The sequence below is a fragment of the Ranitomeya variabilis genome, chromosome 3 (genome assembly GCF_051348905.1).
Source record: "Ranitomeya variabilis isolate aRanVar5 chromosome 3, aRanVar5.hap1, whole genome shotgun sequence".
NCBI lineage: Eukaryota > Metazoa > Chordata > Amphibia > Anura > Dendrobatidae > Ranitomeya > Ranitomeya variabilis.
In genome coordinates, this window is record NC_135234.1 from 413,843,496 (window position 1) to 413,915,584 (window position 72,089).

Below are 72,089 nucleotides of genomic sequence, written 5' to 3' on the forward strand. Positions count from 1 at the left end.
GAATTACCGGCTTTTAAGCTACCTAGCTCTGTATTAAATATAAATATATATATGTTGTGTGTCACTGACATTTATATGTATATATATATATATATATATATATATATATATATACCCATTCTATGTGTAGACAATTATTTTACCTATTCTATTCTAACCTGTCAGTCTGATGTTACTGTACACCGCACTGAATTGCCGGCTTTTCTATAGAACACCGGTGCGTATTTCTCTCAATTCACATGCATGGTCCATGTGTAATCCGTATTTTTCTCGCCCCCATAGACTTTCATTGGCGGATTTTTTGTGCAATGCGCTGACAAACACAGCATGCTGCAATTTTCTCAGCCCATAAAATACGGCCGAGAAATATACGGCTGATGGAAGCTGCCCCATAGAGAAACATTGGTCCGTGTGCAATGCGTAGTTTTTGCGCCTCTCATACGTCCATATTTCTCTCTAGTGTGACCCCGGCCTAACTGTGTTTGTTATTTTAAAATAAAAAAGTAAAAGTGTGTTTTGTTTCATTTCAAATAAAAGACTTTATACTTGCTGTGTGTTTATTTACCATGCAACTATAGGATTAGTTATGGATAGGTGTCTTATAAAGGCCTCTCCATTACTAATTTGTGGGCTTTATGTCACCGGACAATACATAGGTGCAGTCAACCCCACATATATGAACTGCACTTGCCACTGCCACAGGGCAAGTGGGAAGAGCCGGGCAAAGCACCAGAATTGGTGCATCTAATATATGCACCTTTTCTTGGCAGCTGTGGTCTGCTATTTTTAGACTGGGGGGGCCAATGTCTATGGCCCTTTACCAGCCTAAGAATACTAGCCCCCAGCTGTGTGCTATAGCTTGTTTGGCTGTCAAACAAAATAAATAATTAAATAATTCAGAGTGGGGACCCCTCTATTCTTAATAACCAGCCTTGCTAAAGCTGACAGCTGAGGGTCATCAAAAAGTCAGGTGAACACACACCTTTTTTTAATTAGTTATTTATTTAGCATGCAGGCAGTGGCTGATAAATACTCCCATCAGCCGAGGCCTGCTCTCGCTGTTGTTAGTGGCAGCAGGCATAGGCTGATGGGAGCAATAGTCCCATCAGCTGATGCCAGTGACTGGAGGTAAACTTTTTACCTCCGATCACAGCTGCGTGCGTGCGTGGGAACCACGGCTGTTTGACTAGCGGTAAAGATTTTATCGCTGATCAGAGCAGTGTTTGCCACGCTGTCATGCATGTGTCAGCACGACAAACACCTGGTGTTCAAGGGACAGAACCCGAACAGTAACATGGACTTCCTGGTGAAGTCCATGTTCGGTGTCTGTGCCAGAACATTAGATGTTCGATACGGATGCCTAACTTTAATGTTCGGGTTTGCCTTTCTTTAAACATGAGTTCTTTTTGTAATCCTGGGGGAAATCTTACTCAGGGCAACCATTAATTATAATTTCTCACTGTACAGGGGAGGTAACGATTTACAGGCACACAGCTATGACACAGTTCTGAGCTGGAGCTGAAGTTGATCACAGGGATTTTATTCAATCTTCACTTCGTCACACAGAATCACTTCTCTTCATGCAATGCTTCATCAACATATATGAAAGTCTCTTCACAGATTACTTCTCTTCACCTACAGTCTCTTAACTTAAGCCGAACTGTACCTTGCTCATGGAGTGAGGTGGGTGGAGGGGCATGAGCCCAGTGCTGTAACTCTCTCACTTCTATCTTGAGGTAATAAAGATGCTCCTGGCTGTCCTGACTGTTTTTATGATTATATCAATTGCTTCCAAGGAATATCTGGTCTATACAGCTTGTCTGATTTCAGTCTGACAGGTGACTCTCTAAGGCTACTTTCACACTAGCGTTAACTGCAATCCGCCACAATGCGTCGTTTTGCCGAAAAAACGCATCCTGCAAAAGTGCTTGCAGGATGCGTTTTTTCCCCATAGACTTACATTAAGCGACGTATTGCGACGGATTGACACACGTCGTGTTGTGGTGGACCGTCGGGACCAAAAAACGCTACATGTAACGTTTTTTGCTCCCGACGGTCCGCTTTTTCCGACCGTGGATGCGCGGCCGGAACTCCGCCCCCACCTCCCCGCACTTCCCCGCACCTCACAATGGGGCAACGGATGCGCTGGAAAAATGCATCCGCTGCCCCCGTTGTGCGGCGGAGACAACGCTAGCGTCGGGGACCTCGGCCCGACGCACCGCGACGGTCCGAGCCCGACGCTAGTGTGAAAGTAGCCTTAAACACAACTTCCTCTTGGATGTTCAGGACCCAATAATAACTTTCCCAGTATCCCCTGGGTTTGAGCTAACCACTCCCTGTCTGCTATAACCATTATAACCCCTATAGTTGCTGGATGATTCAAAATCAACAGTGCAGATTCTTCCTATCATATGTACTACTTCTAAATCAGACTACTCAATAATATTCAACAGTGAACTGTCCACCACATCAAATATTGCATATACCTGTACAGCATCCATCTGGTCAATTTTGAAGATAATCTTAGCAATCCAGGTTACCAATGCGAAAAAGTTGGAGAATAACGCTAGGTGCACACTGATGTTTTTTTTAGTAGTTTTTGAAATAGAGTCAAAGCAGAACTCTCCATATCCCCTTAAAAATTTACAGTTTCCGCTTCAAAAACTCAGAGAAAAGACTCAGTGTGCACATAGCCGAAAATGGTAAAAAAAAGCCACAATGGCTAATATGTACTAGGCCAAGTGCCCTTGCATCTGAATTTATTTCTAAGTTTTCCCAGCAAGCCCAACCTGGCTACACCCATAGCAATATAACACGTAATGATTTTCTCCTAATTTTGAGCCATCTATTCAGTGGAAAATATTTTCAACCTTTATTTATTTTACTCACTTATAAAGCACCATTAATTCCACAGCACTTTACAGACATTATCGGCACTGTCCACATTGGGGCTCACAATCTAAATTCCCTATCAGTATGTCTTTGGAGCGTGGGAAGAAACCCACACAAACACAGAGAAAGAACATACAATCTCCTTGCAGATGTTGTCCTTTGTGGGATTTTAACCCAAGACCTCAACGCTACAATGCTAACCACTAGGGTTGAGCGAAACGGATCGGTCATTTTCAAAAGTCGCCGACTTTTGGCAAAGTCGGGTTTCATGAAACCCGATCCGATCCCAGCGTGGGATCGGCCATGCGGTACACGATCTTCGCGCCAAAGTCGCGTTTCCTATGATGCTTAAAGCGCCATTTCTCAGCCAATGAAGGTGGATGCAGAGTGTGGGCAGCGTGATGACATAGGTCCTGGTCCCCACCATCTTAGAGAAGGGCATGGCAGTGATTGGCTTGCTTTCTGCGGCGTCACAGGGGCTATAAAGGGGAGTTCCCGCCGACCGCCATCTTACTGCTGCTGATCTGAGCATAGGGAGAGGTTGCTGCCGCTTTGTCACAAGCAGGGATAGCGTCAGGGAGGGAAAATTAACCCCCCAAACCGCTTGTGCTGTAGCGATTTCCACTGTCCAACACCACCTTTTCTTTGCAGGGACAGTGGAGGCTAGCTTTCTGTGCAACAGCTCTGTAGCTTATAAGGCTCCCTGATAGCTGCGTTGCTGTGTGTACGCCGCTGTACAAACCAACTGCTTTTTTCAAAGCACAAATCCTGTTGCTCCTTTCTGCACAGCTATCTTGTTTGTTTGTCCACACTTTTGACTTTTGTGTGCAGCAGTCCTTTTTATTGCTGCCTGCCATACTTTTCTGAGATTACTGTAGGGAGATAGTAATTGTAGTACAGTCCCTTTTTTTTTTTTGTTATATCTCTTCAAGCCACTTTCTGCCACAGAAAATATACTCTAATACAGTGGCCCAGATTTATTCACTAGTCTCCCTGAAAAAAAAAAAGGGGGCAGATTAAAATTGGCAAATCTGCATCAGTGCCAGTCCTGTCTGTGGCATGTCTTTCTTTTTCTGCCACAGAAAACCTACTGTATAACAGTGGGCCTGATTTCTTCACAATTCTCCCAGAAAAAATAAAACAAGTGGGAGATTAAGATTGGAAAATCTGCATCAGTGCCAGTCCTGTGTGTGGCATCTGTCTTTCTTTTTCTGCCACAGAAAACCTACTGTATAACACTGGGCCTGATTTCTTCACAATTCTCCCAGAAAAAAAAAACAAGTGGGAGATTAAGATTGGCAAATCTGCATCAGTGCCAGTCCTGTGTGTGGCATCTGTCTTTCTTTTTCTGCCACAGAAAACCTACTGTATAACAGTGGGCCTGATTTCTTCACAATTCTCCCAGAAAAAATAAAACAAGTGGGAGATTAAGATTGGCAAATCTGCATCAGTGCCAGTCCTGTGTGTGGCATCTGTCTTTCTTTTTCTGCCACAGAAAACCTACTGTATAACAGTGGGCCTGATTTCTTCACAATTCTCCCAGAAAAAAATAAAACAAGTGGGAGATTAAGATTGGAAAATCTGCATCAGTGCCAGTCCTGTGTGTGGCATCTGTCTTTCTTTTTCTGCCACAGAAAACCTACTGTATAACAGTGGGCCTGATTTCTTCACAATTCTCCCAGAAAAAATAAAACACGTGGGAGATTAAGATTGGCAAATCTGCATCAGTGCCAGTCCTGTGTGTGGCATCTGTCTTTCATTTTCTGCCACAGAAAACCTACAGTATAACAGTGGGCCTGATTTCTTCACAATTCTCCCAGAAAAAAAAAACAAGTGGGAGATTAAGATTGGCAAATCTGCATCAGTGCCAGTCCTGTGTGTGGCATCTGTCTTTCATTTTCTGCCACAGAAAACCTACAGTATAACAGTGGGCCTGATTTCTTCACAATTCTCCCAGAAAAAAAAAACAAGTGGGAGATTAAGATTGGCAAATCTGCATCAGTGCCAGTCCTGTGTGTGGCATCTGTCTTTCATTTTCTGCCACAGAAAACCTACAGTATAACAGTGGGCCTGATTTCTTCACAATTCTCCCAGAAAAAAAAAACAAGTGGGAGATTAAAGGGAACCTGTCACCACGTTTTTGGAAGATGGGATAAAAATAGCGTTAAATAGGGGCAGAGGTGGGCGTTACATTAGTGTGTGTGTTATGCGTTTATTACCCACCTAAGTTGCCGAAATAACTTTGCAAAGTCTCCGTTTTCGCCTGTCAATCAGGCTGGTCAGGTCACATGGGCGTGGTGTCTTCACCCAGATTTGGCGTAGTTTTCCGTTGGTGGCGTAGTGGTGTGCGCATGCCCAAAGTCCGGAATCCTCTTCCAGGGGATTTAAAATAGCGCGGTGTTCGTTATTGCATTGGTGATCGGTGGGCGCGGCCATCTTCCTTTGGCCGCGCGTGCGCAGAAGCGGCGCTCTGCTGGCCGCGGCTTCAGGAAAATGGCCGCGGGATGCCGCGCGTGCGCAGATGGATATCGCGGCGGCCATTTTCCTGAAGCCGCGGCCAGCAGAGTGCCGCTTCTGCGCACGCGCGGCCAAAGGAAGATGGCCGCGCCCACCGATCACCAATGCAATAACGAACACCGCGCTATTTTAAATCCCCTGGAAGAGGATTCCGGACTTTGGGCATGCGCACACCACTACGCCACCAACGGAAAACTACGCCAAATCTGGGGGAAGACAACGCCCATGCGACCTGACCAGCCTGATTGACAGGCGAAAACGGAGACTTTGCAAAGTTATTTCGGCAACTTAGGTGGGTAATAAACGCATAACACACACACTAATGTAACGCCCACCTCTGCCCCTATTTAACGCTATTTTTATCCCATCTTCCAAAAACGTGGTGACAGGTTCCCTTTAAGATTGGCAAATCTGCATTAGTGCCAGTCCTGTGTGTGGCATCTGTCTTTCTTTTTCTGCCACAGAAAACCTACTGTATAACAGTGGGCCTGATTAAATCACTTGTCTCCCATATCCCCCAAAAAAATTAAAATAAAGGGAGAATAATCTTGCCAAATCTGTGCATCTGTGCCAGTGCTGTCTGTGGTATCTGTCAGTTATTTTGTGCCACAGGAACTATACTGTGATATAGTGGGCCTGATTAAATCCCTTGTCTCCCATATAAAAAAAGAGGGACATTTCTGTTGCCAGTGTGTGCATCTGCGTCAGTCCTGTTAGTGTCATATCTGCCAGCCTCTTTCTGCCAAACAGTGTAGTGTAATACAGTGGGCCTGATTTTTCCCTGCATTCTCCCACACATAAAGAGGGACATTTCTATTGCCAGTGTGTGCATCTGCGTGCGTCAGTCCTGTTAGTGTCATATCTGCCAGCCTCTTTCTGCCAATCAAACAGTGTAGTGTAATACAGTGGGCCTGATTTTTCCCTGCATTCTCCCGCACATAAAGAGGGACATTTCTATTGCCAGTGTGTGCATCTGCGTCAGTCCTGTTAGTGGCATATCTGCCAGCCTCTTTCTGCCAATCAAACTGTGTAGTGTAATACAGTGGGCCTGATTTTTTCCTGCATTCTCCCACACATAAAAAAGGGAGATTTAAATTCACAACAAGTTCACGTACACCTTCTACCTGGTTTTACAGGACCACATAACGGTTGTTAGTTTGGTTACATTTTTCCAAGAATGAGGAAGTCTGGTGGAAGAGGTCGTGGCCGTGGGTGGTCATTGCCAGCTGGTAATGATGGTAGTGGTGGTGGTCGTGGAGCATCAGGTGGTCGTGGGAAAAGCAATATAGCCCCTAAGTCTCGAGTTGTTGAGCCAGCGTCATCCTCTGGCTACACAAGGCCTCGAAGGCTCCCTTTTCTGGGAGTAGGAAAAACCGCTTTTGAAGCCGGAGCAGCAGGAACAAGTATTGGCTTTCATTGCTGCCTCTGCCTCTAGCTCTTTCGCCTCCTCCTCGGAAAGTGCCAAATGTCAGAGCAGTGCGTCGTCAGTGGATGCTCCCGGTCAGGAACAAGTCGCTTCCTTGTGTCCTTCACCCAGATCAACAGTGAAGGATGCGTCAGGCGACACAACAGGTTACTCCATGGAGCTCTTTACACATACCGTGCCTGGGTTAGAAAGGGAAATTGTTAACAGGCCATGCCCATTACAAGATGAATCGGACATGGAGTGCACAGATGCACAGCCACAGCCAGATTATTATGCTGTTCCTTTGACTCAGATCAGAACATTGCCCTTGCAGTGTACTGATCCAGAATCTGACCCCGATGAGACTATGGAGCCCCGTCACGAACGCTATAGCACCGGCTTACACGGTGACCCAGAGGAAGGTGCACAGGACATAGAAGAGGAGGTCATAGATGACCCAGTTGTTGACCCCGATTGGCAGCCATTGGGGGAACAGGGTGCAGGCGGCCGTAGCTGTGAAGCAGAGGAGGAGGAGCCGCAGCAGACATCAACATCGCAACAGGTTCCATCTGGCAGGCCCGTATCTGGCCAAAAACGTGTGGCAAAACCAAAACCAGTTGTAGGACAGCGTGGCCATCCGGTTAAAGTAGCTCAGTGTGCAATGCCTGAAAAGGTATCCGATAGTAGGAAGAGTGCAGTCTGGCATTTTTTTAACCAAGATCCCAATGATCAGTGCAAAGTCATCTGTAAGAAATGCTCAAGGACCTTCAGCAGAGGTCAGAATGTTAAAAATCTAAATACAAGTTGCAAGCGTAGACATTTAACCACCATGCACTTGCAAGCCTGGACAAACTACCAAACGTCCCTTAACGTTGTAGCACCTTCTCACAATGAAGCTAGTCAGCAACGCGACATCTCTTCCCTCACTGTAAGCCCACCGTTTACCACACCACCTGCAGGTAATGTGGCGGTTTCGTCGCAAGTCAGGGAATCACCAGGTTCGTGGTAGGAAAAACTGTATGTAGGGCAACAGCAAGAATACCATCACCAACGCTCTCTCAGTCACCCATGTCCACTGGCACCCCCGCTAGTTCCACCCTATGCAGCTCTCCAGTCCAGCTCACCCTACATGAGACTCTCGTTAGGAAAAGGAAGTACTCATCCTCGCATCCACGTACACAGGGTTTGAGCGCCCACATTGCTAGACTAATCTCGTTAGAGATGATGCCCTACCGGTTAGTTGAAAGCGAAGCTTTCAAAGCCCTGATGGACTACGCTGTACCACGCTACGAGCTACCCAGTCGACACTTCTTTTCGAGAAAAGTCATCCCAGCCCTCCACCAGCATGTAAAAGACCGCATTGCCCATGCGCTCAGGCAATCTGTGAGTAGAAAGGTGCACCTGACAACAGATGCATGGACCAGTAGGCATGGCCAGGGGCGTTACGTCTCCATCACGGCACACTGGGTTAATGTGGTGGATGCAGGGTCCACAGGGGACAGCAATATTTGGACAGTTCTGCCTAGCCCACGGTGTCATGATCTCAATGGCAAGAGAACATAGCATAAGCATATATAGGAACTAGCTCTTGGAAGATGGGAACTGAGCTGACCATGAACTAAACCTAACGCACAACTAGCAGTGGCCGGGTAGCATGCCTACGTTGATTCTAGATGCCCAGCACCAGCCGGAGGACTAAATAAAACTAGCAGAGGAAAATATTAGTCCTAGCTCACCTCTAGAGAAATACCCCGAAAGGAGACAGAGGCCCCCCACATGTATTGGCGGTGAGTTGAGATGAAATAACAAACGTAGTATGAAAATAGGTTTAGCAAATTTGAGGTCCACTTACTACATAGCAGAAGACAGAAAGGACACTTTCATGGTCAGCTGAAAACCCTATCAAAAACACCATCCAGAAATTACTTTAAAACTCTGGCATTAACTCATAACACCAGAGTGGCAATTCCTGTTCACAAGAGCTTTCCAGACACAGTAACGAAACTACAGCTGTGAACTGGAACAAAAATGCAAAAACAAACATGGACAAGAGTCCAACTTATCTAGTAGTTGTCTAGGAGCAGGAACAAGCACAGAGAGGCTTCTGATAACATTGTTGACCGGCAAGCAACTAACAGAGCAGCAAGGTTATATAGCGACTCCCACATCTTGATGGGAACAGGTGAACAGAGAAGATGAAGACACCAGTTCAATTCCACCAGTAGCCACCGGGGGAGCCCAGAATCCAAATTCACAACAGTACCCCCCCCTCAAGGAGGGGGCACCGAACCCTCACCAGAACCACCAGGGCGATCAGGATGGGCCCTATGAAAGGCACGAACCAGATCGGAGGCATGAACATCAGATGCATTCACCCAAGAATTATCCTCCTGGCCGTATCCCTTCCACTTGACCAGATACTGGAGTCTCCGTCTGGAAACACGAGAGTCTAAGATTTTCTCCACAACGTACTCCAACTCACCCTCAACCAACACCGGAGCAGGAGGCTCAACGGAAGGCACAACCGGTACCTCATACCTGCGCAATAATGACCGATGAAAAACGTTATGAATAGAAAAGGATGCAGGGAGGTCCAAACGGAAGGAAACAGGGTTAAGAATCTCCAATATCTTATACGGGCCGATAAACCGAGGCTTAAACTTAGGAGAAGAGACCCTCATAGGGACAAAACGAGAAGACAACCACACCAAATCCCCAACAGAAAGCCGAGGACCAACACGACGGTGGCGGTTGGCAAAAAGCTGAGTCTTCTCCTGGGACAACCTCAAATTGTCCACCACCTGCCCCCAGATCTGATGCAATCTCTCCACCACAGCATCCACTCCAGGACAATCCGAAGATTCCACCTGACCAGAGGAAAATCGAGGATGAAACCCCGAATTACAGAAAAACGGGGACACCAAAGTGGCAGAGCTGGCCCGATTATTGAGAGCGAACTCCGCCAATGGCAAAAAAGCAACCCAATCATCCTGGTCAGCAGACACAAAACACCTCAGATATGTCTCCAGGGTCTGATTAATCCGCTCGGTCTGGCCATTCGTCTGAGGATGGAAAGCGGACGAAAAAGATAAATCTATGCCCATCCTAGCACAGAATGCCCGCCAAAATCTAGACACGAATTGGGTCCCTCTGTCAGAAACGATATTCTCAGGAATACCATGCAAACGAACAACATTTTGAAAAAACAGAGGAACCAACTCGGAAGAAGAAGGTAACTTGGGCAGAGGAACCAAATGGACCATCTTAGAAAAACGGTCACACACCACCCAGATGACAGACATCTTCTGAGAAACAGGCAGATCTGAAATAAAATCCATCGAGATGTGCGTCCAAGGCCTCTTAGGAATAGGCAAGGGCAACAATAATCCACTAGCCCGAGAACAACAAGGCTTGGCCCGAGCACAAACGTCACAAGACTGCACAAAGCCTCGCACATCTCGTGACAGAGAAGGCCACCAGAAGGACCTTGCCACCAAATCCCTGGTACCAAAAATGCCAGGATGACCTGCCAACGCAGAAGAATGAACCTCAGAGATGACTCTACTGGTCCAATCATCAGGAACAAACAGTTTATCAGGTGGGCAACGATCAGGTCTATCCGCCTGAAACTCCTGCAAGGCCCGCCGCAGGTCTGGAGAAACGGCTGACAATACCACTCCATCCTTAAGGATACCTGTGGGCTCAGAGTTACCAGGCGAGTCAGGCTCAAAACTCCTAGAAAGGGCATCCGCCTTAACATTCTTAGAACCCGGTAGGTATGACACCACAAAATTAAACCGAGAGAAAAATAATGACCAGCGCGCCTGTCTAGGATTCAGGCGCCTGGCGGTCTCAAGATAAATCAAATTTTTGTGGTCAGTCGATACCACCACCTGATGTCTGGCCCCCTCAAGCCAATGGCGCCACTCCTCAAAAGCCCACTTCATGGCCAAAAGCTCCCGATTCCCAACATCATAATTCCGCTCAGCGGGCGAAAATTTACGGGAAAAGAAGGCACAAGGCCTCATCACGGAGCAATCAGAACTTTTCTGCGACAACACTGCCCCAGCTCCGATCTCAGAAGCGTCGACCTCAACCTGAAAAGGTAGAGCAACATCAGGCTGACGCAACACAGGGGCAGAGGAAAAACGGCGCTTAAGCTCCCGAAAGGCCTCCACAGCATCAGGGGACCAATCAGCAACATCAGCACCCTTCTTAGTCAAATCGGTCAATGGTTTAGCAATATCCGAAAAACCAGCAATAAATCGACGATAAAAGTTAGCAAAGCCCAAAAATTTCTGAAGACTCTTAAGAGAAGAGGGCTGCGTCCAATCACAAATAGCTTGAACCTTGACAGGATCCATTTCAATGGAAGAGGGGGAAAAAATATATCCCAAAAAGGAAATCCTCTGTACCCCAAAAACACACTTAGAACCCTTCACACACAAAGAATTAGACCGCAAAACCTGAAAAACCCTCCTGACTTGCTGGACATGAGAGTCCCAGTCATCCGAAAAAATCAGAATATCATCCAGATACACAATCATAAATTTATCCAAATAATCGCGAAAAATATCATGCATAAAGGACTGGAAAACTGACGGAGCATTAGAAAGACCAAAAGGCATCACTAAATACTCAAAGTGGCCCTCGGGCGTATTAAATGCGGTTTTCCACTCATCCCCCTGCCTGATTCGCACCAAATTATACGCCCCACGAAGGTCAATCTTAGAGAACCACTTGGCCCCCTTTATGCGAGCAAACAAATCAGTCAGCAACGGCAATGGGTATTGATATTTAACAGTGATTTTATTCAAAAGCCGATAATCAATACATGGTCTCAAAGAGCCGTCTTTTTTTGACACAAAGAAAAAACCGGCTCCTAAGGGAGATGACGATGGACGAATATGTCCCTTTTCCAAGGACTCCTTTATATATTCTCGCATAGCAGCATGTTCAGGCACAGACAGATTAAATAAACGACCCTTTGGGTATTTACTACCCGGGATTAAATCTATGGCACAATCGCACTCTCGGTGCGGAGGTAACGAACCAAGCTTGGATTCTTCAAAGACGTCACGATAGTCAGACAGGAACTCAGGAATTTCAGAGGGAATGGATGATGAAATGGAAACCACAGGTACATCCCCATGAGCCCCCTTACATCCCCAGCTCAACACAGACATAGCTCTCCAGTCGAGGACTGGGTTGTGAGATTGCAGCCAAGGCAATCCTAGCACCAAATCATCATGTAGATTATACAGCACCAGAAAGCGAATAATCTCCTGGTGATCCGGATTAATACGCATAGTTACTTGTGTCCAGTATTGTGGTTTATTATTAGCCAATGGGGTGGAGTCAATCCCCTTCAGAGGAATAGAAGTCTCCAAAGGCTCTAAATCATACCCACAGCGTTTGGCAAAGGACCAATCCATAAGACTCAAAGCGGCGCCAGAGTCGACATAGGCGTCCGTGGTAATAGATGACAAAGAGCAAATCAGGGTCACAGATAGAATAAATTTAGACGGTAAGGTGTAAATGGAAACAGATTTACCAAGCTTTTTAGTGCGCTTAGAGCATGCTGATATAACATGAGTAGAATCACCACAATAGAAACACAACCCATTTTTCCGTCTAAAATTCTGCCGCTCGCTTCGGGACAGAATTCTATCACACTGCATACTCTCTGGCGACTTCTCAGTGGACACCGCCAGATGGTGCACTGGTTTGCGCTCCCGCAAACGCCTATCGATCTGAATAGCCATTGTCATGGACTCATTCAGACCCGCAGGCACAGGGAACCCCACCATAACATCCTTAATGGCATCAGAGAGACCCTCTCTGAAAGTCGCCGCCAGGGCGCACTCATTCCACTGAGTAAGCACAGACCATTTACGGAATCTTTGGCAGTAAATTTCCGCTTCATCTTGCCCCTGAGATAGGGACATCAAAGTTTTTTCTGCCTGAAGCTCCAAATGAGGTTCGTCATAAAGCAACCCCAAGGCCAGAAAAAACGCATCCACATTGAGCAACGCAGGATCCCCTGGTGTCAATGAAAAAGCCCAGTCTTGAGGGTCGCCCCGGAGCAAGGAAATCACAATCCTGACCTGCTGTGCAGGGTCTCCGGCAGAGCGAGATTTCAGGGACAAAAATAATTTGCAATTATTTCGAAAATTCTGAAACCCGGATCTATTCCCCGAGAAAAATTCCGGCAAAGGAATTCTCGGCTCAGATACAGGTGCATGACAAACAAAATCTTGCAAATTTTGTACCTTCGTGGCGAGATTATGCAAACCTGCAGTTACACTCTGAAGATCCATTACAAACAGGTGGACACAGAGCCATTCAAGGGTTAAGAGGAGGTAAGAAGCAGCTAGACAGCAATTAAGGGCTAGGCAGCAAAACTCTGAGGGGAAAAAAAAAAATTTCCCTTCAACACTTCTTTTTCTCCTGCTTCAGCCCAAACAATTAACACTTTGAGGGCCGGTCAAACTGTCATGATCTCAATGGCAAGAGAACATAGCATAAGCATATATAGGAACTAGCTCTTGGAAGATGGGAACTGAGCTGACCATGAACTAAACCTAACGCACAACTAGCAGTGGCCGGGTAGCATGCCTACGTTGATTCTAGATGCCCAGCACCAGCCGGAGGACTAAATAAAACTAGCAGAGGAAAATATTAGTCCTAGCTCACCTCTAGAGAAATACCCCGAAAGGAGACAGAGGCCCCCCACATGTATTGGCGGTGAGTTGAGATGAAATAACAAACGTAGTATGAAAATAGGTTTAGCAAATTTGAGGTCCACTTACTACATAGCAGAAGACAGAAAGGACACTTTCATGGTCAGCTGAAAACCCTATCAAAAACACCATCCAGAAATTACTTTAAAACTCTGGCATTAACTCATAACACCAGAGTGGCAATTCCTGTTCACAAGAGCTTTCCAGACACAGTAACGAAACTACAGCTGTGAACTGGAACAAAAATGCAAAAACAAACATGGACAAGAGTCCAACTTATCTAGTAGTTGTCTAGGAGCAGGAACAAGCACAGAGAGGCTTCTGATAACATTGTTGACCGGCAAGCAACTAACAGAGCAGCAAGGTTATATAGCGACTCCCACATCTTGATGGGAACAGGTGAACAGAGAAGATGAAGACACCAGTTCAATTCCACCAGTAGCCACCGGGGGAGCCCAGAATCCAAATTCACAACACCACGGTCTAGGAAACAGTTGGCTGTAGGCGTTCGCCACCCCTCCTCCTCCTCCTCTAGAAGCGAAAGCTCATCCACAGAGCGCAGTCGCACGACCACTCCATCCGCAGCTGCCACTGTTGCACACGAGGTGTCCAATTATGGAACAGCTAGTGGCAAGCGTCAGCAGGCTGTATTGGCAATGAAGTGTTTGGGCGACAACAGACACACCGCGGAAGTTCTGTTCGAGTTCTTGCAGCAAGAAACTCAGTCATGGCTGGGCACTTTACATCTTGAGGCAGGCAAGGTAGTGAGTGATAACGGAAGAAATTTTATGGCTGCCATAGCCATTTCACAACTGAAACACATTCCTTGCCTGGCTCACACCTTAAACCTGGTGGTGCAGTGCTTCCTGAAAAGTTATTCGGGGTTACCCGACCTGCTGCTGAAAGTGCGCAGACTTTGCTCTCACATGTGCCGTTCGCCCGTACACTCCAGCCGTATGCAGAACCATCAGCAGTCTTTGAACCTTTCCCAGCATCGCCTAATCATCGACGTTGCAACAAGGTGGAACTCCACACTGCACATGCTTCATAGACTGTGCGAACAGAGGCGTGCTGTTATGTATTTGTGGGAGGATACACATACAGGGGCAGGCAGTTGGATGGCAGACATAGAGTTGTCTGCTGTGCAGTGGTCGAAGCTCCAAGACCTGTGTCAAGTCCTTCAGTGTTTTGAGGAATGCACACGGCTGGTTAGTGCAGACAACGCCGTAATAAGCATGAGCATCCCCCTAATGCGTCTGCTGATGCAAAGTTTGACGCACATAAAGGAGCAGGCGTCTGCAGCCGAGGACGAGGGAAGCCTTGATGACAGTCAGCCATTGTCTGCTCATGGAAGTCTACAGGACGAGGTGGCGGGCGAAGAGGAGGAGGACGAGGAGGATGATGGGGATGAGTATTTTTTGGATGAGGAAGCTTCTCAGGGGGCAATAGAAACTGCTGGCGGTGCAAGGCCGGGTTCAGGGTTTTTGAGGGAGACAAGTGACGTTGATTTGCCCGAAAGTGCTCCTCAAACCAGCATATGCACTGATTTGACAACTGGAACATTGGCCCACATGGCGGATTATGCCTTGCGTATCCTCAAAAGGGACCCACGCATTATAAAAATGATGACCGATGACGATTACTGGTTGGCCTGCCTCCTTGATCCTCGCTATAAAGGCAAATTGCAAAATATCATGCCACATGAGAACCTTGAACAAATATTGGCAACCAAACAAGCAACTCTTGTAGACCGTTTGATTCAGGCATTCCCAGCACACAGCACCGGTGATGGTTCTCACACGAGCTGCAGGGGGCAACGGGGCAGAGGTGTTAGGGTACTGTCACACCGTGCAATTTTCGTCGCTACGACGGCACGATCCATGACGTCGCAGCGTCGTATGAGTATCGCTCCAGCGTCGTAGACTGCGGTCACACTTTGCAATCACGGCGCTGGAGCGATGCCGAGGTTCGCTGGTAACCAGGGTAAACATCGGGTTACTAAGCGCAGGGCCGCGCTTAGTAACCCGATGTTTACCGTGGTTACCAGCGTAAAAGTAAAAAAAAAAAAAAAACGTACATACTCACCATGTGATGTCCGTCAGGTCCCTTGCAGTCTGCTTCCTGCTCTGACTGAGTGCAGCCGTACAGTGAGAGCAGAGCGCAGCGGTGATCACCGCTGTGATCTGCTCTCACTTTCCGGCCGGCGCTCACAGTCAGAGCGGGAAGCAGACTGCAAGGGACCTGACGGACATCACATGGTGAGTATGTACGGTTTGTTTTTTTTTACTTTTACGCTGGTAACCACGGTAAACATTGGGTTACTAAGCGCGGCCCTGCGCTTAGTAACCCGATGTTTACCCTGGTTACCAGCGAACGCATCGCTGGATCGCTGTCACACACAACGATCCAGCGATGACAGCGGGAGATCCAGCGACGAAAGAAAGTTTCAAACGATCTGCTACGACGTACGATTCTCAGCAGGGTCCCTGATCGCTGCTGCGTGTCAGACACTGCGATATCGTAACGATATCGCTAGAACGTCACGAATCGTACCGTCGTAGCGATCGTAATTGCACTGTGTGACAGTACCCTTAGAGGTGCACAAATCAGAAGTGACGTAGGACAGAGCGGTTTTCTGACCAGGTTGTGGAGTGATTTCGCAATGACCGCAGACACGACAGGTACTGCAGCATCAATTCAAAGTGACAGGAGACATTTGTCCAGTATGGTTACTAACTATTTTTCCTCCATTACCGATGTTCTCCCTCAACCGTCATTCCCCTTTGATTACTGGGCATCCAAAATAGACACCTGGCCTGAATTGGCCGAATATGCATTGCAGGAGCTTGCTTGCCCAGCAGCTAGTGTGCTATCAGAAAGAGTATTCAGTGCTGCTGGTTCAATAATGACCGAAAAAAGGACTCGTCTGTAGTGTTGAGCATTCCGATACCGCAAGTATCGGGTATCGGCCGATACTTGCGGTATCGGAATTCCGATTCCGGGATTCCGATACTTGCCGCGTATCGGATACCGGAATCGGAAGTTCCAAGATTCAAAATGCAGAAATTCAGCCAATGAGAATGATTCCAAGTGTGGGCACATCCTGTTTAGCATGGAGGGCATGAAACTACTGGCAAGGCTGTGATTGGCTGCTGAAATGATGTCATGATGCAGTTTAAAAGTCGCTGGCGCCATTTTGCGATCACTCTGCTGTGAATTCAGTTAGTGACAGGACGCTGTTTGCTGACTGAGGGACAGTTTAGAGATAGCGATTTGCTTCTTTGTGCTTTCCAAAGGCTAATTTAGCAACCGCTGTGTTCACCTACTATTCACCTTGCTTTTGCCTTGTAGCGCTGTTTTCACAGCGATCTGCAAGGTCTGTGTGTGTGTGTGTGTGTGAGTGCAGCCCACTCTCTAGTCTGAGTGCAGCCACATAGGCCATCCATAGCTGGTTGTATTCAGTTCAGGGAGGGTGGTTCATTGCCTCATACTGTTCTTTTTTTTTTTTTTTTTCAAGTAGTGTAGTCTGCTGCTAATTTATTCAAAAAAATCCTATTAGTGTCTTTCCACCCGTCTCCAGCTAATTTGTGGAAAAACACTACGTAATGTTAAGTCCTTCTCAGTCCCTGGCTTACTAGAGGTAGGGATCCCATAGAAATGACACGCAGCACAAAGGTTGTGTGATCATATACAGGGGAAGCCCAGGAGCACGTCTGACTCACTGGGCTGTACCCCCTCCTTTTATATAGAAAAAAGTTAAACATTTTACAGACATGCGTACAAGCGCTCATATTTCACATCCTTATACAATAACAGTCTATACTAGAGATAAGATTCAATTTCTGGTATGTAGGTAAAAGGTTACAACACAGAAGGAATGCGTCCATAAAAGGAAATGTCAACTTTGCTTAAGTTATCTTGAAATAAGCCAGCTGTTTCAGGAGAAAGACACAATGGATTCTTTCAGTCTGATCTCCACAATTCCCCCCTTTGACATATTCTTTTATTTATTACCACAGGGCTAAAGACAAAGCCTTTATTTTTGGTATTACACATGTACACACTTATATTATTAATAAGAGAATCAAATCTAGTATTAATTCTTCTATCGCAAATTATTTTCTTCTTTAGCAGTATACTAAAATATAAAAACAAAAATTAGTACGGTAATATTAATTTATACTCTTGCATCTATTACACAAAGTTTATCTGTGCATACTGAGATACCCTTGAGCACAATCTGGAATAGTAGTATATGACTACAATAATCATAACTATATGTATTATGCTCTGCATAATCCCAGCAACCCACCCACCGATTCCTCTGAACCAGTTGGCTGGGTTAAGAAAAGAAAAGGTATCTGACCACCAGCTATCCTTATTCTGGTCATTATCTTTGTCATACTGATCTCTGAGTCGTTGTACGTCCTTTAATTTAAATGTCATACTCATCAGATTCATTACAAACCAGGTTCCCCGGTTTGCTTGTACAATCACTTGCATTACCTTGAGGGAACAACTCAGAATGTTCCCAATTTCTATTGTGTATGTATCTTTCCAATACTACAGGTTTGAAGGCATCAGAGGAAGGGACGGTTGTACTGAAACTGAGCTTTAGATTTTCAGTGGGGACCTGTCCTAGATCAGTTAATCCAGTCTTATTCCTAGGTACCCATTTTCCTCCCTTGAATGCTAAATATTGTAGATGTGTATTACTCCCTGAGAGATTACCCTGCCACCAAGGAAATTCTACCCATCCCACAATTGGTATGGCGATTGTAGTATTCCACAGCCTAGCATTACCAGTTTGGTTGTTGGCCAGGTTGTCTGAACAATTAGGCCAAGCGAATATTTCTTCTGCTGATACGGGAACTGCTAGAAAAGGTATACTTGTGGCTGATACCGGTGAATGGGTACAGATCCAACAATCTGCCAGGGGTTGTGTATTATTTAACAAGTCATGCACTAATTTTCTATGATGTTGTACGAATCTATTGTTCAAAGGGGTTAGAGAATTTAGTCTTTCCCATGCCTTTGTCGTGGTTAATACTATTAACATCAATATCATGAGTTTTGTACTGCTTTTTTGCAGTGGCTTGCATGTATCCATGATGCCTTTCCTTCAAGCTTGACTGATGTAGGTGTTGTCAACAGGACTTGGAAGGGTCCGTCAAACCTTGGTTCTAGAGCCTTTCTGGTGTGTCTTTTTACATAGACTTGATCACCTGGTTCCAACTTGTGACTTCCTTCAATGTTGTCAGGATCTGGAAGGGAAGCAAAAACTTGTGCATGCACCTTAGTTAATTGTTTCTGAAGATTTTGCACATAAGAAGTTAATGACTCAATATTTAACACAAGTTGCTGTGGAAAATAACATCCTAAATTGGCAGTCCTACCAAACAAAATTTCATATGGAGACAGTTTAGTCTTACCCCTTGGGGTATTGCGTATTGAGTAAAGGGCCAGTGGAAGGCATTCTGTCCAAGGCTTTCCTGTTTCAGCCATGGCTTTCTGTATTTTTAATTTTAAAGTTCCATTCATGCGTTCCACCTTACCAGAACTTTGAGGATGGTATGGAGTGTGTAACTGACTTTCAACACCCAACATTTTCAGTACATTTTGAAATATTTCTCCAGTGAAATGAGTACCCCTATCTGACTCGATCACTTCAGGGAGACCGTAACGGGGTATCAGTTCGGCAACTAGTTTTACAGCAGTGTTTTTAGCTGAAGCCTTCCGAACTGGATAGGCCTCTGGCCACCCTGAGAACATGTCCACACACACCAACACATACTCATACCCATTACTTTTTGGCAGCTGGATAAAGTCTATTTGTAATCGCTGAAACGGATAGAGAGGTCGGACGTGGTGCTTCATAGGGGTCTTTGTCGTCTGTCCGGGATTATGTGCCAGGCATATAACGCATGCAGCACAATAGTCTCTTGCGTAGTTGCCAAAACCTGGAGCCAACCAGACTTGCTTTGCCAGTAGTGTCATTACATTTGCAGACACATGAGTAGGGTGGTGTAGTCCACCAACTACAATCGGGTACCAGGCTCTAGGTAGACATATTAGTCCATCTTTCTTCCAAATTCCTGCTTGTTCTTCTGCCCCTTCCTTTTTCCACCTGTCCCTCTCCTCTTCTCCTGCATCTTCCTGTGCTTGTCTCAGTCTATCTTCAGTATTTTCTGTGAGGTTTACAGTATGAACCTGTCGTAAGGGTTTGACTGCCGCTGCTTTGGCTGCTTTGTCAGCCCTATCATTTCCCCTAGATTCCCTAGTGTCGAGTCTCACATGTGCAGCTACCTTAATTACTGCTACTTCTTTTGTTTCTTGTGCAGCCTCTAAGATCTGTTTGATCAAAGAAGCATGTTTTACAGGTTGTCCTGATGCTGTCATGTAACCTCTAGCTCTCCAGATTACTCCAAAATCAAACACAATACCATGTGCATACCTAGAATCAGTGTATATATTAGCTGTCTGATTCTCAGCTATTTTTAGCGCTTCAATCAATGCTGTTAGTTCTGCTTCTTGTGCAGACTGTTTTGGTGGAAGTGGTTCTGCTTTGAGAGTTTCAGATTCTGACACAACTGCATACCCTGTATGGAAGTTACCTGTGTCATCTGCAAACCTACTACCATCTATAAACAGCTCTAAATCTGGATTTTGAAGTGGTGTTTCGGATACATTGGGTAAGCCTGCCGTTTCTTGTAAAATGAGCTCTGTACAATCATGTGTGTCTGTAGGGAAAAAATTTGCGTGTGGATCAGTGTCCTTATTCCCCCCTTCAGACTCGAGAGGTAGAAGTGTTGCTAAATTAAGAGTCTGAAGCCTTGCAAATGTGATAGTAGAGGGGAGCAGCAAAGAACACTGTAGCCGCAAATGTCTGGCCATGGAAATGTGTTTTGGTTGTACCTGGTTTAATATCCCATAAACATCATGTGTGGTTTGAACTGTGAGTGGATACTCTAGGACAATTTCTGATGCTTTGTCCAACAATAGTGAGACAGCAACAACTACACGTACACAGGTTGGCGCTGCTCTAGCTACGGGATCTAACCTTGCTGAAAGATATGCAATTGGTCTTTGTTTCCCTGCATGCTTCTGGGTAAGAACTCCTGTAGCATGAGAATCAACTTCTGCAGCCATAAGCTGAAATGGTTTAGTGTAGTCTGGTAGCCCTAACGCTGGAGCTGAAACAAGGGCATCTTTTAATTGTTGGAACGAAATCTGACCTTCTTTTGTCAACAAATAAGGTTCACTTTTTACACAGTCATACAGTGGTTGCATTAGTTGACTGGCATGTATAATCCATTGTCTACAATGAGACACTATTCCTAAAAATGCTCGTAGCTGTTTATGATTTCTAGGCTCATTCATCTGTCTTATTGCTTCAGTTCTTTGAGGTGTAAGATGCTTTTTACCTTGAGAAATGCAATGACCTAGAAAGACCACTTTGATCTGACAAACTTGTAGCTTTTGTCTATTCACTTTACACCCTTCTTTTTCTAGAAAACATAGTAAACTCACAGTGGACCTTTCTGCAGTTTCTAGATCTGGGCAGCAAAGTAGTAGGTCATCCACATACTGCAAAATTACTACCTGTGATTCAGGTTCAAACCTTTGAAGAACTGTTTGTAGGGCATTTGAATAAAGAGTAGGGGAGTGTATCATTCCCTGTGGAAGGCGTGTCCACGCCAACTGTTTGCCCTTAAATGTAAATGCAAACAAATGCCAACTATCTTGGTGTAAAGGAACCGAGAAAAATGCATTTGAAAGATCTATTACAGTAAACACTTGAGAACTGGCTGGTATCTGTGATAGTAACGTATGAGGATTGGGTACAACTGGGGTGATTGGATCTAGAACTTTGTTTATTTCTCTTAGATCATGTACCATACGATATTTGGGCATAGAACCCTTATCAAGAGTTCTCTTCTTGACTGGATACAGAGGAGTGTTAGCAGGTGATTGTATCTCTACCAAAACTCCTTTCTCTCTATATCCCTCTATCTGTTTTGTAATTGCTAATTCCTGCTGGGCACTCACAGGGTATTGTCTGAGCTGTGGGAGAACAGTTCCTGGTTGCACAGATAATTTTACAGGAGAAATATGCAATAATCCCACATCAGTGTCACCCTGTGCCCACAGTGTTTCTGGGATCATTGAGAGGTCTAGATCTGTGGTGTACTCTTTTTCTTCAGTATAATCCTCAAAAACCTGAATTCTTACATATTGTTCTAATGATTCTGCATCATCAGGGATAGTCAGCATAACTGTGCCATCTTCCCTAAAATTGATGTTAGTTTCTAATTTCTTTAGTACATCAGTTCCTAACAGACATGTTGGGGCACCTCTGGCATACAAAAATCTGGATGCAAAACATTTAGGTCCTAATGAGACCTCTATCATACAGTGTATGATTTCTTCCCACCCATTGTCTTTGATAATTCCACCTCGTTCTTTACTCAGTTTTTCCCATTCTGTACTGAACATAAGTGCTTCTGAAATTCCCAATTTTTCTCTTACCCTCCTAATCTGCCTTCTGACTATCTTTCCACATCTTTCCTGTATGATATCTGCTGCTTCCACTTGTCCTAAGACGGTTTTTGTCTGTTTATTTCCCATTTTTCTTTTCAATACTAGCTATGACTACCCTAGGTGACGTTTGGACAACCACTTCCTCTGTTGGTGGCGTCTCGTTGCCTTCTCTCCTAGGGAGCTAAAATATTGAAGGCTCGTCTGCTCCGTTTCTTCTAATATGCAGGACGTACTTAAGTGCTATTATGCACGCAAACAGACTCAGCAACACCATACAGATCACAAAACTTTCTGTGTCAGTTAGCATACTTGTCCCAGGCTCATGAAACCGCGTCCTGGGCTCATTCTATCAAACCTTATCCAGAAATGAAGGAGGTTTAAGCACTTAATAAGAGTCAAGCATGGGCGGAGAAGAAGAACGCAACCACATGACCCAGTTAGGCTGACTTCCATGTATAAGGCTTATACCCCAACTATTTCGGCTTATTTTTCTACGCACTTTTGCTCTTCTTTCACAACATACCACAACCTTCACACTGTTCACACACTGCCAGGGACAGGACTCATAAATCTATACAATATGGTAACCCGAGTTTTATAGGTATCTACTCACTACTAGACTAACCCAGCGTGACACGGCTCATAGAGATCTTTCGGATAATACAGGGCAGATAAAAGAGAACTAATAATGTCTCTTACCTGGCCAGGTTTTGCAGTTCATTTGCCGTCCATTATCCCAGATCTCCGTTGTCCGTATCCGCAGGTAAATCTCGAGCAAATACTCTCACCTCAGGTCCCTGTTCGGTGCGCCAGAGTAATGTTAAGTCCTTCTCAGTCCCTGGCTTACTAGAGGTAGGGATCCCATAGAAATGACACGCAGCACAAAGGTTGTGTGATCATATACAGGGGAAGCCCAGGAGCACGTCTGACTCACTGGGCTGTACCCCCTCCTTTTATATAGAAAAAAGTTAAACATTTTACAGACATGCGTACAAGCGCTCATATTTCACATCCTTATACAATAACAGTCTATACTAGAGATAAGATTCAATTTCTGGTATGTAGGTAAAAGGTTACAACACAGAAGGAATGCGTCCATAAAAGGAAATGTCAACTTTGCTTAAGTTATCTTGAAATAAGCCAGCTGTTTCAGGAGAAAGACACAATGGATTCTTTCAGTCTGATCTCCACAATAGGATAACGTAGAGGAGGGTTTTTGGGCCTTGCAGCGCCGTTTACGGCTGTCTGCACGGTCTCCGTGTGACTGCAGCTCGCCCTGTAGTCTGTGAGCAGCCGTAGCCTGGTTGTCTCCAGCTCAGGGTTGTTCACTGCGTCATACCGCCAAATCAATTTTCATTTTGTTTTAAGTAGTGCAGGCTGCTGCACATTTTTTCAAAAAATTCCTATTAGTGTCTTTCCACCCGTCTCCAGCTAACTTGTGGAAAAACACTACATAGGATAACGTAGAGGAGGGTTTTTGGGCCTTGCAGCGCCGTTTACGTCTGTCTGCACGGTCTCCGTGTGACTGCAGCTCTATCCGTTGTCAGTTCAGCCCCAAAAAAATAAATAAATAATAAAGTTCACCAAACACACCAGTTACACCACTTTACATTTGTGTAGGCCACATTAGCTCATATTAAAGTCTAGTCCACACTTTAGAAAATTAGTGTTTCTTATACCTGTTAGGAGGAGTTGCTCAGGAATAAGCACACAAAGCCGTTAGTACTTTTCTGCTTATCTTTATCAGTCAACCAAGATGAAGAAGGCAGTGAGTAAGGCACGTGGGCGTGGGCGCGGAGCAGGGAGGGGACGTGGGGATTCTGTGCCTGCTGCGGGCACCGGTGACTCATCAGCACCCACATTCACCAGGCAACAGTCGTTCATGCGCAGCTTTGTGTCAGAGCGCCGTACACCGCTGCTGCGTGAAGAACAAATTGAAGCCGTTGTCGGATGGATGGCAGCTAATGCATCAACTTCAATTAGTGCCACATCCTCTCAGACACAGAGCACTGGAGAGCAGCCATCTGTCTCTTCACCACCTGCCAAATTGCCCAGGCAGACAGAGAGCCCAGGACAGGAGCCGTCTCTACTTCTGTTCTCTGAATCTCTTGGCTTGGAAACAGGGGGCCAGCCAAGCAGCATTGGAGAAATGGAAGAAGAGGCAGGGTGCAGTGATGCCCAACAGCTTTTTCTCTCTTCCTCTGAAGAGGCGGGTGGGCCAGTGGCTCCGGTCACCACATCGCAGGCCGCATCAGCTGATGATGACACTCAGGTGCCACTTACTGGTGCGTGCTCTGCTGCTGAGACTACCCAGGAGGAGCAGTTGGGGGCAGAGGGTAGTGTAGATGATGAGGTCCTTGACCCATCTTGGCGTGAGGGACAGGAAGGTGGTGGGAGCAGCTCTGAGGAAGAGATTCCCCGTACGGCCCAAAGAGGGAGAGGGAGGGGGAAGACTGCGGATCCTGCAGCCTCCGCTTTGGCACCCGTTAGGAGCATGTCTCTTCCAAAAGCCAAAAAGGGCGCTCCCAAGACTTGCAGTGCCTGGTCCTTTTTTGACACAGTTGCAGATGACATTTGCTATGTCAGATGCAAGGTGTGTCATCAAAAAGTCAAAAGAGGGAAAAATGTCAGCAACCTCAATACCTCCAACATGTGGAAACATGTGCGCAACAGGCACCCGGCGGAGTTAGAAAAACACACTGAAGAGCTAGGCCAACCAACAGCGGCAGCTACCACCTCTTCAGCTCGTGTTGCCTCTTCCTCTAGCTCACACGCAGCTGGTTCGGCTTCCTCCCAGGATCGCCGTGGAAGAACCTCTGGCCCTGTTGTCCAGAGACCCGCTGTAATTCCACCCGCAGCACCACTTTCCCAGTCATCCACACACTCCCAGCCCACTCTACAGCCATCGGTAGTACAGGCATGGGAGAAAAGGCGGCCTTTCTCGTCAAACCACCCACGAGCACAGGCTGTGACTGCAGGCATTGCCAAACTTCTTTCACTGGAAATGCTGTCATTCAGGCTGGTGGAGACTGACAGCTTCCGTGACTTGATGTCATTGGCAGTCCCACAGTACAATGTGCCCAGCCGCTTTTACTTCAGCAGGCAAGCCGTCCCTGCCCTGCACAAGCATGTGGAGGGACACATAAAACACGTGCTACTGAACGCCGTCAGTAGCAAGGTCCACCTCACCACCGATGCGTGGACCAGTCAACATGGACAGGGGCGATACCTTTCCCTCACTGCCCATTGGGTTAATGTCGTTGAGCCGGGTACAGACCGTGCGAGTGGCGCAGGACGTGTCCTGCCCACTCCAAGGATTGCAGGAATCCATTCTGTACGCATTGACTCCTCCTCTTACACCAGTTCCTCAGAATCATCACTGCAGGAGCCGTCACAGTCCACTTCCACATGGACCCGTGATGAACGTGTACCTGTTACGACCGACATGAGCACAGCCGTGGCCAAACGTCAACAGGCCGTGTTGAAATTAATTTTTTTGGGGAATCGTAGCCACACAGCGCAGGAGCTCTGGAATGCCATCAAGCAGGAGAGCGATGTGTGGTTTGTGCCAGCGAATCTCCAGCCAGGCATGGTAGTGTGTGATAATGGCCGAAATCTGGTGGCAGCTCTGGGCCTCGGCAACCTCACTCACATCCCATGTCTGGCACATGTGCTCAATTTGGTCGTGCAGAGCTTTTTGAGGGACTATCCGGATCTTGATGCACTGCTGCACAAGGTCCGCCTAGAGTGTGCTCACTTGCGGCGTTCCAGCACGGCAAAAGCGCGCATTGCGGCTCTGCAGCGCCGACACCGCCTGCCGGAACATCGCATCATATGTGACCTACCTACCAGGTGGAATTCCACGTTACATATGTTGGAGCGGTTGTGTGAGCAGCAGCAAGCTGTAATGGAGTACCAGCTGCTTCAGGCGCAAAGAAGTCGCAGTCAGCGCCGTACAGACTTCACAACCACAGAGTGGGCCACTATGAATGACGTCTGCCAGGTTTTGCGTCCCTTTGATTATTCCACGTGGATGGCGAGTGCAGATGATGCACTAGTCAGCATGACTGTCCCCCTTATCTGCCTGCTTGAAAAATCACTGCAAGCGCTAAGGGATGATGTTGTGGAAGAGGTGGAGGATGAGGATTCACCATTTCCATCATCTTCTGGACAGTCAGCGCCACGTGGTTCCTCACAAACGCGTAGGCAGGGGATAGTTTGTGAGGAGGATGAGGAGGAGTCAATGGAGGAGGAAGACATCCGTCCAGAGGAGGGAGTTACCGAATTGTCCAGTACTCAGTGTGTACAGCGAGGGTGGGGTGATGACGAGCGGGCAGAGACCACGCCTCCAGCAGGGGACAGCGTTTCTTGGGCAGTTGGCAGTCTGCAGCACATGGTGGATTACATGCTGCAGTGCCTGAGAAACGACCGCCGCATCGCCCACATTCTCAACATGTCTGATTATTGGGTGTTCACCCTCCTCGATCCTCGCTACCGGGACAACGTAGAAAGCCTCATCACACCGTTGAACCGGGAGCGAAAAATGCGGGAGTACCAAGACACACTGGTCAATTCCATCATCTTCCCCATTCCAACTGAGAGAAGTGCTGCTAGTGCATTCCAAAGCAGCTCAGTGCGTCCAGGCAGTGGTGGAGGCTCTGCACAAAGATGGAGCAGAAGCAGTGCCTCTGCCCAAGGCAAGACCAGTATGGCCCAACTGTGGCACAGTTTTCTGTGCCCCCCACAAAAGTCTACACCATCACAGACGGCTCCAGTCAGCAGGAGGCAACGGTTCCGTCAGATGGTGACAGACTACATGTCTTGCCCTCTTGCTGTACTCCCAGACGGCTCTTCCCCTTTCAAGTTTTGGGTCTCAAAGCTGGATACATGGCCAGAGCTAAGCCAGTATGCATTGGAGGTGCTGTCTTGCCCTGCGGCCAGTGTATTATCGGAACGTGTCTTTAGTGCTGCAGGTGGTGTACTAACTGACCGTCGCATGCGACTATCCTCCGATAACGTTGACCGGCTTACTTTCCTGAAAATGAACAAGGCCTGGATCTCGCAGGAATTTGCCACTCCTCCTCCTGATTAAATAATTAGGTCACTGTATACGTTATCCAGGTCTCCTGTTGTGTTCATCTTTCTACCACCTGAACTTAAATTCCTGGGCTCCAACACCGCCAGTTGAGGCTCAGAAGTGCCGTCTGCACAGTCAAAACATACGACCCAGTGTTATTGGGTTTCAGTAACGTCAGCTGATCCCCAGCTGTGTAGCCGGCAATGTGTCATGCGACCGCCACGCTGACACAACAACTGAAATGTAAGGGAATCTGTCCCCCCCCCCCCCAAGGCGTTTGTTACTGAAAGAGCCACCTTGTGCAGCAGTAATGCTGCACAAGGAAAAAGTAGCTATTTTGGTTTAGCTCCTTGCACACGCAGAACTTAACACTTATAAAATGTGTCCACTGATACCGTAAAACCGTCCCGGAGGTGGGACTTTCCTTCATAATATGACGCAGCACAGCCGTCATTCCTACCCCCCCGGCGCTGCGCCCCGGCTCCTCAGCGTTGTTTGATTCCGTCCCGGAGCCTGCGCTGTTATGTTATCCCGTGGCCAGGCACACTTAGCGCTGCCCGTCTTCTGGCATCATTTGGTGTCAGGATGGCTGCGCCTGTGCGGCCGCGCTGGCCGAGAGCCCGCCTCGCAGTGTCTTCTGATTTAATCCCACTGGGGGCCTGGGATCCATGGACATGCGCATTGCATATCTGAACCTCCACCTCTCACTCATCTCCCTATGGCTTCTTCAGACTGTTCGGTGTCAGCTGGTCCCTAATAGCATGCCACGGTCGTGACACCGCACAGTCTTAAGAAGCCGTAGGGAGGGGAGTGAGAGGCGAGGATATGCACTGCGCATGGCCATGGATCCCAGGCCCCCAGTGGGATAAAATCAGAAGACACTGCGAGGCGGGCTCTCGTCCAGCGCGGCCGCACAGGCGCAGCCAGCCTGACACCAAATGATGTCAGAAGATGGGCAGCGCTAAGTGTGCCTGGCCAAGGGATAACTTAACAGCGCAGGCTCCGGGACGGAATCAAACAACGCTGAGGAGCCGGGGCGCGGCGCCGGGGGGGTAGGAATGACGGCTGTGCTGCGTCATATTACGAAGGAAAGTCCCACCTCCGGGACGGTTTCACGGTTTCAGGGGACACATTTTATAAGTGTTTAGTTCTGTGTTTGCAAGGAGCGTGATGAAAAGAGCCACCTTTTCCTTTCGCATCTTTTGTGCTGCACAAGCTGGCTCTTTCAGCTACAAACGCCTTGGGGGGGGGGGTCAAAGGTTCCCTTTCGACTTTCTCAGGCTTCGGCCTACATTGTGTTCCTCTGCTTTTCCACCTGTCCCTGGGCTCCAACACTGCCAGTTGCCGTCCAGAAGTGCTGTACGCACAGTCAACAGTCCCTCCTCTGTTATTGGGGTTCAGTAACGTCAGCTGTTCCCCTGCTGTGTGTGTGGCAATCCCTCCTACCTCCTCCTCCTCCACCTGTCCCTGGGCTCCAACACCGCCAGTTGCCGTCCAGAAGTGCTGTACGCACAGTCAACAGTCCCTCCTCTGTTATTGGGGTTCAGTAACGTCAGCTGTTCCCCTGCTGTGTGTGTGGCAATCCCTCCTACCTCCTCCTCCTCCACCTGTCCCTGGGCTCCAACACCGCCAGTTGCCATCCAGAAGTGCTGTACGCACAGTCAACAGTCCCTCCTCTGTTATTGGGGTTCAGTAACGTCAGCTGTTCCCCTGCTGTGTGTGTGGCAATCCCTCCTACCTCCTCCTACCTCCTCCTCCTCCACCTGTCCTTGGCTCCAACACCGCCAGTTGCCGTCCAGAAGTGCTGTACGCACAGTCAACAGTCCCTCCTCTGTTATTGGGGTTCAGTAACGTCAGCTGTTCCCCTGCTGTGTGTGTGGCAATCCCTCCTACCTCCTCCTACCTCCTCCTCCTCCACCTGTCCCTGGGCTCCAACACCGCCAGTTGCCGTCCAGAAGTGCTGTACGCACAGTCAACAGTCCCTCCTCTGTTATTGGGGTTCAGTAATGTCAGCTGTTCCCCTGCTGTGTGTGTGGCAATCCCTCCTACCTCCTCCTCCTCCACCTGTCCCTGGGCTCCAACACCGCCAGTTGCCATCCAGAAGTGCTGTACGCACAGTCAACAGTCCCTCCTCTGTTATTGGGGTTCAGTAACGTCAGCTGTTCCCCTGCTGTGTGTGTGGCAATCCCCCCTACCTCCTCCTACCTCCTCCTCCTCCACCTGTCCCTGGGCTCCAACACCGCCAGTTGCCATCCAGAAGTGCTATACGCACAGTCAACAGTCCCTCCTCTGTTATTGGGGTTCAGTAACGTCAGCTGTTCCCCTGCTGTGTGTGTGGCAATCCCTCCTACCTCCTCCTCCTCCACCTGTCCCTGGGCTCCAACACCGCCAGTTGCCGTCCAGAAGTGCTGTACGCACAGTCAACAGTCCCTCCTCTGTTATTGGGGTTCAGTAACGTCAGCTGTTCCCCTGCTGTGTGTGTGGCAATCCCTCCTACCTCCTCCTACCTCCTCCTCCTCCACCTGTCCCTGGGCTCCAACACCGCCAGTTGCCGTCCAGAAGTGCTGTACGCACAGTCAACAGTCCCTCCTCTGTTATTGGGGTTCAGTAACGTCAGCTGTTCCCCTGCTGTGTGTGTGGCAATCCCTCCTACCTCCTCCTACCTCCTCCTCCTCCACCTGTCCCTGGGCTCCAACACCGCCAGTTGCCGTCCAGAAGTGCTATACGCACAGTCAACAGTCCCTCCTCTGTTATTGGGGTTCAGTAACGTCAGCTGTTCCCCTGCTGTGTGTGTGGCAATCCCTCCTACCTCCTCCTCCTCCACCTGTCCCTGGGCTCCAACACCGCCAGTTGCCGTCCAGAAGTGCTGTACGCACAGTCAACAGTCCCTCCTCTGTTATTGGGGTTCAGTAACGTCAGCTGTTCCCCTGCTGTGTGTGTGGCAATCCCTCCTACCTCCTCCTACCTCCTCCTCCTCCACCTGTCCCTGGGCTCCAACACCGCCAGTTGCCGTCCAGAAGTGCTATACGCACAGTCAACAGTCCTTCCTCTGTTATTGGGGTTCAGTAACGTCAGCTGTTCCCCTGCTGTGTGTGTGGCAATCCCTCCTACCTCCTCCTCCTCCACCTGTCCCTGGGCTCCAACACCGCCAGTTGCCGTCCAGAAGTGCTGTACGCACAGTCAACAGTCCCTCCTCTGTTATTGGGGTTCAGTAACGTCAGCTGTTCCCCTGCTGTGTGTGTGGCAATCCCTCCTACCTCCTCCTCCTCCACCTGTCCCTGGGCTCCAACACCGCCAGTTGCCGTCCAGAAGTGCTGTACGCACAGTCAACAGTCCCTCCTCTGTTATTGGGGTTCAGTAACGTCAGCTGTTCCCCTGCTGTGTGTGTGGCAATCCCTCCTACCTCCTCCTACCTCCTCCTCCTCCACCTGTCCCTGGGCTCCAACACCGCCAGTTGCCGTCCAGAAGTGCTATACGCACAGTCAACAGTCCCTCCTCTGTTATTGGGGTTCAGTAACGTCAGCTGTTCCCCTGCTGTGTGTGTGGCAATCCCTCCTACCTCCTCCTCCTCCACCTGTCCCTGGGCTCCAACACCGCCAGTTGCCGTCCAGAAGTGCTGTACGCACAGTCAACAGTCCCTCCTCTGTTATTGGGGTTCAGTAACGTCAGCTGTTCCCCTGCTGTGTGTGTGGCAATCCCTCCTACCTCCTCCTACCTCCTCCTCCTCCACCTGTCCCTGGGCTCCAACACCGCCAGTTGCCGTCCAGAAGTGCTGTCCGCACAGAGCCAAACACCTCGCCAATGTGTTAGTGGGGTTCAGCACCGCCAGCTGTTCCCCTGCTGTGCAGCCGGCAACGTGTACTGCGACCGCCACGCAGGCACAACAAGTTAAATTTAAGGGAACCTGTCCCCCCCCCCCAGGCGTTTGTTACTGAAGGAGCCACCTTGTGCAGCAGTAATGATGCAAAGGGAAAAAGTGCCTCTTTTCGTGGTGCTCCTTGCACATGCTGATCCTAACACTTATGAAAAGTGTCCCCTCCTACCGTGATACCGTCCGGTTGGTGGAACTTTCCTTTGTGATGTGACGCAGCACAGCCGTCATTCTTACCCCCTTGGCGCCGTGCGCCGCCTCCTCAGCGTTGGAGGTTCAGATATGTACTGCGCATGTCCATGGATCTCAGGCCCCCTGTGGGATTAAATCAGAAGACAGTACGAGGCGGGCTCTCGGCCAGCGCGGCCGCACAGGCGCAGCCAGCCTGACACCAAATGATGTCAGAAGACGGGCAGCGCAAAATGTGTGCATGGCCAAGGGCTAACCTAACAGCGCAGGCTCCGGGACTGATTCAAACAACGCTGAGGAGGCGGCGCACGGCGCCAAGGGGGTAAGAATGACGGCTGTGCTGCGTCACATCACAAAGGAAAGTTCCACCTACCGGACGGTATCACGGTAGGAGGGGACACTTTTTATAAGTGTTAGGTTCAGCATGTGCAAGGACCATAATTAAAAGAGCTAAGTTTACCTTTTCCAGCATTAGTGCTGTACACGATGGCTCTTTCAGCTACAAACGCCTGGGGGGGGGGGGGGTTAAAGTTTCCCTTTCAACTTGCTCCAGTGCAGGCTTCGGCCTACACTCTGCTCCCTCTCCTCCTCCTGCTGACCCTGGGCTCTAACACCGCCGGTTGGGGCCCAGATGTGCTAGCTGCACAGAGCCAAACACCAGCCAATGTGTCAGTGGGGTTCAGCACCGCCAGCTGTTCCCCTGCTGTGCAGCCGGCATCGTGTCCTGCAAAAGCCACGCAGACACAAGAACTGAAATTGAAGGGAACCTGTCCCCCCTCCCCCAGGCGTTTGTACGTTTTTAAGGCCACCTTGTACAGCGGTAATGCTGCATGTGTGCAAGGTGGCTCATAAACGTATTCTCCTCGCACATGTGGAACTGAAAACACGTCTGAAATGTGTCCTCTGTGTGACCATTTAACCGTCCCGGGGGTGTGACTTTCCTTTGTAATGACACGCTGCAACCCCCTTGGTAGCGCTGCCCGTCTTCTGGCATCATTGTTTGGCTGCCTGCGCCTCTGCGGCCGCCCTGACCCACACAACGCCCCTCGGTGTCTTATTTCTTGGGACTGCGAGGGTGTGATTGATGGGCATGAGCAGTGCATCAGTTCGCCTGTCCCTCATCTCCTTCCGCCTTCTTCAGACTGTGCGGCTTCATGGCCGTGGCATGCGATAAGGGATCAGCTGACGCCGCACAGTCTGCAGCGGGTGTAAGGACCCGAGTGCGAGAGGCGAACATATGTGCTGCGCCAGGCCATGAATCCCAGCCCCGCAGTGTTTTAACAATGTTAAGACACCGCGGGGCTGGGATTCATGGTCATCGCGAACCGCAGCGGCCGACATTAAATGAGGTCAGAAGATGGGCAGCGCTAACAGCGCTAGGCCAGGGGATAACACGACAGCGCAGACTCCTGTACAGCAAATAACAACGCTCAGGAGGCTGCACCCAGCACCAAGGTGGGATTCTTGACATCTGTGCTGCGTCTCATTACAAAGGGAACTCGCGCCTCCAACACAGTTTGACTGTATAAAGGGCTAAATGTTATACGTGTTTCATTCAGCGTGTGCAAGGAGCAAAATTAAAAGAGCAACCTTTGACTTGTGCAGCACTACTGCTGCATAAGCTGTGGCTCTTCTACTTTGTAACCCCTGAGGGGGGGTTAAAGGTTACCTTTGAAATTGGTTCAAGTAGGCTTCGGCCTACACTCTGCTCCCCCTGCAGAGCCCGGGCTCCAACACCGCCAGTTGGGGCCCGGTACTGCTAGCTGCACAGAGCCAAACACCAGCCAATGTGTCAGTGGGGTTCAGCACCGCCAGCTGTTCCCCTGCTGTGCAGCCGGCAACGTGTCCTGCAACAGCCACGCAGGCACAACAGACCCAAAGCTGCCGCCAGTGCAGGCTTTGGCCTACACTCTGCTCCATCTCCTCCTCCTGCTGACCCCGGGCTCTAACACCGCCAGTTGGGGCCCGGTACTGCTAGCTGCACAGAGAAAAACACCAGCCAATGTGTCAGTGGGGTTCAGCACCGCCAGCTGTTCCCCTGCTGTGCAGCCGGCATCGTGTCCTGCAAAAGCCACGCAGACACTTGCTCTTGTACCTTCTGCTCCCCATCCTGGTTCCAGTACCGTCAGCTGGTTCTGGGCAGAGCCTTTGGCTTAGGTGCCTCCCTCTGGGTATCCGAGTTCCACCAACGTCAGGTGGTCCTTGGTAGTGCTTTCAGGCACGGGTACCTCCTGCTTAGTAACCGGGTTCCAGTAACGTCAGCTGGTCTTCGGTAGTTCCATTGGCTCTTGGACCTTCGGCTACCCATCCGGGTTCCAGCACCGTCAGCTGGTTCTCGGCAGTGTCTTTTGCTCTTGTACCTTCTGCTCCCCATCCTGGTTCCAGTACCGTCAGCTGGTTCCGGGCAGAGCCTTTGGCTTAGGTGCCTCCCTCTGGGTATCCGAGTTCCACCAACGTCAGGTGGTCCTTGGTAGTGCTTTCAGGCACGGGTACCTCCTGCTTAGTAACCGGGTTCCAGTAACGTCAGCTGGTCCTCGGTAGTTCCATTGGCTCTTGGACCTTCGGGTAGCCATCCGAGTTCCAGTTCCATCAGCTGGTTCTCGGCATTTTCTCAGCCTTCTTGTACCTTCTGCTACATTTCCAAGTTCAAGAGACTAAACACGATGACCCGGAAGACCACCCCTAAGATGACGACGACACCAGAGACGACAACCACCGTGATGACGACGACCCTGGAGACGATGACCCCGAAGACCACCCCGATGACGACGACCCCGGAGACGACGACCCTGAAGACCACCCCGATGACGACGACCCCGGAGACGACGACCCTGGAGACGACGACAACCTGGAAGACCGAGAAGCAGAAGAACAAGAGGCTGCAGAACAAAGAGCAGAAGAACATTAAGCATAACACTAAATATCAGAGCAAAAAATATTATCTAAATTATAAGCAGAAGAAGACTAAGCAGTGTATGGGGGTGAGTCCGTTCCTCCTCGTGGTGCCCCTGGATAAAGCCTGATGCTGCAGGCCAAACTGAACGCGGACAAATGTAACTCTTTTGTGACAGGCAGAACGGAAGGTGTAATCTTCAAACTTTTATAGATAACAACTACGGGAATGCCTGTCACAAATAAGAATATGATGAAGAAGTAGAATATGATGAAGATAATAGTAAAATAAAAAGAATATGAACAATGTAAGAAAAAAAATAATAGGTAGAAGATGAAGAAGAAGATGAATAAGGTGAAGAAGTTGATGTCAAAGAAGCTGATGATGAGGATAATGAAGAAGAAAGTGTGGGAGAAGTAAAAAAGAAGGTGAAGGGCGTGGCTTTGTCATCAATATCTGACAAAATAAAAAAAAATTAACATAGTCAAAATCTTTCTACCGCCGAACGTCATAAAAAAAAACAAAAACCTGCTATTCTATTACATTGGGCTAAACCTCTGTGCCTTTAATGTCTCCGCCACGTCCCCCAATACATCCTACATTATTCTTAGTTGTTTTCCTTCATGTAGAATGAACCTACAAGTTTATAAAGGGTTTATTTTAATTCCGATATTTTCGTCCCATTGACTTGCATTGGGATCGGGTATCGGTATCGGATTAGATCCGATATTTTGACGGTATCGGCCGATACTTTCCGATACCGATACTTTCCGATATCGGAAAGTATCGCTCAACACTACTCGTCTGGCTACCCAAAATGTTGATGATCTAACCTTCATTAAAATGAACCACTCATGGATTTCAAATTATTTTGCCCCACCTTTCCCGGCTGACACCTAGCTTTTCTGTAAAAAGGTCTTGCTTTGGGACTGGTGTTACTGACTGTTCCAATCTCTTAATTTGCAGCTGCTGTTTGTCCAGCATGCGACATGTTTACACCTCCCTAAATGGCCTAACTCCCCCCACGGGGCCGTGGTCTCGCCACTTGGCGCAAGCACCCGTCAGAGTGCCGTTTGTCTGAAGAGTTGGGTGTGCCCACTTTTGGTCGATGGCACTGGCACTGGGTCCCTCATAGTACAATGAAGTGTCTCTTGTGGTGGTGGCGCACCCAACGTCAGACACACCGTTGTAACATGAGGGGCCCTGGGCTTGTACCGCCGGCCAGGAGAGAGTGTCCCCCCCCCCAGGTCAAACAGTGCTCTACCACTTGCAAAATTATCTCTCATTGCTCCACCACTGTTTATGCACTGAAATCCTTCAATGCCTGGCACTGACAATAACAATTTGTTGACATGTATGATGCTAGTTAAAATAGTCAGGGGCCCTGTCCTACTTTTACACCAGTAAATACTTTGCGCCAAATTACAATGTCTGAAAGTCAGCATAGGAGCACACCCCTGTACCTAAGTATGCCACCCTTTTTTTTTCTTTGGTTTAGTTTTTTTTTGGGAGACATTAACATCTATTTAGTTTTTGGGAGTACTTACTGCGTCAGACACTCCTTCCAATTGTCCTCCGCTGACCACACCAATGCTGCCTGTGTACCCCTGCCACATAATGGAAGCTGCATAAGGCCTATTTTATTATTTTAGGCCTAGGAAGTCTGTCTGCGGTCCCTCCTTCCAATAGTCCTCCGCTGACCACACCAATGCTGCCTGTGTACCCCTGCCACATAATGGAAGCTGCATATAGCCTATTTTATTATTTTAGGCCTAGGAAGTCAGTCTGCGGTCCCTCCTTCCAATTGTCCTCTGCTGACCACCCAATGCTGCTTGTGTACCCCTGTAGCCTAATTTAAGCTGCATATAGCCTATTTTATTATTTTAGGCCTAGGAAGTCTGTCTGCGGTCCCTCCTTCCAATTGCCCTCCGCTGACCACACCAATGCTGCCTGTGTACCCCTGCCACATAATGGAAGCTGCAAATGGCTTATTTTATTATTTTAGGCCTATGAAGTCTGTCTGCGGTCCCTCCTTCCAATTGTCCTCCGCTGACCACACCAATGCTGCCTGTGTACCCCTGCCACATAATGGAAGCTGCATAGAGCCTATTTTATTATTTTGGGCCTAGGAAGTCTGTCTGCGGTCTCTCCTTCCAATTGTCCTCCGCTGACCACCCCAATGCTGCCTGTGTACCCCTGCCACATAATGGAAGCTGCATAGAGCCTATTTTATTATTTTAGGCCTAGGAAGTCTGTCTGCGGTCCCTCCTTCCAATTGCCCTCTGCTGACCACACCAATGCTGCGTGTGTACCCCTGCCACATAATGGAAGCTGCATATAGCCTATTTTATTGTTTTAGGCCTAGGAAGTCTGTCTGCGGTCCCTCCTTCCAATTGTCCTCTGCTGACCACACCAATGCTGCCTGTGTACCCCTGCCACATAATGGAAGCTGCATATAGCCTATTTTATTATTTTAGGCCTAGGAAGTCTGTCTGCGGTCCCTCCTTCCAATTGTCCTCCGCTGACCACACCAATGCTGCCTGTGTACCCCTGTAGCCTAATTTAAGCTGCATATAGCCTATTTTATTATTTTAGGCCTAGGAAGTCTGTCTGCGGTCCCTCCTTCCAATTGTCCTCCGCTGACCACACCAATGCTGCCTGTGTACCCCTGCCACATAATGGAAGCTGCATAGAGCCTATATTATTATTTTAGGCCTAGGAAGACTGTCTGCGGTCCCTCCTTCCAATTGCCCTCCACTGACCACACCAATGCTGCGTGTGTACCCCTGCCACATAATGGAAGCTGCATATAGCCTATTTTATTATTTTAGGCCTGGGAAGTCTGTCTGCGGTCCCTCCTTCCAATTGTCCTCCGCTGACCACAACAATGCTGCCTGTGTACCCCTGCCACATAATGGAAGCTGCATAGAGCCTATTTTATTATTTTAAGCCTAGGAAGTCTGTCTGCGGTCCCTCCTTCCAATTGCCCTCCGCTGACCACACCAATGCTGCCTGTGTACCCCTGCCACATAATGGAAGCTGCATAGAGCCTATTTTATTATTTTAGGCCTAGGAAGTCTGTCTGCGGTCCCTCCTTCCAATTTCCCTCCGCTGACCACACCAATGCTGCCTGTGTACCCCTGCCACATAATGGAAGCTGCATATAGCCTATTTTATTATTTTAGGCCTAGGAAGTCTGTCTGCGGTCCCTCCTTCCAATTGTCCTCCGCTGACCACACCAATGCTACCTGTGTACCCCTGCCACATAATGGAAGCTGCATAGAGCCTATTTTATTATTTTGGTCCTTGGAAGTCTGTCTGCGGTCCCTCCTTCCAATTGTCCTCCGCTGACCACACCAATGCTGCCTGTGTACCCCTGCCACATAATGAAAGCTGCATACAGCCTATTTTATTATTTTAGGCCTAAGAAGTCTGTCTGTGGACCCTCCTTCCAATTGCCCTCCGCTGACCACACCAATGCTGCCTGTGTACCCCTGCCACATAATGGAAGCTGCATATAGCCTATTTTATTATTTTAGGCCTAGGAAGTCTGTCTGCGGTCCCTCCTTCCAATTGTCCTCCGCTGACCACACCAATGCTGCCTGTGTACCCCTGTAGCCTAATTTAAGCTGCATATAGCCTATTTTATTATTTTAGGCCTAGGAAGTCTGTCTGCGGTCCCTCCTTCCAATTGTCCTCCGCTGACCACATCAATGCTACCTGTGTACCCCTGCCACATAATGGAAGCTGCATAGAGCCTATTTTATTATTTTGGGCCTAGGAAGTCTGTCTGCGGTCCCTCCTTCCAATTTCCCTCCGCTGACCACACCAATGCTGCCTGTGTACCCCTGCCACATAATGGAAGCTGCATATAGCCTATTTTATTATTTTAGGCCTAGGAAGTCTGTCTGCGGTCCCTCCTTCCAATTGTCCTCCGCTGACCACACCAATGCTACCTGTGTACCCCTGCCACATAATGGAAGCTGCATAGAGCCTATTTTATTATTTTGGTCCTAGGAAGTCTGTCTGCGGTCCCTCCTTCCAATTGTCCTCCGCTGACCACACCAATGCTGCCTGTGTACCCCTGCCACATAATGAAAGCTGCATAGAGCCTATTTTATTATTTTAGGCCTAAGAAGTCTGTCTGTGGTCCCTCCTTCCAATTGCCCTCCGCTGACCACACCAATGCTGCCTGTGTACCCCTGCCACATAATGGAAGCTGCATATAGCCTATTTTATTATTTTAGGCCTAGGAAGTCTGTCTGCGGTCCCTCCTTCCAATTGTCCTCCGCTGACCACACCAATGCTGCCTGTGTACCCCTGTAGCCTAATTTAAGCTGCATATAGCCTATTTTATTATTTTAGGCCTAGGAAGTCTGTCTGCGGTCCCTCCTTCCAATTGTCCTCCGCTGACCACATCAATGCTACCTGTGTACCCCTGCCACATAATGGAAGCTGCATAGAGCCTATTTTATTATTTTGGGCCTAGGAAGTCTGTCTGCGGACCCTCCTTCCAATTGTCCTCCGCTGACCACACCAATGCTGCCTGTGTACCCCTGCCACATAGTGGAAGCTGCATATAGCCTATTTTATTATTTTAGGCCTAGGAAGTCTGTCTGCGGTCCCTCCTTCCAATTTCCCTCCGCTGACCACACGAATGCTGCCTGTGTACCCCTGCCACATAATGGAAGCTGCATATAGCCTATTTTATTATTTTAGGCCTAGGAAGTCTGTCTGCGGTCCCTCCTTCCAATTGTCCTCCGCTGACCACACCAATGCTACCTGTGTACCCCTGCCACATAATGGAAGCTGCATAGAGACTATTTTATTATTTTGGTCCTAGGAAGTCTGTCTGCGGTCCCTCCTTCCAATTGTCCTCCGCTGACCACACCAATGCTGCCTGTGTACCCCTGCCACATAATGAAAGCTGCATAGAGCCTATTTTATTATTTTAGGCCTAAGAAGTCTGTCTGTGGTCCCTCCTTCCAATTGCCCTCCGCTGATCACACCAATGCTGCCTGTGTACCCCTGCCACATAATGGAAGCTGCATATAGCCTATTTTATTATTTTAGGCCTAGGAAGTCTGTCTGCGGTCCCTCCTTCCAATTGTCCTCCGCTGACCACACCAATGCTGCCTGTGTACCCCTGTAGCCTAATTTAAGCTGCATATAGCCTATTTTATTATTTTAGGCCTAGGAAGTCTGTCTGCGGTCCCTCCTTCCAATTGTCCTCCGCTGACCACATCAATGCTACCTGTGTACCCCTGCCACATAATGGAAGCTGCATAGAGCCTATTTTATTATTTTGGGCCTAGGAAGTCTGTCTGCGGACCCTCCTTCCAATTGTCCTCCACTGACCACACCAATGCTGCCTGTGTACCCCTGCCACATAATGGAAGCTGCATATTGCCTATTTTATTATTTTAGGCCTAGGAAGTCTGTCTGCGGTCCCTCCTTCCAATTGTCCTCCGCTGACCACACCAATGCTGCCTGTGTACCCCTGTAGCCTAATTTAAGCTGCATATAGCCTATTTTATTATTTTAGGCCTAGGAAGTCTGTCTACGGTCCCTCCTTCCAATTGTCCTCCGCTGACCACACCAATGCTGCCTGTGTACCCCTGCCACATAATGGAAGCTGCATAGAGCCTATTTTATTATTTTGGGCCTAGGAAGTCTGTCTGCGGTCCCTCCTTCCAATAGTCCTCCGCTGACCACACCAATGCTGCCTGTGTACCCCTGCCACATAATGGAAGCTGCATAGAGCCTATTTTATTATTTTGGGCCTAGGAAGTCTGTCTGCGGTCCCTCCTTCCAATTGTCCTCCGCTGACCACACCAATGCTGCCTGTGTACCCCTGCCACATAATGGAAGCTGGATAGAGCCTATTTTATTATTTTGGGCCTAGGAAGTCTGTCTGCGGTCCCTCCTTCCAATAGTCCTCCGCTGACCACACCAATGCTGCCTGTGTACCCCTGCCACATAATGGAAGCTGCATAGAGCCTATTTTATTATTTTGGGCCTAGGAAGTCTGTCTGCGGTCCCTCCTTCCAATTGTCCTCCACTGACCACACCAATGCTGCCTGTGCACCCCTGCCACATAATGGAAGCTGCATAGAGCCTATTTTATTATTTTAGGCCTAGGAAGTCTGTCTGCGGTCCCTCCTTCCAATTGTCCTCCGCTGACCACACCAATGTTGCCTGTGTACCCCTGTAACCAATTTAAAACTGCATAGAGCCAACTTTTTTAGTTAACACATACTACCTTTGTCTGTCTGCACCACTCAATCACGCTGTCCTCCACTGAAAAAGCTGAGCTTCAACCTTCAGGCTCTCATTAAGTAGTTGTTTATATAAGACAGCAGTTGCCCCACTACTTTGGTTGGGGCCTAGTAACGGTGTCTGCCGCTCCTTGGTGTTCTCCTCCTTGGTGTTCTCCTCCAGGTTTCCTTGTCTGAGCTTCAACCTTCAGGCTCTCATTAAGTAGTTGTTAATGTAACACTGCAGTTGCCCTACTACTTTGGTTGGGGCCTAGTAACTGTGTCTGCCGCTCCTTGGTGTTCTCCAACCTTCAGGCTCTCATTAAGTAGTTGTTTATATAAGACAGCAGTTGCCCTACTACTTTGGTTGGGGCCTAGTAACGGTGTCTGCCGCTCCTTGGTGGTCTCCTCCTCCTTGGTGATCTCCTCCAGGTTTCCTTGTCTGAGCTTCAACCTTCAGGCTCTCATTAAGTGGTTGTTAATGTAACACTGCAGTTGCCCTACTACTTTGGTTGGGGCCTAGTAACGGTGTCTGCCGCTCCTTGGTGTTCTCCTCCAGGTTTCCTTGTCTGAGCTTCAAACTTTAGGCTCTCATTAAGTAGTTGTTAATGTAACACTGCAGTTGCCCTACTACTTTGGTTGGGGCCTAGTAACGGTGTCTACCGCTCCTTGGTGTTCTCCTCCAGGTTTCCTTGTCTGAGCTTCAACCTTCAGGCTCTCATTTAGTAGTTGTTTATATAAGACAGCAGTTGCCCTACTACTTTGGTTGGGGCCTAGTAACGGTGTCTGACGCTCCTTGGTGGTCTCCTCCTCCTTGGTGTTCTCCTCCAGGTTTCCTTGTCTGAGCTTCAACTTTCAGGCTCTCATTAAGTAGTTGTTAATGTAACACTGCAGTTGCCCTACTACTTTGGTTGGGGCCTAGTAACGGTGTCTGCCGCTCCTTGGTGTTCTCCTCCAGGTTTCCTTGTCTGAGCTTCAACCTTCAGGCTCTCATTAAGTAGTTGTTTACATAAGACAGCCGTTGCCCTACTACTTTGGTTGGGGCCTAGTAACGGTGTCTGCTGCTCCTTGGTGGTCTCCTCCTCCTTCGTGTTCTCCTCCAGGTTTCCTTGTCTGAGCTTCAACCTTCAGGCTCTCATTAAGTAGTTGTTAATGTAACACTGCAGTTGCCCTACTACTTTGGTTAGGGCCTAGTAACGGTGTCTGCCGCTCCTTGGTGTTCTCCTCCTCCTTGGTGTTCTCCTCCAGATTTCATTGTCTGAGCTTCAACCTTCAGGCTCTCATTAAGTAGTTGTTAATGTAACACTGCAGTTGCCCTACTACTTTGGTTGGGGCCCAGTAACGGTGTCTGCCGCTCCTTGGTGTTCTCCTCCTCCTTGGTGTTCTCCTCCAGGTTTCCTTGTCTGAGCTTCAACCTTCAGGCTCTCATTAAGTAGTTGTTTATATAAGACAGCAGTTGCCCTACTACTTTGGTCGGGGCCTAGTAACGGTGTCTGCCGCTCCTTGGTGTTCTCCTCCAGGTTTCCTTGTCTGAGCTTCAACCTTCAGGCTCTCATTAAGTAGTTGTTAATGTAACACTGCAGTTGCCCTACTACTTTGGTTGGGGCCTAATAACGGTGTCTGCCGCTCCTTGGTGTTCTCCTCCAGGTTTCCTTGTCTGAGCTTCAACCTTCAGGCTTTCATTAAGTAGTTGTTTATATAAGACAGCATTTGCCCTACTACTTTGGTTGGGGCCTGGTAACGGTGTCTGCCGCTCTTTGGTGGTCTCCTCCTCCTTGGTGTTCTCCTCCAGGTTTCCTTGTCTGAGCTTAAACCTTCAGGCTCTCATTAAGTAGTTGTTAATGTAACACTGCAGTTGCCCTACTACTTTGGTTGCGGCCTAGTAACGGTGTCTGCCGCTCCTTGGTGTTCTCCTCCAGGTTTCCTTGTCTGAGCTTCAACCTTCAGGCTCTCATTAAGTAGTTGTTTATATAAGACAGCAGTTGCCCTACTACTTTGGTTGGGGCCTAATAACGGTGTCTGCCGCTCCTTGGTGTTCTCCTCCTCCTTGGTGTTCTCCTCCAGGTTTCCTTGTCTGAGCTTCAACCTTCAGGCTCTCATTAAGTATTTTTAAATGTAACACTACAGTTGCCATACTACTTGGGTTGGGGCCTAGTAACGGTGTTCTCCTCCTCCTTGGTGTTCTCCTCCTCCTTGGTGTTCTCCTCCAGGTTTCCTTGTCTGAGCTTCAACCTTCAGGCTCTCATTAAGTAGTTGTTAATGTAACACTACAGTTGCCCTACTACTTTGGATGGGGCCTAGTAACGGTGTCTGCCGCTCCTTGGTGTTCTCCTCCTCCTTGGTGTTCTCCTCCAGGTTTCCTTGTCTGAGCTTCAACCTTCAGGCTCTCATTAAGTAGTTGTTAATGTAACACCTGCAGTTGCCCTACTACTTTGGTTGGGGCCTAGTAATGGTGTCTGCCGCTCCTTGGTGTTCTCCTCCTCCTTGGTGTTCTCCTCCAGGTTTCCTTGTCTGAGCTTCAACCCTCAGGCTCTCATTAAGTAGTTGTTTATATAAGACAGCAGTTGCCCTACTACTTTGGTTGGGGCCTAGTAACGGTGTCTGCCACTCCTTGGTGTTCTCCTCCTCCTTGGTGTTCTCCTCCAGGTTTCCTTGTCTGAGCTTCAACCTTCAGGCTCTCATTAAGTAGTTGTTTATATAAGACAGCAGTTGCCCTACTACTTTGGTTGGGGCCTAGTAACGGTGTCTGCCGCTCCTTGGTGTTCTCCTCCTCCTTGGTGTTCTCCTCCAGGTTTCCTTGTCTGAGCTTCAACCTTCAGGCTCTCATTAAGTAGTTGTTTATATAAGACAGCAGTTGCCCTACTACTTTGGTTGGGGCCTAGTAACGGTGTCTGCCGCTCCTTGGTGTTCTCCTCCTCCTTGGTGTTCTCATCCAGGTTTCCTTGTCTGAGCTTCAACCTTCAGGCTCTCATTAAGTAGTTGTTAATGTAACACTGCAGTTGCCCTACTACTTTGGTTGGGGCCTAGTAACGGTGTCTGCCGCTCCTTGGTGTTCTCCAGGTTTCCTTGTCTGAGTTTCAACCTTCAGGCTCTCATTAAGTAGTTGTTTATATAAGACAGCAGTTGCCCTACTGTTATGACCCCAATGGCAGAGGGTCTCAGGAATAAAAACCAAGTCTGCAAACACAAAAAAACAGCTCATAGGGCAGTGGTAACTGGGCTGACCATATATCTAATCCTAGCACCACAAATAGAAGTAGCCGGGGAACGTGCCTACATTGGTTCTAGACGTCTCGAGCCAGCCGGAGAACTAACTAACCCTAGAAGGGAAAAGAAAGACCTTTCTTGCCTCCAGAGAAAAGACCCCCAAAAGTTGGATACAAGCCCCCAACAAATAATAACGGTGAGGTAAGAGGAAAAGACAAACATAAGAATGAGATAGGTATTTAGCAAAGAGAGGCCCACTAGCTAATAGCAGAATATAGTAAGATGACTTATATGGTCAGCAAAAACCCTATTAAAATATCCACGCTGGATATTCAAGAACCCCCGAACCGACTAACGGCCGGGGGGAGAACACCAGCCCCCTAGAGCTTCCAGCAAGGTCAGAAATCACATTTAGTACAAGCTGGACAAAAATAGGAGCAAAGCAAATAACTCAAAAAACAAAGAAGCAGGACTTAGCTTAATTTTGCAAGAGCCAGGACCAGTAGACAGGAGCAACAGAAGGATCTGAATACAACGATGCCAGGCACTGGACTAAGGATCCAGGAAGTTTATATAGCGACACCCCTGGACTAATGGCCCAGGTGAGTTCCAAACTGAAGAAAGAAAATCCCAGAGTCATATCACTAGTGACCACAAGAGGGAGCCAAAAAGTCTAATTCACAACAGTACCCCCCCCTTAAGGAGGGGTCACCGAACCCTCACCAAGACCACCAGGGCGATCAGGATGAGCAGCGTGAAAGGCACGAACTAAATCGGCCGCATGCACATCAGAGGCAACCACCCAGGAATTATCCTCCTGACCATAGCCCTTCCACTTGACCAGATTCTGAAGCCTCCGCCTGGAGAAACGAGAATCCAAGATCTTCTCCACCACGTACTCCAACTCGCCCTCAACCAACACCGGAGCAGGAGGCTCAACAGAAGGAACCACAGGTACAACGTACCGCCGCAACAAAGACCTATGGAACACGTTGTGAATGGCAAACGACACCGGAAGATCCAAGCGAAAGGACACAGGATTAAGGATTTCCAATATCCTGTAAGGACCGATGAAGCGAGGCTTAAATTTAGGAGAGGAGACCTTCATAGGAACAAATCGAGAAGACAGCCACACCAAATCCCCAACACGAAGTCGGGGACCCACACCGCGGCGGCGGTTGGCAAAGCGCTGAGCCTTCTCCTGTGACAACTTTAAGTTGTCCACCACATGATTCCAGATCTGCCGCAACCTATCCACCACAGAATCTACCCCAGGACAGTCAGAAGGCTCCACATGTCCCGAGGAAAAACGAGGATGGAAACCAGAGTTGCAGAAAAATGGCGAAACCAATGTAGCGGAACTAGCCCGATTATTAAGGGCAGATTCAGCCAACGGCAAGAAGGTCACCCAATCATCCTGATCCGCAGAAACAAAACACCTCAAATAAGCCTCCAGTGTCTGATTAGTTCGCTCCGTTTGTCCATTAGTCTGAGGATGAAAGGCAGACGAAAACGACAGATCAATGCCCATCCTAGCACAAAAAGATCGCCAGAACCTGGAAACAAACTGGGATCCTCTGTCAGACACAATATTCTCAGGAATGCCGTGTAAACGAACCACATTCTGAAAGAACACAGGAACCAGATCGGAAGAGGAAGGCAGCTTAGGCAAGGGTACCAAATGGACCATCTTAGAAAAGCGATCACATACCACCCAGATGACAGACATGCCCTGAGACACCGGGAGATCTGAAATGAAATCCATGGAAATGTGCGTCCAAGGCCTCTTCGGGACAGGCAAGGGCAAGAGCAACCCGCTGGCACGAGAACAGCAAGGCTTAGCTCGAGCACAAGTCCCACAGGACTGCACAAACGACCGCACATCCCGTGACAAGGAAGGCCACCAAAAGGACCTAGCCACCAGATCTCTGGTGCCAAAAATTCCCGGATGCCCTGCCAACACCGAGGAATGAACCTCGGAAATGACTCTGCTGGTCCACTTATCAGGAACAAACAGTCTGTCAGGTGGACAAGAGTCAGGTCTACCAGCCTGAAATCTCTGCAACACACGTCGCAAATCCGGAGAAATGGCTGACAAGATAACTCCCTCTTTAAGAATACCAACTGGTTCTGCGACTCCCGGAGAGTCAGGCACAAAGCTCCTTGAAAGAGCATCAGCCTTCACATTCTTTGAACCTGGTAAATACGAGACCACAAAGTCAAAACGGGAGAAAAATAATGACCAGCGGGCCTGTCTAGGATTCAGGCGTTTAGCAGACTCGAGATACATCAAATTTTTGTGATCAGTCAAGACCACCACACGATGCTTAGCACCCTCGAGCCAATGACGCCACTCCTCAAATGCCCACTTCATGGCCAACAACTCCCGATTGCCAACATCATAATTCCGCTCAGCAGGCGAAAACTTCCTAGAGAAAAAGGCACAAGGTCTCATCACAGAGCAACCAGGGCCTCTCTGCGAGAAAACGGCCCCTGCCCCAATCTCAGAAGCATCCACTTCAATCTGAAAGGGAAGTGAGACATCAGGCTGGCACAAAACAGGCGCCGAAGTAAACCGGCGCTTCAACTCCTGGAAAGCCTCCACGGCTGCAGGAGCCCAGTTAGCAACATCAGAACCTTTCTTGGTCATATCCATCAAAGGTTTAACAATGCTAGAAAAATTAGCAATAAAACGACGGTAGAAGTTAGCAAAACCCAAGAACTTCTGAAGACTCTTAACTGACGTGGGTTGAGTCCAATCATGAATAGCTCGGACCTTGACTGGGTCCATCTCCACCGCAGAAGGGGAAAAAATAAACCCCAAAAAGGGAACCTTCTGTACTCCAAAGAGACACTTTGAGCCCTTAACAAACAAAGCGTTCTCACGCAAAACCTGAAACACCATCCTGACCTGCTCTACATGCGAGTCCCAGTCATCAGAAAAAACCAGAATATCATCCAGATAAACGATCATAAATTTATCCAGATACTTCCAGAAAATATCATGCATAAAGGACTGAAACACTGAAGGAGCATTAGAGAGCCCAAAAGGCATCACCAAATACTCAAAATGACCTTCGGGCATATTAAACGCGGTTTTCCATTCATCTCCTCACTTAATGCGCACAAGGTTGTACGCACCACGAAGATCTATCTTGGTGAACCACTTGGCACCTTTAATTCGGGCAAACAAGTCTGACAACAGAGGCAAAGGGTACTGAAATTTAACAGTGATTTTATTCAAAAGCCGATAGTCAATACAAGGTCTCAAAGATCCGTCCTTCTTGGCCACAAAAAAGAATCCCGCACCAAGAGGGGAAGAGGATGGACGAATATGCCCCTTCTCCAGAGATTCCTTGATATACGAACGCATTGCGGTATGCTCAGGTACAGACAGATTAAATAGTCTTCCCTTAGGAAATTTGCTACCTGGAATCAAATCTATGGCACAGTCACAGTCCCTATGAGGAGGAAGAGCACTGGACCTGGACTCGCTGAACACGTCCTGATAATCAGACAAATACTCCGGAACTTCCGAAGGAGTAGAGGAAGCAATAGACACCGGTGGGGAGTCACCATGAATACCCTGACAGCCCCAACTTGACACAGACATTGCCTTCCAATCCAAGACTGGATTATGAGTCTGTAACCATGGCAAACCCAAAACGACCAAATCATGCATTTTATGCAGAACAAGAAAACGAATCACCTCCCGATGTTCAGGAGTCATGCACATGGTTACCTGTGTCCAAAACTGCGGTTTATTTTCCGCCAATGGCGTAGCATCAATACCCCTCAGAGGGATAGGATTTACCAACGGCTCAAGAACAAAACCACAGCGCTTGGCAAATGACAGATCCATAAGACTCAGGGCAGCACCTGAATCCACAAACGCCATAACAGGGTAAGAGGACAATGAGCAAATTAAAGTCACAGACAAAATAAATTTAGGTTGCAAATTACCAATGGCGACAGGACTAACAACCCTTGTTAGGCGTTTAGAGCATGCTGATATAACATGTGTAGAATCACCACAGTAAAAACACAACCCATTCTGACGTCTATGATTTTTCCGCTCATTTCTGGTCTGAATTCTATCACCTTGCATCAAATCAGGTGCTTGTTTAGACAACACCACCAGAGGATTAGCGGTTTTGCGCTCCCGCAAACGCCGGTCAATTTGAATAGCTAGCGCCATGGAATCATTCAGACTTGTAGGAATGGAGAAACCCACCATCACATTCTTAATGGCTTCAGAAAGGCCATTTCTGAAATTTGCGGCCAGAGCACACTCATTCCACTGAGTCAGCATGGACCATTTCCGAAATTTTTGGCAATACACTTCAGCTTCATCCTGGCCCTGGGAAATAGCTAGCAAGGCTTTTTCTGCCTGAACCTCAAGATTGGGTTCCTCGTAAAGCAATCCGAGCGCCAGAAAAAGCGCATCAATATTTGCCAATGCCGGATCTCCTGGCGCTAGCGAGAAAGCCCAATCCTGAGGGTCGCCCCGTAAAAAGGAGATAACAATTTTAACTTGCTGAGCTGAGTCTCCAGATGAACGGGGTCTCAGAGATAGAAACAATTTACAATTATTCCTGAAATTTCTAAACTTAAATCGATCTCCAGAAAACAGTTCAGGAATAGGTATTTTAGGTTCAGACATAGGACTACTGGTAACAAAATTTTGTATGCCTTGCACACGAGCAGCAAGCTGGTCCACACTTGTAATCAAGGTCTGGACATCCATGTCTGCAGCAAGCTCAAGCCACTCAGAGGTAAAGGGGAGGAAGAGAGGAAAAAAAAAAAAAAAACACTCAGAATTTCCTCTCTTATAATCCCACTTCTGCAATGCATTAAACATTCAATGTGGGCCTGGCATACTGTTATGACCCCAATGGCAGAGGGTCTCAGGAATAAAAACCAAGTCTGCAAACACAAAAAACCAGCTCATAGGGCAGTGGTAACTGGGCTGACCATATATCTAATCCTAGCACCACAAATAGAAGTAGCCGGGGAACGTGCCTACGTTGGTTCTAGACGTCTCGCGCCAGCCGGAGAACTAACTAACCCTAGAAGGGAAAAGAAAGACCTTTCTTGCCTCCAGAGAAAAGACCCCCAAAAGTTGGATACAAGCCCCCAACAAATAATAACGGTGAGGTAAGAGGAAAAGACAAACATAAGAATGAGATAGGTATTTAGCAAAGAGAGGCCCACTAGCTAATAGCAGAATATAGTAAGATGACTTATATGATCAGCAAAAACCCTATTAAAATATCCACGCTGGATATTCAAGAACCCCCGAACCGACTAACGGCCGGGGGGAGAACACCAGCCCCCTAGAGCTTCCAGCAAGGTCAGAAATCACATTTAGTACAAGCTGGACAAAAATAGGAGCAAAGCAAATAACTCAAAAAACAAAGAAGCAGGACTTAGCTTAATTTTGCAAGAGCCAGGACCAGTAGACAGGAGCAACAGAAGGATCTGAATACAACGATGCCAGGCACTGGACTAAGGATCCAGGAAGTTTATATAGCGACACCCCTGGACTAATGGCCCAGGTGAGTGCCAAACTGAAGAAAGAAAATCCCAGAGTCATATCACTAGTGACCACAAGAGGGAGACAAAAAGTCTAATTCACAACACCCTACTACTTTGGTTGGGGCCTAGTAACGGTGTCTGCCGCTCCTTGGTGTTCTCCTCCTCCTTGGTGTTCTCCTCCAGGTTTCCTTGTCTGAGCTTCAACCTTCAGGCTCTCATTAAGTAGTTGTTTATATAAGACAGCAGTTGCCCTACTACTTTGGTTGGGGCCTAGTAACGGTGTCTGCCGCTCCTTGGTGGTCTCCTCCTCCTTGGTGTTCTCCTCCAGGTTTCCTTGTCTGAGCTTCAACCTTCAGACTCTCACTAAATGGTTGTTAATGTAACACTGCAGTTGCCCTACTACTTTGGTTGGGGCCTAGTAACGGTGTCTGCCGCTCCTTGGTGTTCTCCTCCAGGTTTCCTTGTCTGAGCTTCAACCTTCTGGCTCTCATTAATTAGTTGTTTAGATAACACTGCATTAGGCCTACTAGTTTGGTTGGGGCCTTCTAACGGTGTCTGCTGCTCCTGGGTTTCCTCCTGTTTGGTTTTCTTGAGCTTCAACCTTCAGGCTCTCATTAGGTAGTTGTTAATGTAACACTGCAGTTTGCCTACTAGTTTGGTTGGGGCTTATGTTGTGAAATTGGATTTTGGGCTCCCCCGGTGGCCACTGGTGGAATTGAACTTGTGTGCATCATCCCCTCTATTCACCTGTTCCCATCAGGATGTGGGAGTCGCTATTTAACCTTGCTCCTCTGTCACTTCCATGCCGGTCATCATTGTAATCAGAAGCCTTTCTGTGCATGTTCCTGCTACCAGACAACTTCCAGCTAAGTCGGACTTTTGTCCTTGTTTGTTTTTTGCATTTTGTTCCAGTTCACAGCTGCAGTTTCGTTTCTGTGTCTGGAAAGCTCTTGTGATCTGAAATTGCCACTCTGATGTTATGAGTTAATACTAGAGTCTTAAAGTAATTTCAGGATGGTGTATTGATAGGGTTTTCAGCTGACCATGAAAGTACCCTTTCTGTCTTCCTGCTATCTAGTAAGCGGACCTCGATTTTGCTAAACCTATTTTCATACTACGTTTGTCATTTTCATCTTAAATCACCGCCAATATATGTGGGGGCCTCTGTCTGCCTTTCGGGGAAATTTCTCTAGAGGTGAGCCAGGACTATATTTTCCTCTGCCAGGATTAGTTAGTCCTCCGGCCGGCGCTGGGCGTCTAGGGATAAAACGCAGGCTACGCTACCCGGCTACTGTTAGTTGTGCGGCAGGTTTAGTTCATGGTCAGTTTAAGTTTCCATCCTTCCAAGAGCTAGTTCCTATGTATGCTGGGCTATGTTCTCTTGCCATTGAGAACCATAACAGGCTTAGTAACGGTGTCTGCCGCTGCTTGGTGTTCTCCTCCACTGAACAAAGCAGTGCCGCCTGTTTCCTACTTTTACCAATTTAGAACTGCATTTAGCCTAGTTACTTATTTGGGCCTACTCACTGTGTGAGCCTCTCATTACAGTTGTCCTCCACTGAACAAAGCAATGCCGCCTGGTTAGTCCTGTTACCAATTTTGAACTGCATTTAGCCCACTTTATTATTTGGGCCTAGATCTGTGTTTCCTCCTCATCCTGCCCATTGCCCAGCCACTGCTAGATGAGTCTGCTGGTACATTGACCAAGACCACTACATTCCCCTTGCACTCTACACAGCCAGAATCTGACCCTGCTGAAAGTCAGGTTCCTCTTCCCGCATACTATACCACCTTACACGGGGACAAAGAGGAAGGTGCAGGTGAAAGTGCAGGTTCCTTCATCAGGTGGGGGGGCATACTCGTTGGCGACGTCACTGGCACAGGGCCCCTCATAGTACGCAAAAGTGTCGCTGCCGGTGGGAGGCGCCCCCGCCGTGCAAACACACCGCCGTACTGTGAGGGGCCCTGTGCCAGTGCCAATGCGAACGAGTGGGCCCTCCCTGCTTGCTCAGGATCACAGCACTTGCAACGTTGAAATACTTACCTCTCCCTGCTCCACCGCCGTGACGTAGTCCACGTTTCCTGGGCCCACTAAAAACTTGAACCAGCCCTACCCCCCACAACTTTAGCCAAATGACCCCCAATTTCCAATGCCTAACTATTATTATAAAGTAAATTAATATTGACAAGCTTCAGTAACAAGAATGGATGTTTTTGCCATTAAAATGGGCACTGTAGGTGTTTTCCTGGCCTCCACTCACTGCCGACTATGCTTCCCCATTGACTTGCATTGGGTTTCATGTTTCGGTCGATCCCCGACTTTTCGCGATAATCGGCCGATTTCACTCGACTCGACTTTTGACAAAGTCGGGTTTCGCAAAACCCGACTCGACCCCAAAAAAGTAAAAGTCGCTCAACCCTACTAACCACTGAGCCACCGTGCTGCATCGCAACATTCATATGACTTTTATTAGGCTGCCGTCACCCTAGCAGTATTTGGTCAGTATTTTATATCAGTATTTGAAAGCCAAACCAGGAGTGGGTGATAAATGCAGAAGTTGTGCATATGTTTCTATTTTACTTTTCCTCTAATTGTTCCACTCCTGGTTTTGACTTACAAATACTGATGTAAAATACTGACCACATACTGCTAGTGTGATGGCAGCCTTAGGCTGTGTGCTCTTGGCGATGTTACAGATCCATTTACATAATTCTAGAACACAGTGCCCATAGACTACTATCAGGGTCGGGGTAAGGGCTCCTTCTCACTTGCGAGAAATACGTCCGAGTCTCGCAGGTTAAAACCCTGCTCTGGCGCCGACACTCCAGAGCAGAGCGTGCGGCCGCACAGCAATACATGGAGCTGCACGCTCCGCTCTGGAGTGCCGACGCCAGAGCAGGATATTAACCTGCGAGACTCGGACGTATTTCTTGCAAGTAAGAAGGAGCCCTTAGACAAACAGTGGCTATGGGGCAAAACTAAATGTGAGCCCCAAATGCTGATTACTTGAACCAACTACAAAGTCACGTTCAGTCAGTATAAGGGTATGTGCATACGTATTTTTGAGGGCTGCAGATTTTTCCGCAGCAGATTTCATAAATCTGCAGGTAAAAGGCACTGCGTTTTACCTGCGGATTTACAGCGGATTTACCGCGGATTTTATGCAGAATTTGTGCGGATTCCACCTGCGGTATTACACCTGCGGATTCATATTATGGAGCAGGTGTAAACCGCTGCGGAATCCGCACAAAGATTTGACATGCTGCGGAATGTAAACCGCAGCGTTTCTGCGTGTTTTTTTCCGTGCATGGGCACTGCGGATTGCGTTTTCCATGGGATTACATTGTACTGTAAACGCATGGAAAGCTGCTGCGGACCCGCAGCGGCAGATCCGAAACGTGTGTGGAGCGCCCCCAGAAGCAGGGCCGTGGGGTACTTGGTACTGGGCCTCTCAGTCTCGGTCTTGGGGTTGTCACGGTGGCCTGACCCGGTCCGTGACCCTGCTAAGGGGCGTCCAATTAAAGGTGGTGGTGCGTGGTGCGAGGAAATAACGAGGACACAGGGTTGCAGTCTCTTTACCTCTTTACTGTAGGCTTCAGGATCCGCAATCCGGAGCACTGCTAACAGGGCTGGCTGAGACCGGCCGGTCCGAAGGCACTGTTGAGGAGAGCCATAAGATCAAATACTTAATTAACCTCAACACATAAGGTAATTGTGGGAAGCAACCTATAACATGTATTGTTTAACCTTACATAAGTTTTCCTCAGACAAAGTAAGACACTTAAGATGGCTGCCATCTCCTATACCAGAGCCATGTGCTCTGGTATCCAAGATGAACAATGAAGACACTGAAGATGGCCACCATTTCCTGTTTTAGCAGACCATGCGGTCTGGTATCCAAGACGACGCCCACACTGATGACCTCATGGATCCACCCACAGCGACGCCCACTCTGATGACCTCACGGACCAACCCACCTAGATGACCTCATGGATCCGCCCATGGACTTGCTCATGCCCAACCCACTAACCAATGGAATACATCCGATCACTCCCATTTTAGAACTAACCGAGCCCCCTTACAGGAGATATATAACATTGTGTTTGACTAATAAACTTCCCTTCTTGGAGCTGAGCCACACTTTGATCAAGGAGAGTTACAGCTGACTGTGTCTGGTGTATTTCTTTAGTGCACATGATCAATATCCATTAGGCCAGGAGTAGGCAACTAGAGAATTGAACATTTATATTAATTGTTCAACCCTAATATTTGGCCGCCCAACGGGGGGCCAGCAGAGGAAGAGCCCTGAACCCTGTAGAACCGGCGACTGGAACGGCTGGATGCACTGAGTACCCCGAACCTGGAGACTGATCAACTCCTTAACAGAACACGGTAAGTCTGCTGATTTTTATAATCTGTAGTCTTTACCTGTGTCCTTCGGGGTATCCTGTGCAGATTGCCTGACCGTGCCCGGTTTTCTTGGTATCTGTAAGACGGCAGAAAGGGTATCTCCGCTGCTGGTCATTTAATTGCAAGAACCGTCACGTTTTAGTTGCCTACTGCCTGTTACATGTTGTGAAGAGGGGAGATGACTAGTAGGTTACTAGGAAAGAAAGAAAGTCAAAGCAAGTGTTTACAGAGGGCTAGAGGCAAGTGAAAAACAGGAAAAACTGGTTTTTACAGAGGGGTATGACTGGTAGTCATTGTGTTTGGAACAGGATGAGAAAGAAAAGCATGTGGTAGGACGAGAAAAACAGGTTTTGTTTTTTTATAGAGAAGGAAAGAATAAGCGAGTGTAGAAAAAAAATAAAATAATTTTTGTCTGTGGTATACGGTTGTCGCCTGTGATAAGATTTTCAGTTCTGTACATGAGGACTAGGACCTGGAGTAATTGACTCGGCCTAGGGGGGCCCGGTAAATCTTGGAGCAATTGGCTCAGTTCGGGCATAATAAATTGTGTAGCGGCTCATTGAAACTTGGAGCAATTGGCTCAGTTTGGGCCAATTAAATTTATAGTGTTTCTTTTTTTGCCCCGTGACATCGAGTAATTGACTCTGCACGGGGACCGGTGAGTTAGGGAGCAATTTGACAAAGTAGGGAATAATTGGTTTGTAAAGTACGGAGCACGGAAGTCAGACAGGGACCACGAGACAAGAAGCAATAGGAACTGGGTACTGCAGACTCAGTTCCCTTTAGAATCTCAGGTTTGAGTCATCTCCCCCGTCTTATTGTTTGTTTGGTGTTTGTTATCTTGATAGATAGATATATATATACTGTATATCTATAGAAAGATGAAGAAATTAATGCAGTTCTGCCGTATGGGCACTAAGCCAAATTCAGATGGCAAGTTAGACTCATGCAAATTAGTGGAAATTGTGTGGAATGCCAGAAGGGGGGATGGTTACAGCCCCTGGAGTGGAAGCTTGTCTTGAGATAAAAGAAAAGGTATCCTGGAAGATAATGGATTGTTGTCTATTGCTAGGGCAGGAGAAAGAGTCTCTGAAAGTCTGTATAAAAAAAAAAAAAAAAAACGGAAAAATTGGAAATTGGGTAGAAGAGAAAAGGAATAGAAAGAATAGAGTTTTGAGTTGTGTATTACAAAAATATATCTTGTGAGCGGCCACCACCGTAAAATGGTGGCTCAGAGCCATGTGGTAAATGTAATGGTCGCCATTTTGTTAATGGCCAATGTGTTAAATGTAATAGCAGCCAAAATGGTGGCTCAGAGCCATGTGGTAAATGTAATGGTCGCCATTTTGTTAATGGCCAATGTGTTAAATGTAATAGCAGCCATCTTGGTGGTGGTAAATATAATTCTAATGGCAGCCATCTTGGTGGTGGTAAATATAATTCTAATGGCAGCCATCTTGGTGGTGGTAAATATAATTCTGACGGCAGCCATCTTGGTGGTGGTAAATATAATTCTGACGGCAGCCATCTTGGTGGTGGTAAATATAATTCTAATGGCAGCCATCTTGGTGGTGGTAAATATAATTCTAACGGCAGCCATCTTGGTGGTGGTAAATATAATTCTAATGGCAGCCATCTTGGTGGTGGTAAATATAATTCTAATGGCAGCCATCTTGGTGGTGGTAAATATAATTCTGACGGCAGCCATCTTGGTGGTGGTAAATATAATTCTAATGGCAGCCATCTTGGTGGTGGTAAATATAATTCTAATGGCAGCCATCTTGGTGGTGGTAAATATAATTCTAATAGCGGCCATCTTGGTGGTGGTAAATATAATTCTGACGGCAGCCATCTTGGTGGTGGTAAATATAATTCTGACGGCAGCCATGTTGTGGATGGCAAAGGTGTTAATTCTGAAGGCAGCCATGTTGTGGATGGCGAATGTGCTGCTCCTGGTGGTGAACATCTCAGATTAAGGCTACACGCCACATCACCAAATCCTTGTTACCCAGTAATGACCACTAACGGCCAATACTATATTCCTTCGGGAAGTGAACAGGCTTTACCCATGTTTCCTATCTCTGTTGTTTCCAATGGGGCACCAACCCTTTCCTCTATCACTCCTGTTGTGAATCCAGCAGTCCTCCCACCTGGATCGTCCCCAGCACCTACCCTTTCTACTGTCACTTCCACTGCCAATTTAGCCGCACACCCACATGAGATGCTCCAAGCAGCGGCCTCTCCTCCCAATGCTTCCACAACAGCACTCTCACGCAGCCTACATAACCTTATGCCCAGTACCTCACAGGCTGTCTCGCAGCCAAGCTCACACCTGTATGGGACGGTGGCGACTGTATCAAGGGGGGGGCTCAATGTGGGAGGGGGATACCAATAGCACAGGAAGCACAAAGGGGAGGGAATGTTGGCAACCTATTTTTGAAAAAGAACTTCCTGAGGGACCCTTGTTAGTGGTGGGAAAGGGTGACATAACAACAATGGAGACAGACGCTATTGTTAATGCTGCCAATTCTCGGTTAGAGCACAATGGAGGTGTAGCTAGAGCTATAGTGGAAGCAGGAGGGGCGACTATTCAAGCTGACAGTCAAATCATTGTTGAGTCACGTGGTCAGATAGCTGTTGGGGACATAGCGGTGACTAAAGCTGGCAATCTTCCATGTAGAATGATCATACACACTGTGACCCCTACTTATGACCCTATTCATCCAGACGTTAGTGCTCAACAACTTCGTGCAGCAATAACTCGCATTAATGAGGACAGGACTGTTAAAGCTTTTAAGACTGCCTGCGTCACCTGGAGCCCATACCATGATACTGGAGCTGCCCAAATAGAGCCCTTCATTCCAGGACTGTTACCTCCTCCGGCTCCTCATACACAAGGGACTACATCTCTACTCCCGCTTCAGGTGCCACCGCCAACAGTGCCAATGCTCATGTCTGAGGAGCCCACCATCTGTGTCAAGTTTACACCCCGGCACGCTGCTACTCTGTTGAACCAAGTTCTAGATCCAGAAAAACAGCCGATGCCTTTCTACAAGAGCATGACGAGACATGGGACTCTGGTGTTGAGTTCTGCCAAGAACCTAAGACAAGGGCCTCGGATGAGTTGGCTGACCTATCAATTATTATTGTTGCCAAAGGTTTCCAGATGCCTCAAAGCTGATGCAGCCATTGTACGATGACCTCAAGACGTCAGCGTTTCCACTATGTACCAAATCCGTGGAAGCTTTCTAAGCTCTTAAACAGGCCATACAGTCTGCACCAGCTCTTGGAATCCCAAATTATCAACTACCTTTTTACTTGTTTGTCAATGAAGTAGCAGGACATGCTTTCGGAGTCCTAGCACAAAAACATGGGGGAAGAACAAGACCAATCGGCTACTACTCTGCCCGCCTGGACTCTGTGTCTCAAGCTTCCCCGACTTGCCTCAGAGCTGTTCATGCTGCACATATGCTTCTGGACAAAACTTCTGATATCATCTGAGGACATCCAGTTCTCTTAATGGCTCCACACGACATAATTGCTTTGTTGGAACCTAAACATCTGTTGGTGCAGCATCATATGAGACTCCAATGTTCGCTCTTGGTTCCGGATAATGTCACTCTTGTCCGCTGCAGCATCTTCAAACTGTCCACGCTGCTTCCTCTTTCCAGGGGGGATGTGGATGATACTGATGCTCTCGGAGAAGATGCCTCTACACACTCAGAGGATCATGACTGTCTCGAACAAATGCATGAAGAAGTAGCCTCCCAGAAAAGCGTGTCTGAAGACCCACTCCCACATGCTGACCTGACGTTCTTCACTGATGGTTCCAGATTTGCAGATAAAACAGGAAGATTCCATACGGGGTATGCCGTGGTTACACATGACCAGGTCATCTCAGCTGGATCGCTACCACCGCACATGTCTGCACAAGAAGCGGAACTTAAAGCTTTGACGTTGGCTTGTCAGGAAGCGACGGAGAAGGTGGTCAACATCTACACGGATTCAAGATACGCTTTTGGAGTGGCTCATGACTTCGGCAGTATCTGGGCAGCCAGAGGATACCTAACGTCCAGTGGAACTCCTGTAAAACATGCTGCTATCATGCAAGAACTTGTGGCCGCTCTAGATCTACCTTTGGAGGTTGCAGTAATCAAGATCAAAGCTCACGGGAGATTGGATTCTCCAGAAGCAAGGGGGAATTTCTTTGCTGACAAAACAGCAAAAACCTATGCTGTGCATCCATTCGGGAAAGAAAAAGCAGCGGTGTACGTGTCACAAGACACTGAAGAAGAGACTAAAGGCTCTCTTATGAGAATCATCCATCTACATCAAGACAAGACATCAGATGATGAAAAGAAGTCATGGCAAGAAGGAGGAGCTAAAAAGGATGAAGATGGAGTCTGGAGGATGAACAAAAAGGTCTGTCTACCCCGCAATCTGTACCCTTCAGTGACAGAATGGGCACACGGTATCACCCACAGAGGCAAGAATCGGATGAATGACATGATTTGGAAGATTTATATGGCACCTGGGATCTCTACTGTCAACCAAAAATATTTCAAGTCCTGCCTTGTGTGTGCAGCATGCAATCCAGCACCGCCTCAGAAAGTTACTCAGAAACATTTGGCTAAACCACTCTATCCCTTTCAGAGAATTCAGATTGACCACATTCAAATGCCAAAAGTAGGGAAGTGCGAGTATGTACTGGTAGTGACTGACATGTTCTCAGGATGGCCCGAAGCCTATCCAGTAACAAACATGACTGCCAGAGTGACTGTTAAGAGACTGATGACTGAAGTAGTCTGCAGATATGGGGTCCCAGAGGTAATTGAGAGTGACCAAGGACCTGCGTTCATTGCAGCACTGTCTAAGGAACTATGAACATTAGTGGGAGCGGATTTGGGTTTACATACTCCATATCACCTACACAGCAGTGGGAAAGTAGAAACACTGAATGGCACCTTGAAAAATAAAAATACTGAAAGCCAGTTAGGAGGTCAGACTTGGACGGACATTTTGCACGTTGCCTTATACTCAGTCAGAAACACTACAAGGGGTCCCACTAAACTTACACCATACGAGATTCTTTTTGGGGGGGCCTCCAAGGTTGGGTCAATATTTTCCACAACAGCTAGCCTTGGGAAGTGATACTCTTGTAAATTCTGTAATTGTTGTTAATTGTTGTTACTAAAGAACTGTCAATAACACATGTACGAGTTTTATCATCCATTCCAGGTCCAGATTCCAGTGAAGGTACCCATGCTTTCCAACCTGGTGACTACATGCTGGTAAAGACGTTCATCAGAAAAGACATTCCTGGAGTCGAGATTTAAGGGTCCCTACCAAGTGCTCCTGACTACTCCTACTTCGGTCAGGATTGCTGAGCGCCTCCTGGATCCATCTCTCACATTATAAACTTGTTAGACAGTTAGGGACAGAGTAGGATCTGACCTGCTTGTCAAAGTCCAGCTACAAAGGGAGGTTTTCCACAAGGGAAAACTTGTCTCAAACTGGTGAAAACTCCAATTCCCCCCCTCCCGGGCAAGACGGTCGGATCTAGGATGTGTACAACAGGGTTAGTCGCACATGTGTATTTTACTCTAAGTAACCATGGAGATGGGAGATTGGAGAGTAATAGATCCAGCAGGTTGGGAAGTCCCGAGGACACTGGTAACACGCTCCGATATACCTCCGCAGTATACCCATAATTAGTCACACATTCTCTGGTGTCTATAGCATCCATATTGTCATGAAGCCTCTGATGTCATAATAACACTTAACATCGATGGGTTAGGGAACCACGGTGGGATCAAGATAAAAGAAAAGGTTAATAAAGTATTTAGGGGGGACTGTTGAGGAGAGCCATAAGATCAAATACTTAATTAACCTCAACACATAAGGTAATTGTGGGAAGCAACCTATAACATGTATTGTTTAACCTTACATAAGTTTTCCTCAGACAAAGTAAGACACTTAAGATGGCTGCCATCTCCTATACCAGAGCCATGTGCTCTGGTATCCAAGATGAACAATGAAGACACTGAAGATGGCCACCATTTCCTGTTTTAGCAGACCATGCGGTCTGGTATCCAAGACGACGCCCACACTGATGACCTCATGGATCCACCCACAGCGACGCCCACTCTGATGACCTCACGGACCAACCCACCTAGATGACCTCATGGATCCGCCCATGGACTTGCTCATGCCCAACCCACTAACCAATGGAATACATCCGATCACTCCCATTTTAGAACTAACCGAGCCCCCTTACAGGAGATATATAACATTGTGTTTGACTAATAAACTTCCCTTCTTGGAGCTGAGCCACACTTTGATCAAGGAGAGTTACAGCTGACTGTGTCTGGTGTATTTCTTTAGTGCACATGATCAATATCCATTAGGCCAGGAGTAGGCAACTAGAGAATTGAACATTTATATTAATTGTTCAACCCTAATAGCACCTCCAGAGTTCCCTTCACAGGTGGAAATCAGTGCCTCCCTACTAGCGCCTGTGTGTTGTAGTACTTCCCTGCTGAGCACCACGGGATAGTCCTCACAACTGTTGTGTCTTATTCTGATGTTCTTTCCCACAACTCGTATCTTTTCTGATGTTCTTCTCCGTCCCCCAGATGATATGGCTAGGACGCACCCGTATGATGGGTAGGCCTGGAGTTCTTCCGGGACCCTAGTGATGCCCCTCTCCCACAGTTGCCCCCTATGTCTGCTTAGGTGATTTAGGTGAGACAGCCAACCTATAATTAACTGTCCTGCCGCTCTTTGAAGTAATGCTTGGAGCCCAATACTTCCTCGGCGTTCCGGCCACCGGCGACGCGCCTCAGTAGGATGTTGCCTCGGTCTTACGGCACGACTCCTACTGGTATTATCTCCTTTTTGCTGCGATCTTGTTTCTCACTGCTTCACAATAAACCTCGCTTCTTGTCCTTTCTTAAGACACCGCCGCAAATCAGTGCAGGCGCGGTTCCGTAACGTTCTGTCTGTTCGCTAGGCCTCTGTCAGGATCCCACCCTGACAGGGACCCCCCTGAATCTTCTCAAGCAACCCCTTCTCTCACTAGGTGTTGCCTGGGCAAAACCCAGTCAGCTTCTCTCTCACTTTCTATCCAACCCCCAGTTTTACCAGATTGTGAGGAGTGGCCTAATGCATAGAGCCCTTAGCTCCCCCTGGAGGCCAGACGGTGAAGTGTATTGGTGCCTGTCATACCTGGTCAGGTGAACTCCTTTGGTGCCATCAGACGTACCATCACTCCCCTTAGTGGCAGAGCTATGTTACTGCAACGACCAGGTCTCTGGGGCGCTGCATGTGCACATAGCCTAAGAGACAATGTGCAGAAAATTTCTTTGCTAATTTCTAGCACTTCCAGAGGTTTTGTTAATATTTTTAACTCTTTCACGACATTGAGATTTTCCTTTTTTCGATTATTGTTCCCCTTCTTCTCAGAGACATAACTTTTTTTTGTCAATATGGCTGTGCGAGGGCTTGTTTTTTGTAGGACAAGTTGTACTTTTGAAGAACACCATAAACGTTACCATATAGTTTACTGGAAGACAGTAAAAAAAATTCCAAGTGTGGAGAAATTGTTAAGTCATTTACAGATTGGATTAATTTAGTTTATATTTTAAAGACATCAGGCGTTTCTGAATGCAATGACACCTGTCAGGCAGTGACCCCTGTTACAGCTAGGGGGCACTGTATGTGCTCTTCAGAATGTGCACGGAAGCGTAGTGAGGCCATGAGGGCGTACTACAGACACAGGTGTGGCTGTAATTAGAATAGTGAAGCAGTGACTGATTAAAAAGCCCTGTAGTAGTGGGGGAGGTGTGTCAGTGTGTTCTTGGAAGCAGACAGGGCAGTTGTCTGCAGAGCTCTATCTGTGTGGAGCAACACTGAGGCTAAAGGAACCAGAGAGACTGACACCCTGCGTCTTGGGCTGTCTTATGTGTACCCGGCTGCACTCCAGAGGATAAAGAGTGCAGTGCGCTGAGTGAGTACAGAGACTTGTCACCGGCGTGTGGTCACCTAGGGAAACTGGACAGAGGGAAGTTCGGTCTGTGTATTGACTGCATTATATAGCCATGCATTATTAATAGACTGTATGAAGAAGCCGTATACTACAGGTCCTTCTCAAAAAATTAGCATATAGTGTTAAATTTCATTATTTACCATAATGTAATGATTACAATTAAACTTTCATATATTATAGATTCATTATCCACCAACTGAAATTTGTCAGGTCTTTTATTGTTTTAATACTGATGATTTTGGCATACAACTCCTGATAACCTAAAAAACCTGTCTCAATAAATTAGCATATTTCACCCGTCCAATCAAATAAAAGTGTTTTTTAATAACAAACAAAAAACCCATCAAATAATAATGTTCAGTTATGCACTCAATACTTGGTCGGGAATCCTTTGGCAGAAATGACTGCTTCAATGCGGCGTGGCATGGAGGCAATCAGCCTGTGACACTGCTGAGATGTTATGGAGGCCCAGGATGCTTCAATAGCGGCCTTAAGCTCATCCAGAGTGTTGGGTCTTGCGTCTCTCAACTTTCTCTTCACAATATCCCACAGATTCTCTATGGGGTTCAGGTCAGGAGAGTTGGCAGGCCAATTGAGCACAGTAATACCATGGTCAGTAAACCATTTACCAGTGGTTTTGGCACTGTGAGCAGGTGCCAGGTCGTGCTGAAAAATGAAATCTTCATCTCCATAAAGCATTTCAGCCAATGGAAGCATGAAGTGCTCCAAAATCTCCTGATAGCTAGCTGCATTGACCCTGCCCTTGATGAAACACAGTGGACCAACACCAGGAGCTGACATGGCACCCCACACCATCACTGACTGTGGGTACTTGACACTGGACTTCAGGCATTTTGGCATTTCCTTCTCCCCAGTCTTCCTCCAGACTCTGGCACCTTGATTTCCGAATGACATGCAAAATTTGCTTTCATCAGAAAAAAGTACTTGGGACCACTTAGCAACAGTCCAGTGCTGCTTCTCTGTAGCCCAGGTCAGGCGCTTCTGCCGCTGTTTATGGTTCAAAAGTGGCTTTACCTGGGGAATGCGGCACCTGTAGCCCATTTCCTGCACACGCCTGTGCACGGTGGCTCTGGATGTTTCCACACCAGACTCAGTCCACTGCTTCCTCAGGTTCCCCAAGGTCTGGAATCGGTCCTTCTCCACAATATTCCTCAGGGTCCGGTCACCTCTTCTCGTTGTACAGCGTTTTCTGCCACATTGTTTCCTTCCAACAGACTTACCATTGAGGTGCCTTGATACAGCACTCTGGGAACAGCCTATTTGTTGAGAAATTTCTTTCTGGGTCTTACCCTCTTGCTTGAGGGTGTCAATGATGGCCTTCTTGACATCTGTCAGGTCGCTAGTCTTACCCATGATGGGGGTTTTGAGTAATGAACCAGGCAGGGAGTTTTTAAAAGCCTCAGGTATCTTTTGCATGTGTTTAGAGTTAATTAGTTGATTCAGAAGATTAGGGTAATAGGTCATTTAGAGAACCTTTTCTTGATATGCTAATTTATTGAGACAGGTTTTTTGGGTTATCAGGAGTTGTATGCCAAAATCATCAGTATTAAAACAATAAAAGACCTGACAAATTTCAGTTGGTGGATAATGAATCTATAATATATGAAAGTTTAATTGTAATCATTACATTATGGTAAATAATGAAATTTAACACTATATGCTAATTTTTTGAGAAGGACCTGTATATTGACTGTGTGAAGTAACACAATAAAAGAACGTTTTGTTTGAACTTGCTCACTGTGTATGGTCCTACCGCTGCATCACACACCAAATATGAGTATTTTTTTAAAAAAAAATTATTGTTTAATTTTGAACAGGGCAAAATGGCGGTGATTTGAACTTTTATATTTTTTAAAACTTTTTTTTTTTTTTTTACTTGCTTCAACTGTCCCCTTAGGAAACTTGAAGCTGCGATCATCCGATCGCTCGTGCTTCATATAGCAGGGCTTTAGCAGTGGCTAAATATCTACCATTATCACTATATAGCGACTAAATAACTTATTTACAGAGTAAAAAAATACTGAAAGACCAAAAAAGTGACTATGGTGATAGATCCAAGTTCTACACAAACATTCTAAAGAATAAATGAAGACTGTATAGATAAATCCAATTGTTCACAGATGATGTCTGCTCTGATTGTAATGTAATGTAATGGATTACATTCAGAGTTGGACTGGCCTGGTGGGGTGCTGGTGAAATGCCCGGTGGGCCCCAGAGAGAGAAGGTGAGAGGGGGGAAAAAAAGGTTTTAAGGGACAAGTGCCCTTTAAAAGTGCAGGAGGCAGAGGTGCACGCAGACATGACCCGCTGCCATGACTAGGGCCGGCAACACCACCCAGCAAACCCAGGCAAGTGCTGGGGCCCTGGACGAATGGGGGGAGCCTAATACCACCGGACCCCCCCCCTCCGATACTCAACTTTCCTTGTTACCAGAAGCTACAGTGTCTTTAGCGCCTTCCAAATCTCTGATGTTTCAGGGCAGATGGCACGATGATGTCACTACAGCACGCACTCTGTCCTGACCACTGCAAAGTCAAAAGAAATACAAAGTATACCATACCTGTGGTGGGAACTGAAGAGGTGAGTATTCAATTATTTTTTTTAATGTATGTAGTATTTTATGGGTCCCATTATATATTGCATCGATCCTTAACAGTTAATCATGTTGAAGATGAAATGATCTCTAAAAAGGCCTAAAGTGAAAGCTGACACATTTCCTTTGTATTTTAGGCGAAAAAGATATACCGTATAAGCCGACCCAATTATAAGCCGAGGCACCTAATTTTGCCATGGAAAACTGGGTAAGCTTATTGACTCGAGTATAAGCCAGGTATGCATTTTCCTCTCATCTGTCCAGATATGCATGGCTCCCCCATCCTGTCCAGATATGCATGGCTCCTCCATCCTGTCCTGGTATACATGGCTACCCCATCACTGTCCTAGTATACATGGCTCCTTATCCCCTATCCTTGTATGAATGGTTCCTGTTAAAAAAGAACCAAAAACATCCTACTCACCTTCCACATGCCCTAGCAGCATCTCATTGGCGCCGGCAGCTCTTCCTGTGCTGAGCGATCACATGGCCCCGCTCATTAAGGTAATGAACATTCCCTCCACGCCTATGGGAGTGGAGAGGTGTGCATATTCATTACCTTAATGAGCAGGGCCACGTGATCGCTCGGCACAGGAAGAGCTGCTGGCGTCGGGACCAACGATATGCTGCGAGGGCACCGGGACCAATGAGATGCTGCAAAGGCTCGCAGGAGGGTGAGTAGGATTTCTTCTGGTATCACTGTGCACGCTATGAGAGAAATTAATATTGATTTCTCTTTAGCAGCAGCACAGGCTTTAGCCACAGCCGCCGGCTCCTGCCTCTGTCACCCACTGCTCCCCTTCCCCTGACGGCTTTCTGGGACAATTGACTCATGTATATGCAGAGGTGGGCGTCTTCAGCACAAAAAAAATTGCTCAAAAACTCAGCTTATACATGAATATATATGGTATATTTTAATTTTTTACATTTTAAAAATTACAAAAAGGAAAATGGGCAGATGCAAAAGTGTGGGCACCCTTGGAGATTTGTGTCCTCAGATAACTAGGAAAGGCCAGGTGATGCAAATTTCCCAGTTTTATATTTACAAAAACCCAGCCTCCTCTGATATGCAAAAAAACAGCAGCCACTCTGAAAATGGTTGAGGCCCACAGAGCAGGAGAAGGTATCAAAGCATTTTCAAGTTGCTCTTTCCTCAGTTTGAAGTGTAATTAAGAACTGGCAGTTAACAGGAATGGTGGAGGTCAAGATAAAGTATGGAAGACCAAGCAAAATTTCAGTGAGCTGCTCGTTGGATTGTTAGAGAGGCAAATCAGAACCCCAACTTGACTACAAAAGATTTAGCAGACTCTGGAGTTGTGGTACATTGTTCTACTATTCAGAGACACCTTACCAAATATGGCCTTCATAGAAACGTCATCAGAAGAAAACCTCTTCTGTGCCCTCTCCATAAAGAGTTGGAAGTATGAAAAGAACATCTAAAAAAGCCTGATGCATTTTTGAAACAAGTCCTGTGGACCAATGAGGATAAATAGAACTCTTTGGCCACAATGAACAGAGGTATATGTGGGGGAAAAAGGGCACAGAATTTCAGCATTTCGCCAACCATTAAGCATGGGGGTGGATCAATCATACTTTGGGGTTGTGTTGCAGCCAATAGCACAGGGAACTTTTCTCGGGTAAAGGAAGAATGGATTCAATGAAATTTCAACAAACATAGCACCATCTGTAAAATAGGTGAAGATGAAAAGAGGTGGCTTCCACAAATGCATAATTAGTGATGAGCGAACGTGTTTGCCACTGCTCGTTACTCGCCCAAGTATCGGGGTACTCACCGAGCAGCAAGCATTTCCAGGATTATTCGGCGGTAACTGTCTCCACCCAGCATTTTTGGTGGACTTTAGAGACCCAATCACGGTTCAGGGATTGTCTGCCAGACCATGAAACGCCGCAGCCATCTTTGTTGTAGTCGTGCAGTGATTGGCTTGGCCGCATAGCATCATCACGAGCATAAGAGACCTGGCGCTGCCCTGCTCGCCGCATTCTGTTCCTGTTTCAGCGAGAGTAGGGAGAGCTGGTGCCGAAATAGGGTCAGAATCGTGGTTTTTTGTTGTGAAATTGGATTTTGGGCTCCCCCGGTGGCCACTGGTGGAATTGAACTTGTGTGCATCATCCCCTCTGTTCACCTGTTCCCATCAGGATGTGGGAGTCGCTATTTAACCTTGCTCCTCTGTCACTTCCATGCCGGTCAACATTGTAATCAGAAGCCTTTCTGTGCATGTTCCTGCTTCTAGACAACTCCCAGCTAAGTGGACTTTTGTCCTTGTTTGTTTTTTGCATTTTGTTCCAGTTCACAGCTGCAGTTGCGTTTCTGTGTCTGGAAAGCTCTTGTGATCTGAAATTGCCACTCTGATGTTATGAGTTAATACTAGAGTCTTAAAGTAATTTCAGGATGTGTTTTGATAGGGTTTTCAGCTGACCATGAAAGTGCCCTTTCTGTCTTCCTGCTATCTAGTAAGCGGACCTCGATTTTGCTAAACCTATTTTCATACTACGTTTGTCATTTTCATCTAAAATCACCGCCAATATATGTGGGGGCCTCTGTCTGCCTTTCGGGGAAATTTCTCTAGAGGTGAGCCAGGACTGTATTTTCCTCTGCCAGGATTAGTTAGTCCTCCGGCCGGCGCTGGGCGTCTAGGGATAAAACGCAGGCTACGCTACCCGGCTACTGTTAGTTGTGCGGCAGGTTTAGTTCATGGTCAGTTTAGTTTCCATCCTTCCAAGAGCTAGTTCGTATGTTTGCTGGGCTATGTTCTCTTGCCATTGAGAACCATAACAGTTTTTAGAGCTAGTTGTATGTCTGCAACTCTTACATCCACAACTCCTCAGAATTCAAAAGTCTTTTTAGGGCTAATTCATGGGTCCCGATATTGTAGCGCTAGGTAGCCACCGCATATCCACATCAGTGCAAGGCCTGCAGGCACTGTATGTGCGTCCATTGCTCCCACTGCATCCTTGCCAAAGCTCCATAACTGCCTGCTGCAGCTTATTAACTATAATTTTTTTTTTCCAAAAATTCACACCCCCAATATATATATATATATATATATATACACACACAGTCTGTTCTGTCGGACTGAAGGGGCTGTTGAAAAATCATAGTTTGTCAGGCATACATAGCATAGTTGTGTGTGCTATCCTTGTGCCGCTTTTTTTTTTTTTTGGGGGGGGGGGGGTTAAATTCACCAAAAAAGGCCACATATTTCTCTGTGCTCCAAGTATGGGTATTGTAGGCCGGTGTACTTATTTTTTTTTGCTGTCTTATACTCAAATTATATACAGCACTATTTTGCATAAATTAACCTTTAAAAAAAAAAAAAGCCCCAAAAATTGAATACAGTCTGTTAGGTCAGGCTAAGGCCTGCCTGGTGTTTGGGTTTGAAAAATCTTGGATTTGCAGGCATACTGATCAGATATTATTTCGCTACTAATAAAGACAATTGTGTTGAGTAGGGTTGAGCGACTTTCATTTTTTTTAAGATCGAGTCGGGTTTTGCGAAACCCGACTTTGTCCAAAGTCGAGTCGAGTGCAGTCGGCCGATTATCGCTAAAAGTCGGGGATCGACCGAAACACGAAACCCAATGCAAGTCAATGGGGAAGCATAGTCGGCAGTGAGTGGAGGCCAGGAAAACACCTACAGTGCCCATTTTAATGCCAAAAACATCCATTCTTGTTTCTGAAGCTTGTCAATCTTAATTAAATTTATAATAATAGTTGGGCATTGGAAATTGGGGGTCATTTGGCAAAAGTTGTGGGGGGTAGGGCTGGTTCAAGGTTTTAGTGGGCCCAGGAAACGTGGACTACGTCACGGCGGTGGAGCAGTGAGAGGTAAGTATGTCAAGTTTGCAAGTGCTGTGATCCTAAGCAAGCAGGGGGGGCCCACTCGTTGGCATTGGCACTAGCACAGGGCCCCTCAAAGTACAGCGGTGTGTTTGCACGGCGGGGGCGCCTCCCACCAGCAGCGACACTTTTGCGTACTCTGAGGGGCCCTGTGCCAGTGACGTCGCCAACGAGTATGCCCCCCCACCTGATGAAGGAACCTGCACTTTCATCTGCACCTTCCTCTTTGTCCCTGTGTAAGGTGGTATAACATGCGGGAAGGGGAACCTTACTTTCAGCAGGGTCAGATTCTGGCTGTGTAGAGTGCAAGGGGAATGTAGTGGTCTGGGTCAAAGTACCACAAGACTCATCTAGCAGTGGCTGGGCAATGGGCAGGATGAGGAGGAAACACAGATATAGGGCCAAAGAATAAAGTAGGCTAAATGCAGTTCAAAATTGGTAACAGGACTAAACAGGCGGCATTGCTTTGTTCAGTGGAGTAGCAAACCCAGGAGCAGCAGACACTGTTTTAAGGGCCCAACCACACTAGTAGGCCAAATGCAGTTTAATATCTGATACTATAGGCCGAAAGCCTAAAGACTGAAGCTCAGCTTTATTCAGTTGAGGACAACACCAGGGAGCGGCAAACAGAGGTGGAGCGCCCCCACACCACCGCAGGGCCGGGCCTCTGAGTTTCAGTCCTGGGGTTGTCACGGTGGCTAGACCCGGTCCGTGGCCCTGTCTGTCAGTGGGGGACGTCCGGTGCAATAAGCGGTGTTGTAACGGTGCAGGTCGCGGTAAATAATGAAGACACCAGGTTGCAGTCTCTTTACCTCTTTACTGAAGATGTTGGAGACCTCAGTCCAGAGCGCTGTTAACTGGGTTTTCAGAGACCGGCCGGTCCAACGACACATCAGGAGCTCTCTTTACAGGTGGGAATCAGTATCTACCTTCTAGCGCTGTGTGTTGTAGTTCTTCCCTGCTGAGCTCCCGGGATAGTCCTCACAACTGTTTCTTTCTGTCTCTACTGTTCGTTCTCCGTCCTCCAGATGATATGGTAGGACGCACCCGTATGACGGGGTAGGCCTGGAGTTCTTCCGGGACCCTAGAGTCGCCCCTCTCCCACAGCTGCCTCCGTTGTCTGCTTAGGTGTTAAGTGAGACAGCCAACCTGTAATTAGCTGTCCGGCCGTGGTTTGCAATGTACTTAAAGTCTCTTACTTGCTCGGCGTTCCGGCCACCGACTGTTTGCGCCTCAGAAGGATGTTGCCTCGGTCTAACAGCAAGACCCCTTCTGGTATTTCTCCTTTTCTGTATTCCCGTTGTTTACTGGTTAGTTCTGCTCTGAGGAGTCTGCCAGGATCCCATCCCTGACAGGTCCTCTCACTAGCTCTTCCCAGCTACTTCTCCCTGTCTTCCTGTCCAACCCCCAGTTTTACCAGAGTTGTGAGGAGTGGCCTACTAGATAGGACCACCCCCCCTGGTGGCCGGAGTGTGAAGTGTGGTGTGAGTGTACCTGATCAGAGAAACTCCTTTAGTGCAATCAGACGTACCACAGCTCCCCATAGTGGCGGAGCCACAGTACTGCAACAACCAGGACTCTGGGGTGCTGCACTCCCCCCCGGTTAAATCCAGTACTCCGGGACTGGGAAAACAAGAACAATAATACATGTTAACAGGAAACACACAAACTTTTGAAATAGCATAACAATTGAACATAACAAGGCTTCCCTTTACGGGAGGTGAGGATTCTTGAACGTTGCAAAAGTTAGGTCATGCACAGTTTATGACTCTCAGTTCAGTGATTGAAACAGCGGGGACCCCGGGTAAACAAAGGGGCCCCCCTTTTTGAAAGTTTTTGAGCAATTCACCGTCCATTACTCTATTGTCCATTTAAAAACCTGTAACAAAAAGATATATATACAACATTTTCAATTAAATAGCAGCCCTTATTAATACCTCCAAAGTTTGTAGCGGAGGGGAGTTTGATTTTGAGTGCTGCGTGTGGACCTTCGCAGCGCAGGGGTTGCTATTGGCCTAACAGGGCCCGCTATGCTTGCTACCGCTGGTGTAGTGCGCTGTCTTCTAACTACACTTCTAGTGAGTCTGGGTAGCACTGGCAGGTTGGGGCTCTCAGAGCTGCTGCTATCAACAGTGGGTACGGCAGGCTCACTGATAGCAGAGGGAGGATTTGCCGGTTCAACGGTTGGCATGGCTTCTTCAGGCAAGGCTTGTTGAGGTTGCGGGGCCGGATGATCTGGTACCACCATTGTTTCTGGTGGGTCCGGCTGTGGAAACGTTAGAACAGGTACCGCGATGGCCTGATTTATCTGAGTCCAGGACTGGGGAAAGTCACCAAGGACAGTATGGAACATCTTCTCCTTTTCCACCGGCGGGGAGATTTCTGGGGCCGTGCCCCTCTCTTTCAACTTATCGGGGCAGACCTTAAGGTGATCCCTGGATACCGCTGTCGAGGTCTCCCCTCTGTCCTTGCTGATGAGACAGACCTTAGTGTTGTCGAAGTCGGATGGCAAGATGGTATACGGTTCCGCTTCCCATTGGTCATCGAGCTTGTGTAACCTCCTCTTTCGTTTAAGCACTTGCTCACCAGGTGACAGGGGAATCGCAGGAGCGTGTTGGTTGTAGTCCCTTTCTTGCTTCTGCCTAGCCTGGGCGAGACTTCTCTCTACACACTCCTGTACTTCGCGGTACCTTCGCTGCCTTTCTGCATCCCAATCTGCATCCGGCGAGGTATCTTCGGGTACTAGGACCCCCATGTCCAGATCAACGGGTAACCGACTAGACCTTCCTCGCATCAGGTACGCTGGAGTACAGTTGGTGGAACTTACTGGGATGTGGTTGTACATATCCACTAAGTCAGGCAACTTTGTCGGCCACAGATTCCGTTCCTCCACAGGCAAGGTCTTCAACAAATCGATTACTACCTGGTTCATCTTCTCGCACATCCCGTTAGTTTGAGGGTGGTACGGTGTAGTTCTGATCTTCTTACACCCGTACAACTGGCAGAATTCTTGGAACACTTCCGCTTCGAATGCAGGCCCCTGATCGGTCAGTACTTTCTCTGGGTAGCCATGGGGTCTACAAAAGTGCTGCTGGAAGGCCCTGGCGGCAGTCCTAGCTGTTAGATCCTTGACAGGCACAACCACCAAAAACCTGGAGTAGTGGTCCACGATGGTAAGGGCGTAGATATAGCCCGACCGGCTAGGCGTCAGCTTCACATGATCCAGCGCGACCAGTTCGAGCGGCCGTTTGGTGATGATAGGCCGCAGGGGAGCCCGTTGACTGTCACGGTCCTTCCTTCGCAGACTACACGGACCACACTCTCGACACCACTTCTCAATGGTTCTCTTCATGCCAATCCAATAGAACCTCCCTCGGAGCAGCTTCTCCAGCTTCCTCCATCCGAAGTGTCCGGCTCCATCATGGTAGGCTCCCAGAACCATGGGCGCATCTCGCCTTGGCACCACTATCTGCCACACCAATTCATGAGTACGTGGGTCGATGCTCCTCCTGCACAACTTGCCATCATGGATAAACAGTTTGCTTCTCCCCTTCCACAGCTGTTGAGTTTCTTGTGGATCATCTGGGCCAGGGTGCAACCCAGCCTGCGTCAAGAGTTCCTTCACCTGACGGACCGCGGGGTCACTATCCTGGGTTTCTGCCCATCCGTGGTGGGGCAGGGGATTCAGCGTGGCATCCGGTTGGTTCTTGTGCCTGTTCTTCACATGGTGAGAGTTCTGAGTGGCTTTGGGGCGATGGAAGGCAGGCAGCTCCACCTCTTCAAGTGCCTCCGGGTCTTTTTCCACTTCTGGTAGATTGGGCATTCGGGACAGAGCATCGGCATTGGCATTCTGGTGTCCTGCCCGATATTTGATGGTGAAATCATAGTTGGACAGCCGGGCCATCCACCGCTGTTCCAAAGCCCCGAGTTTGGCAGTATCCAGATGCGTTAGCGGATTGTTGTCCGTGAAGACGGTGAATTTCGCAGAGGCCAGGTAGTGCTTAAACCTCTCTGTCACTGCCCAGACAA